This window comes from Calypte anna, chromosome 2 (assembly GCF_003957555.1).
Source record: "Calypte anna isolate BGI_N300 chromosome 2, bCalAnn1_v1.p, whole genome shotgun sequence".
Taxonomy (NCBI): domain Eukaryota; kingdom Metazoa; phylum Chordata; class Aves; order Apodiformes; family Trochilidae; genus Calypte; species Calypte anna.
The window spans coordinates 103298313-103370062 of NC_044245.1; the positions used below are offsets into that span (position 1 = coordinate 103298313).

At 39.1% G+C, this 71750-nt stretch overlaps 3 protein-coding genes across 4 annotated transcripts in view; 1 reads left to right on the top strand and 2 right to left on the bottom strand.

Moving 5' to 3' along the window:
- The first annotated feature begins 357 nt into the window (after positions 1 to 357).
- Positions 358 to 19571, top strand: THOC1 (THO complex 1). Of its 2 annotated transcripts, XM_030444078.1 has the most exons (22): positions 373 to 455; positions 1393 to 1466; positions 1575 to 1635; positions 2341 to 2407; positions 3426 to 3544; positions 4794 to 4842; positions 5347 to 5442; positions 5735 to 5817; positions 6343 to 6416; positions 7024 to 7132; positions 8324 to 8455; positions 8907 to 9007; positions 10745 to 10811; positions 10989 to 11039; positions 11651 to 11721; positions 12582 to 12605; positions 13019 to 13114; positions 13947 to 14012; positions 15328 to 15411; positions 15637 to 15784; positions 17235 to 17313; positions 19123 to 19571. In XM_030444078.1, exons 1-22 carry the CDS (start codon positions 408 to 410, stop codon positions 19416 to 19418), a joined length of 1995 nt encoding a protein of 664 aa, XP_030299938.1. In that variant the 5' UTR covers positions 373 to 407; the 3' UTR covers positions 19419 to 19571. The 2 variants fall into 2 exon arrangements, with proteins under 2 accessions (XP_008495818.1, XP_030299938.1); XM_008497596.2 differs by lacking the exon at positions 12582 to 12605 and having other exon boundaries at positions 358 to 455.
- A 2390-nt stretch (positions 19572 to 21961) lies between these two features.
- Positions 21962 to 42674, bottom strand: USP14 (ubiquitin specific peptidase 14). The gene is made up of 16 exons (XM_030444079.1): positions 42421 to 42674; positions 39890 to 40035; positions 39240 to 39272; positions 37339 to 37443; positions 35584 to 35687; positions 33241 to 33299; positions 31205 to 31335; positions 30818 to 30898; positions 30041 to 30120; positions 28689 to 28803; positions 27322 to 27387; positions 26911 to 27003; positions 25692 to 25820; positions 24590 to 24650; positions 22815 to 22922; positions 21962 to 22701 (listed from the first exon to the last, which is right to left on the bottom strand). The coding sequence occupies exons 1-16, from the start codon at positions 42434 to 42436 to the stop codon at positions 22550 to 22552; spliced, it is 1479 nt and encodes a 492-aa protein (XP_030299939.1). The 5' UTR covers positions 42437 to 42674; the 3' UTR covers positions 21962 to 22549.
- A 5499-nt stretch (positions 42675 to 48173) lies between these two features.
- ROCK1 (Rho associated coiled-coil containing protein kinase 1) overlaps positions 48174 to 71750 on the bottom strand; it is an 83522-nt gene continuing 59945 nt past the window's right edge. Inside the window, 11 exon segments of the mRNA XM_008497595.2 lie at positions 48174 to 49712; positions 53939 to 54146; positions 54910 to 55171; positions 55289 to 55367; positions 56768 to 56856; positions 61237 to 61307; positions 67906 to 68071; positions 68596 to 68604; positions 68606 to 68785; positions 69027 to 69115; positions 70576 to 70669. Coding sequence (XP_008495817.2) covers positions 49709 to 49712; positions 53939 to 54146; positions 54910 to 55171; positions 55289 to 55367; positions 56768 to 56856; positions 61237 to 61307; positions 67906 to 68071; positions 68596 to 68604; positions 68606 to 68785; positions 69027 to 69115; positions 70576 to 70669 — 1251 coding nt within the window. The 3' untranslated portion in view covers positions 48174 to 49708.

Consider the following 71750-nt stretch of genomic DNA (forward strand, 5'->3'; position numbering starts at 1 on the left):
GCTGCGCCAGCCAAAAAGTTCCATTTCCTAACACGCATTTGTTTATTTTTGCAGGGCTATTTCAGACATCTAGCATTGAAACAACGACAGAACTCCCACTACACGTGGCTCTGAAGGAAGCATCCACAAGGCTGCCGTTCAGCCTGCAAGCGGCTTCCCCTGAGAGTACCTTACTGGCGACACAAAAACACCTCCACAGTTCTCTCCCCTCACACCCTCCCTCCCCAACCTCCGTGACCGTTTGCAGATGGCGGCCGCCCAACGGCCCCCCAACGGCTGCCGGAGGAGCGAGTGAGGGCGGCAGCCCCGCCCCGGGGAGGTGGCATCCCCAGGATGTGCGCAGTCCCGCTCGGGGAGCATTGTGGCGTCATCGGCGCGCGCCGCGGAGCGTGTTGGAGTTGGGGATCATGTCGCCGCCGCTCTTCAGCCTGCCCGAGGCGAGGCTTCGCTTCACGGTGAGACCCGACAGGACCGGGCGGGGGTTGGAGTGGGGAGCGGGGGCTCCCCTCCCTCTGTACCCCTCAGAGTGGGAGGGGGGGACGCGTCGGGGTAGGGCTTGGGCCTCCCCGCCCGCCTCCCCCTCACCTGAGCGACTGCGCCCGCATTCCCGTCCGGGGCTCCCGCTGAGGAGCGGGCCTGGATCTCCTTCAACGACCGTTCAGCGCGGATGAGATAAAGCGGTATCGCTTTGGGGATGGGCTTCGGATCGGCCCAGGCTAACCCGCCAAGGGTGGATGTGCTGTTCGGTGAACTAAAATGAATGTAAAATAAAGCGAAATGTAATTGTGGTGTCAGCCCCGCAGCAAAACGTCCGCAGCTTAATGCATTTCTCTCTTTTGTGCCTCTGCTGAATGATGCTTTTCCCTTGTCAGAGCTGGTGGAGCTGGGTATGTACCCAGGCCTCTGTATCCCACTCTCAGCAGCCTAGTTTTTTGGGTAGGGAGGATGGGATTCAGGCAGAAGTAGTCGAGGCACAGACCCTGGCACCATTCAGTTGATTCTGTTACAGGATTTAGTACTTTTTAGACCATCACGTTAGCAGGAGTCATGTCCCAAGCCACCCTGACCTGCCTGTGAGGAAGGTGAAGTTACGTGTGTGGGACCCGAGGCTGTTGCAGATGCAGCCCCTGGTCACAGCAGCATATCCCTGTAGAAATGGTATTTTCACCACACTGCTAACCCAGGTTTGAGGTGTGATGCTTTTGAAGCTCACAGGCATCATTTGGTGGGCACTTGTTATTCGCCCTGCTTGTTACAAAGTTCTCATTGTAAGCTGAAACACGGCGTGTGGCAAATGGATTTCTCTGTATTTCTCCCCATTGTTGGCCAGAGCAAGGAGGAGACCCTTACGTTTTTGTAGTGGTTCTGTAACCTTTCTTTACATCTTGGTAGAATTCCACCAGAGAGGCTCTGAACCACAAAAGTATCAAGCCGTTGCTGAACGCATTTAACCAGATTCCTGGGAGGTAAGTGAATGCCACTTGATTTTTTTTAAAGGTGCCCATTCAGTTAATTTTTAGTGATCTTGTCCCTAATAGCTGTTATTAAATGATGTGGATTGTTTGCATTTGCAGTGAAAATGAGAAGAAGTGTACTCTGGATCAAGCTTTTAGAGTTATTGTAGAAGAAGAAATAGTAAGTACTTCAAACTGCTTCAGCTCGTCTCTTAATAAAGCTCAGATTTCTGCTCGTAAGTCAATGTACTAATTTAATAGCAACTTACTTTAGAATAAGGAAATATTGCTTATTAAAAATGTGTAAAAGTTATCTAATTTAAGATTGAATGTAGATGATTAAAAGAGACCAGTAGGTAGGACAGAATGGCAGCATTTTCATGATACCACACTGTAGCTTGGGATGTTGACGTAGCTTGTTCCAGCAATTCTTTGTAATGCTTATGTCTTAAAGTTCTACATTTTGAAATTCTAGTTCACAAATATGCACTTATTAATTTATTAACTCCCCTTTTGAGAGTGGGGTGGAGCAGGTTATCTGTTACTAGCACATAACAAAGCTTCCTGTCAGATGAAAGAATAATGAAGGGAATCAAATAAGGGGTTTGTTGGTAATTACTTGAATGAAGGCTGAATGTGGGATAATAATTTGCAGAGGTTAATTAACACTGTAAGTATTGTAGAATCTCTAATATCAGAATTAATCAAAAATGTTGCTCACTCAATAATAATATATAAACTGACAGATTTAATAGATTGTTCAAAGTTTGAGAAAGTTGAATGTCAATATTTGTTTTAAGGATGGCTGTTTGGAAATAGGAATTTTAGTTTTGGTAGATGGATTTAGGTCAGGATAGAGAAGTTTAACACTTTTCTGTTTGTTTAGATAAACAAAGCACCATGTGACAATCTCCTGGCAATTATTTCTCTTGCTATTAATGGAGTCACAGAAGGTGAGCATGTTTCAAATCTGATGGCAGTTTTAGGGACTGTTTAGGGTAATTTTAAGATTTTGATTTTTGTAACTCATCCACAGCAGTTAGCTTTGATAACATGTGGCCCTTACACTAGTGGCTGTTAAGTCTTTCATGGGAGGAATGAAGTATAATGGAATTAAATTCAGTTATATGTGTGCCATTAGTGTTGGAATCTTTTTTTCTTTTTTTAGTAGAGGAAGATGCATGGTTTTGGTTGCAATATAATTTTCTTTGTTTGCCATCATAAATGCTTAGAAGTTTCCCATCATAATTTCAAAGATGAAACCACTGAGGCAGAGAGGGTAAATGACTCGTAGGGTTCTCTGCCAGTTGCTGGCACAGCTGGAATTAACTTCTGAATATCTGTTCTTCTCTCTCAGTACTGACCTGTTGGCACAGGGTTTTTTCTTTGGATACTTGAATCTGTTTTGTGTCTTTTGTGTCAGAGACCAGACTCTTCTGAAGAGTCTTTCACACTCTTCCCTCTGTTCATTCACATTGTGCATCAAATAACTGCTTGTTACAGCAAGTATAGCTCAACCAGGGATGTATTTTACGAACTGCAGGATTATGAGTGTTGTGATGATAAGGAATGTAAGCATGACCAAACTACAGAGTGTGGATAGACACGCTTGGAGCATTGGGTGAAGAAAAGACTGTCAAACTTAATGGGTGGCTGTTTAGAAGTTTGAAAGAGTCCTCTTGCAGTCTGCAAGTAGTTGCAACATTGTTTCATACTTGAAGGTTTTAGAACAGTTATTCTTATAATTTGTTTTACTTTAGTGCAAAGCTGTTTTAAACCTCAGCTTCATGCCTGTACATATAGACATAATTTTCATGGAAGTTCACACTTTAACCCAGGCTTTTTGTAAGGATTTGTAGGACCCCAGGAGAACTTTTAGCTTATTTTTTTAACATTCTTTTCCTTAACTGCCATGCTTCTATTGCATTTCAGTTCAGATTTGGTGACCAAAGTATTTCCTCTTCCTCATAGGTATTTGCACTGCATCAACCCCTTTTGTCCTTTTGGGTGATGTTCTGGATTGCCTGCCATTGGATCAATGTGACAGAATTTTCACTTTTGTGGAGAAAAATGTTGCTACGTGGAAATCAGTAGGTATTTTTCCAGCATGTGATGTAGTTGTGCCAAAGCTTCTGTCTACCCGAACAATTTTTACTTATTAATTTTAATTGGCTTTTTATCTGTTGATTTTAAAATAGTGGCATTGAGCACATTTTGTTTAGAGGATAAAAAATGTCTGGACAGCAGAGGTCAGAAAATTTATAATAAATCATAATTTTGACTAATGTTTATTTCAAACTAATTTCTCTACAGTATACAGTTTGTCTCATGTAGAAACTGGAAATTCACTTCTGGTGAAGAGTTTGTATGAATAGCATGTCTTTTGACTTATTATTCGGGTTCTTCCTTGGAGCTGCAGGAGATTCCTGCATCTCTGGTTTGCAGGGAAAGCTTAAAAAGCTTTTTATTACAAAGCTATAGTAATATTGTTTATGTTGCCCTAAAATATTTCCACTTTTGAGAGACAGTCAGTGATTTGAGGTCTGTATGAGTGGTTTATGCTCTTGCTCTGCCATGGTGCTGTAGCAGATGAGCTGCTGTGAAAGGCCAATGAGCTTCTTGTGCTGCAGGTGCTGTTAATTAAAGAGGGAACTCGGAATCTGAGGCAGAAAGCCTAACCTGCCAGCATTTTATTCCAGCATCATAAGAAATCTTGGATCTTGGTATCCTTAATTTGCTTTTTGGCAGTAGTGCCAGGAACACAAGTGTCAGCAACTCTATAAGAAACACTGAAAAGGACTCCAGTTTCTCTGTGTTTTCCTAACCAGAACTGCCTCCCATAGGCATTCACTCAGGCTGTTCTGCTGTGGGTAACACTGTGTGTCCTGATATATTCACAAACTGTTTCTTATTGTTAATTCTAGTATCTTTCAGTTTCTTTCTCCTGCTGACAGATTACTAGTCCTGTGAATGCTCTGTATCTCTTTTATATTGCTCTTTGTTTATGTGTATAAATAATGTATGGAATAGTAAAGGCAAGTGTGAAAGATTAGTGTGTTACAGGAAAGAAGTGGATGCTGCTCTTGCAATTCACTGTAACTTGTGTGGTTTTCTGTAGAGAAATTGGATTTAAATGTTATGGTTTATGCTTTCTTGGTATTTGTGGGACTGTTTGTTATATGTTGCTTGTTGTATCTTTTTGTGTTTTGTGAATCCTGCCTCTTATTTAAGGGATAATTTAAGGAGACCTACTTACTCATGGCTTGTGATTGAATTAAAATATGCTTAAGAAGGTTTTATGATCTCTTAAGTGATCTAAATACCTTTATTACTTTTCAGAACACCTTTTATTCTGCAGGGAAAAATTACTTGCTACGAATGTGCAATGGTGAGTTGTAGTTTTTCAGGGGTGTGGGGGAGAAATTAACTCCCAATCTCAGCAAATGAGAGTTTAATAATTATATATATATTGATATGTGTTCAATAAGTAATAAAGTTAAAAGGCAAATCACTCAGCAGATACTCATGAGCCTTGCTAATTAATGTAAAGTCATTCTAACATTAGGGAAATCTCTTCATTCTTAGAAGTCATTATAGAAGAATATCTGAGAAATATTTATTCCTCAGCAATGACAGGACTCCTGTCAGAGGCTGTATTTGAGTAGGGCTCATTTGAACTTAAAAATAATTGCTGTTGAAGGTGTTAGGAGAATTGGTAGAATGCATTTGGAAAAAATATGGCTGATCTGATGAAGTTACTAGGATTTAAATTCAAATTCAAAATCTTAGCTTTCTTTCATAAACTGTAGATTATGTAATTAGCAAGTCATGAATGCTACTGTGTGAGAAATCAGTATAAATACTAATATTTTTTACTTTTTACAATATTTAGACCTCCTGAGAAGGCTATCAAAGTCACAAAACACAGTCTTCTGTGGAAGAATTCAGCTGTTCTTGGCTAGGCTATTTCCACTTTCAGAAAAGTCAGGTGAGATTTTTTGCATTTCATCACACTTAACATCTAACAAAGATTAAAGGTGCTGAATCTTTCAAGTTCATGATGGTTGCAGACCAAATTCAACTGAGAAAATCACTTTGCACTTGTATCTTAGTTCTTGTTTCTACTCTTAGTATTGTGACTGTCATTTTTTGTGATTTCAAGAATAAGTTTTGAATACTGTTACTGAGCATATATTATGTCAGCATCTCATAAAGGACAAACTGGATGAACAGACCTATGAACTTTACAGCTTCTAAGACTGACCCTTTTTTTTTCACAGGACTGAACTTGCAGAGTCAGTTTAACCTGGAAAATGTTACTGTTTTCAATACCAATGAGCATGAGAGCACTCTAGGACAGAAGGTGAGAACTCCTGTCATTTTTCTCTCATTCTGCTGTAGATATACAAGATTGTTTGCACAAAATAGGTACTACTGTGCTTAATATTCAAAATTGTATGTTCATAATTTGGTTGTCCCTGCTCCAGACCAAGGTGCTGATTTTGAGAATGGGCATGTTACATTAATCTGCAGACTTTGAGGGAAAAAAGGTTGATTTGATTGTGAGGCATTAGCCTCTATACATCACTTACTGAAAGAAGTTACTGATGGGTCACTTCCTGCATGAAGTTTCCCCCACAGTATAGAGAAGGTAGAGCTGTCCCCTCAGCTTTTTTCAAGAAAAGGCTACCATTGCAAAGTTTAGTAAGGTGTGAAGAGAAGAATTTGCTGTATATCTTACTGGAATAATACTTTAGAGATCTTTGGAATTACCAGCTTAGGCTTTCTGTCCTAAAATGTAATAGAATGTTTGAAATAAAGAACACTGTGGAAACTGTGCAAATTATAGTGGCATTTGTGTAAGCTTTAAAGTATTTTTTCCTGTTAGCACACTGAGGAAAGAGAAGAAGGCATGGATGTAGAAGAAGGTGAAATGGGAGATGATGAAGCACCAACAAGTTGGTGAGCTTACAGCAATTTTAAAAAGTTGAAAAAAAACGTTATAAGGTGAAAGTTTGGGAAATATCCTTAAATACTGTTTTCTCAATTCTGCTTATCTTCTGCCCTCTCAAGATTAGATACAACCTAGTAGTATCTTAATCTGTTTAAGTGGAGTTGCCTGTAAGAGCACAAAATCTTCAGATCATTTGAAAAAACTGCATACCTTGGCAGAGAACCACTCTGCTGTTTTCTCTGTTTGGCAATTTCCCCAATTATCTTTACAAAACTTTTTCTGTCAAGATGTATTCAGGGATTCTGAGCACATACTCTATATGCTTTTAGAAGAAAAAACTTACTTATCCCAAGACAGTGAAGGACTCCTAAGATCCCTTTTTCTTACTATTTTTGCTTGTAATAAGAAAATAACAGTGGATTGGATGGAAACTCTTTTAGGGACAACCTCTGAATTACGGATTTCTCCGTAAAGATGACCTATTGATTCATTATTTCACTTTAAAAAATTAATGACATTTTCTAGGATTGCAGATTCTAGGATTGCAGTTGTCTTGAATTGAACAGTCCACTTTCAGTATTGTTTATTTGTTTGTTTGTTTGTTTGTCTCCCCAGTTCCATTCCAATAGATTATAACCTGTATAGAAAATTCTGGTCACTTCAAGACTACTTTAGAAATCCTGTGCAGTGTTATGAGAAGGTCTCATGGAAGACTTTTCTTAAGGTAACCCGAGTTCATGCTATCAATCCTGCAACCTTAGTAAAATTCACTGTATATACGAGTAGGAGAGTGACAGCATAAGTGTAGAACAGTGCAAATGCTAATGCCATAGAAAAATAACAGTGCATGAGGAAATATATTTTGCTAAAGTCAGCCCTGGACAGTATACAGTATTAAGATTTACAGTAAATCCTCTAATAAAACTTGTGTAAGTCAATAGCAGAAAGATTTCATATGCTGCAACAATGCCAGATTGTGATTTATCAGCTGCAAAAAGTAGAACTCTGGGGACTGGTATTTTTGTTTGTTTATTTTTTCACAAGAAGGTAAGTAGTTCTACCTAGTTCTTACTTTAAAATAGTCATAATTATCCCAGTGGAATCCTAAAGATGACTGGTTTGTAATGAAGCAAATCTGTTTATAGAAGCGATAACTTAAATGTCTCCTTCAACCAGATGTCTCAGTTCTGTTTATAATGTTGAGGGTGGTTTTTTGCTAAGCTCCTGTTTCTTCACAATTTGCCACTCAGTATTTATTTAACAGCAAGAAGCCTGTTGGTTTTTTTTTTAATCATCATCTTCAGTGTTCTGGTAATAAGAGGTAACATCTGTTCAGACATTCTAATATAAATCTAATTAATGAGGTCTACATTCTCAGCTTTACCAAAAAAACCAAAATAACAAAAAAAATCTTGCAAAAACCCCTGTTGTGTGGTTCAGAGCAACTGAGCAAGGCCAGTTCTTTCAGATAAAATTTCTGGTTTTTAATTCATTGGAGCTTTAAGACTCCGAATTGGTTTTAAGAGCAGCACTACAAATTTAATTCTTGCTTACATGCCTTCGTGTATATTCTGGACAACTTAAATTGAGTTTGAATGTAGCACTATCATTATGTGGGCCTTTCTTGTTTAAAACATCAAACAACAAAACAATTTGCACTGTTCACAACCCATAATATTGCTTCTCTTAGCCTATTTTAAATACCCCTGATGATTAGGTAGTCTGAAATTATAAACTTTCACTGTCATATGTTTCACTGTTCAGAGAAGCTCTACATATTGGTGGCAAATTTGGTAATTTTGATGGGCAGATAGCAAGTTTAGACATGATTTTACTTGTTTGTCACTAGTCTAGTGTAGTTTTATAACTACGAAGTTTTTGCATTATTTTAATGTAATAAATTACTGTTTTATAGTACTCAGAAGAAGTTCTGGCTGTTTTCAAAAGTTACAAATTGGATGACACTCAAGCTTCCCGAAAAAAGTTGGAAGAACTAAAAACAGGAGGAGAACATGTATATTTTGCAAAGTTCCTAACTAGTGAGAAGGTATGTGCTTTCTCTTAGAATCACAGAGGCTGGAGGAACCTTTGTCCAGTTCAGCCTTCCTACTCAAAGCTCTTGGGTAAAGTAGGTTGATCAGTGCTAAGTCCAGTTAGGTTTTGAATGCCTCAAAAAGTTTCTCTAGGTATCCCATTACATTGTTTGTAATTTTATTTTAGATAGCTTTATTCTATTCCTTTTTATTTTATACTTTCTTTGTGAATTGCCTCTGATTGATGCTTCAAAGCACTTCTATTTCTGAAATAAGTCTACTGTAAAGCTGACATTTATTTACTGCATTTGATTTGTATTATTGCATATAGAAAGGGAAGCTAAAAGAATAAACAGTTAAAAATCTGCTGCCTTTTTAAAATTGCCTTTAGAAAATGTTTGTTGGACTTTTCACTTAAGCACTTTTAGTCTCTTTAATGTGTAATTACTTGTTGTTGTTGTTTAGCTGATGGATTTACAGCTGAGTGACAGTAACTTTCGCCGTCACATCTTGTTGCAGTACCTAATACTATTCCAGTATCTAAAGGGACAGGTCAAATTCAAAAGGTAATGTGGAAATATTTTGTGTTTTGGGGATGGGGGGCTGAAAAACTGGAGATAAACAAGAATATTGTAAAGGAGTTTGTCTTCTTGTTCTCAGGTTCTTATATAAATAAACACAGGATGCATCTGAACTTACTTTGCATCATGAAAGCAGAGGTCTCATCTGACACTCTGATTCTCTCTGCATGATTCCTTGCCCTTTCTTGCAGTCTTTCTAGTGTTCATTAGACTAACTCAAATTTGCGCAGTTCACTAAGCCAGCAATAAAACAATCTGCTCATCTTTGCAGAGTTAGGTTTCTGCCAAGTTGGTGAGCGGGGGGGGAGGTCTCAGAGCAGCAGAGGTCTCTCAAGCATGCTTACGGTGAGTGCCACCCATGAGAGCAAAGAAGTCTCTCACTGGCAGCTCCAAGTTGTTAAACCAATGAAAACTACTGGTATGTGGCATCATTTTGAATATATACCAACTATGCAATGTGGCATTGGTTGCTGACTTGTTTTTTCTTAGTCTGATAGAGAATTCTGTCAAAAAACCCCTATCTTTCCCTACTCTCTATTCTAATGTTATGCTGAAGAAAATCCTATTGCTCTGTTCATTTCCTGTGCCCTTATGTGCACATAATGATTAACATTTAAAGCAGCTGTCTTTCACCTGCAATATGCTTCTTTTTGTAAGCAGGTCTCAACTTTGCAAACTGTATCAGGATGATTATCCTCATTCTATAGATTATTTACCGAGGCAGTCCAGTTGCAGAGAAGGAATAGAATTCAAGTCTTCTGAATTTTAGTTCAGTCCTGTCGAGGTGATAGTTATTTCAATGACAATTGATTAAAGTGTTTGTTAAAAGCACTCATTTATCAGTGGTCAAGGATAGCATGACATTAAATAGTCAAATATAACTTTTGGTGCAGTTGTTGTAAAATAATATTGATTATTCCTTTCCTTAAAAATGAAATTTCCCTTTTTTATATCAAATTAACTAAGAAAAGCTAGTTCTAAGTCTTCCCTGTGTTACTGACTTAGCCATGATCATGTTTATGTTTGCTATTTAAGGTACATAGTACTTCCTAAAAAGCTGGTTGGTGTTATATTGCTTTTGAGCACTGTAAACAGAATGTTAATGGTTGTGATTTCTGTGCTTCAGATGGATTCTTCTTGAACTAGTGAAAAACAAAGATTAGGTTCTCATCTGGTTTTTAATGTGTTTAAAAATATTCTGACTTATTTAGTGATATCAGGCTATGTTGTACAGATTCATGTTTGGAGATATTCAAGATCTGTATTCTCTATACAGCTGGTAGATTAAGTGTTTCTTTTACTGTGGTTTGTCTACAGTGATTCTTTAGATAGGGTTAGGAGAGTTGGGTTGTTTTGGTTTTTTTTACAAGTAAGTCTTGTGATTATGCCCACTGGCTGTGCTTTGGGTCCAGTATCAAGATGTGATTTTGAAACACACAAATGGAATTCCTGTTGGGTTAAGCTAAACCTTGAAATTGTGCTCCACACTGCACAATCTAGGAAGTGGCCAGTCCATGAGACCAGACCACATTCAAAGTCCTTTCTTCAGATCCCCTCCAATACCCCAGGAAGTGTCTGCTGTAATTGATGTGTCCTCAGCCCTCTTTTGATGTGTAGTAAACTCTTTAAATTAAAAAGAAAAAAAAAACAAAACAAAACACAGTGATCTGATTTAAATGTGCCTTTTTGTTGGTTTTTTTGTTGTTGTTTTTTCAATTCCAGTTCAAACTATGTTCTAACAGATGAACAGTCTCTTTGGATTGAGGACACTACAAAAGCAGTGTACCAGGTCAGTACAGTCAATACTTCTATAAAAATTACCTGGAAGGGTATTTAGCCTGTAATACTGTGTCAGCCACCTTTGAAGCAGTAACCACCATTTTCTTTGGTTTGTGTTTTTTTCATATGTATTCCACGACAAACATAATGCAAAAAGTTGACCTCTTTTACTCTCTTGCAATCATAGCTTCTTTCGGAAAATCCTCCAGATGGGGAAAGATTCTCAAAAATGGTAGAGGTATGTACTTTGCTGCCTGTCTGAACAAAGTCTATATAGCATGTAAAAAATCAGTATTGGTTTAAACTAGCTTTTGGAACATAGATGTAATATCTGAGAAAACTTTTTTCTCATTTTGGTAAAATAGGCATAATAATGTCTTCTTATTTTGTATTCATATTTTCCTGTGTTTTCATTAATGTGCCTTTCTTCTCCTAGGGAGAGATGGAAATGTGTGTATGTGTGCATGTGTACTAACAGAGACTTTGGTTATTGATTAAAAAAACCTACATACTTTTTAAAGTCTTTACAAAAAGGAGTGCTGTGCCCAAAAACATGGTAATAACATACAAGTGAAGTTAAAAAAAATGTAATCTTGTTTTACTTTTTTTTTTTTTTTTTTTTAACTCTGGCTACATCTATTTACTTTCCCAAACCTATTGAAGAGAGGAGATACACTGGTTTTAATACAATAAACTAGCCGCCTAAGTCTATACTGGTGACCTCCAAAATAGCATCTGAAATACATACACAGTAACAAAGTTTTTCCGTTAATAGCTCAGTTAAAAACTTCGGGGTAATTTTCAAAGGTGGTTATGCCCCTAAATATGTGCAATATTATGTTTCCCCAGCATATATTAAATACTGAAGAAAACTGGAACTCGTGGAAAAATGAGGGCTGCCCAAGCTTTGTAAAAGAAAGGTAACTATTATGAAGCAGAAGCTTGCTACTGCTTATTCCAAAGGGTGATTCACCTTCACAATATGTACCAAATATGAACATTAGTGATTTACACAACTGTGAGATTTGTACAGTTGGATGTCCCTTCTGTGTGTGCAGAAGGCTCTTAAGCTACTGCCTTAATAGTCTCAGTCTTACAGCTTCATTATGTCAGTGAAGAGATGGTTATGAATGGGTGGGGTCTCAGGAGAGCATTCCTCATTATTTCAGAGGACCTTTTTTTTTTCCCCTTAATACTGAAGATGCAGTGATTGAGGAGACTGGAACATGTTGTCTCACCTTCAGCAGACCCTAGGCTGAAGAAGGTAGTGCCTGACTTTCCCATAGACAATCTGGATTGCCTCAATTGAAGCCTTTGGCATTATGCCACTGGTGGGGCAATATACCTGGAATTTTGTGTAACTGTTCTCCTCTTAAGCACTACATTTGATTTGCCACTTGATGGTGATCACTTACCCAAAAGAAATAGTTATTAGGTGGCTTTTGCCACTGACAATTTTTTCTGTGTAAGTAATTACTAACTTGTGGCAAAACTTGAATTTTGACTCCAAATGTCTACTCGACTTGAGGTGGTGACCAGACATCCCTCTTCCACCCTTTTTTGTTCTACACACAGACTGTAGCCCCCTTGTGGTAAGGAGCATCTGAGTCATTATCTCCTTGATATGGAGAGAGCAGGTGGAGCCACCTCTTCAAGACTTCAGCTGTTGGCAAAAAAAGGGAGGGAGGCTGTGAGAAGACATAAATTACTAATATGGGGCTGGGGGGCAAAGTAAAATTATGAAATTTGACTTTTATAAATGTTCTGTCTCCTTCTTTAGATCTCAGCCAGAGTTTCAGCTTGGGTAGGTCTTACCCTAACCTCAGTGGTCTGGGATCTCCATTCTCTGATCCCATGAAATCAGGTGCACCTGGGGAAAGAACTTACAATCATAGAACAGATGATCTCAGCAGCAGAGTAGATCATACTCAGTATGTGCTGCTGGCATAGATGTGATTTGCTTTTTTTTCTATATTGGAATTCTGACAGACCTTTAAATTTGTAAGTGAACTAATTTTGGTGTATGGCAAATCCCTTTTCTTATCCTTTCTTTGTCTTCTTTCTCCTCTTCTACTTTGCCTCCTTCCACTTCTTGAATTTCAGTCTGTCTGAATGCTTTCATTGTGATTTAACTTGGCACCATATGAAGTGAAATGGTTTGATTTTGTTCTCTCTATATTACTTATTTGATACTAAAGAGCATCTTTTTTTCTTTAGACCTCCTGATTCTAAGCCGATGAGGCCTGCTAGAAAGAGGCCAGCTCCAGAGGACTTCTTAGGAAAAGGGCCAAACAAAAAAATCCTTATGGGGAAGTATGTTGGATTATTTTTTTATTTTTCCATTGCAGTGTTTCTGGGTTTTGGTTGCTTAGTTGGTTTGGGGGCTCTTACAGGGGGAGGCAGGTTGCCACTTACTGTTTTTTCTAGTCAGTAATTTTCAAGCTTCCTTACTTTGGATCTGCCAAGGGCTCTGACATTCTTTTAAAACTTGCAGTAGCCTTAATTTCCTTATAGTCATCTCTTGTTGATCCCTTCTACATACCCTCAGTGACAGGCTGAAAATCAGTGGTTTGCACATGTGGGATCAGTTTTTATACTTTTGTCCTCTTTATGGTTTTGCTTAAAAAGTATCTGTACCATAGGCTTTAAAATGGCACCCACTGGTATTTTATCCCTGGGGCAAAGAATTCTTCTTGAATTCTTCCTCTCCAGCAAAAGTGCCATATTTTGTGTGATACTAAGTGCTGCATTTTTCCACTTCATTTTTTGGAGAAAAGGTAGTCTTTTCATTGTTTTTCAGTTTAACCAGCCTAGATGGGGAAATTTTGACCTTGTCTTGAGCTTCAAGACCTAGTAGTGAGTGTTTAGTAAAATGTCCCTCTGAAAAAGCAAGTGATAAATTACTTCATTTATTTATTCATTATTTCATTTATCAAAAGAAAATGGCCTGTCTGTTTTGGAAACAGGAAGTTTCTTCCTGTTTCTGACAACAGATCAGCAAGAGATAATAATACAAATTTAATAAGTTCTTTTCCAGATTTGCAGTGTCAGATTAAGATTTCCGTTGCTTTTGGTGATTCCTAACATGCATGTATCCCAGAGTTTGGATCTGGAGATGAATATCTGTTTATGCTTCTCTTTTCAGTGAGGAACTGACCCGCCTGTGGAACTTATGTCCTGATAACATGGAAGCTTGTAAATCTGAGAGTAGGTAAGTAAAATATGGTACATCATAGTCTGAAGCTAACTTTCATCGCTCTAATTACACACAAAAATTACAATTACTACAAAATTGGTGTAAGGAAAGTATGTAAGGTGATTTTTTTATGGTATGGCATTGCACTGTGTGTGCTGGCTGCATGGATCTTTCTCCTGGAATCTTCTTACAGTTTTCTTCGGTAGTGTTTACACTGTCAGTAATTTTCATTGCTTGGTAAAGTAAAATCGAAGCTAAAATCCAGATGGAAACTCCCATTTTGTAGGGTGTGAGTGTATAATTCATTACCCTCTATAATAAAGGAAGACTGCCAAGTCTGGCTCTAATGAAGTCAGCTATTTGGCTTTGGTTTTCATGGGGACCTGTGCTTTGAACAATGCTGGATAAGAGGATGTGGGCTAACAGGTATTGTTTCAGTGCATAACAGATCTACCAGTGCTGCAGATGTAGAAAAACACAATTGCTGCCTATCCCTTCTGCTTGCACAATTGTAGGAAATACTGAAAATGTACTTTGCTAGAATACTTTGTTCAAGGTAGTGTAATCCCTTGTGGTGCAGACATGATACCTAGCATGGAAATTTGGAAAAGGAATGGGAGAATTCCCAAACTTTGCTAGTAGTGGCTGTAAAGGCTGGGTGCCTGGGGAGAAGGCACTAAGTAAGCTGTGCAGATATCCTGAGTGAAGGAATTGCTCTTCCAGTGGATGAGACCTCCTTTCTTGTGAGACTGGGATGTGCAGGAAGGCCTCTGACAGGATACTTGCATTTATTAATGGGTATAAGCTAGAACATAGGAAGTTCCACCTCAAAATTAGGAGAAACTTCTTTACTGTGAGGGTGACAGAGCACTGGAACAGGCTGCCCACAGCTGTGAAGTTGTCTGCTCTGTAGACTTTCCAAACCCACCCTGGATGTGTTCCTGTGTGGCCTGCCCCAGCTTATCCTGCTTTGGCAGGGAGCTTGGACTAAATGATCTCTGTTGAGGTCCCTTCCAGCCCCTAACATTCTATGATTCTGTGATTAAGCTGAGGGCTAAAGGTGGAACTGTGTTTGGAACCAAAGCTTTAGATTCCCCGTGTATGATTTTATTGTGCTGCAACTTCTTCAAATAGATTAAAAAAACACCCAAAAAACACAAAACAACAGAAAACTCTAAACAAGTGGCAATAAACCATGAAAAAAATTTGAGTAGGTTACGTTTTGACTTGTTCATTTTTTTTCCTGTGGATAAGCTTTAGATGGGTATGAAGGAACTGAAAATCAGCTATTTTAGAGTGTGAGGTATTAAGCTCCTTTTTTATTTTTTAGGGAATATATGCCAACGTTGGAGGAATTTTTTGAAGAAGCTATTGAGCAAGCAGATCCTGAAAACATGGTTGAAAATAAGTATAAGTAGGTCAATCTTTGTGTTTTGCTTTGTTTTCATCACTTTCATGGTCACGTTGTTAAAGAAAACAGACTGTTCTCTGCATTGCTGATAACTGTGCAGGACTCCAGTAATGTACAAAAATTTTATAAGCTTGGACAGAATTATATTAATTAGTAAAAGCCTCAGATATTCTTCTGTGCTTTTATAGATACCAGACTGTTACCAACCAAACTTGTATTTTATTCTAGGGCTGTGAACAATTCTAACTATGGCTGGAGAGCACTGAGACTTCTAGCACGCAGAAGTCCCCACTTCTTCCAGCCAACAAACCAGCAATTCAAGAGTTTACCTGAATATCTAGAAAATATGGTAATCAAATTAGCCAAGGAGCTGCCTGTAAGTAATATTATCCTATAATAATAAATGCTGAATTACATTGACTTACTGTTTGTCTCTCTGCAGTCCATCTGGTACGTGGGGAGGGAAGGGGGGAAAAAAAACACAGGAAAAAAAACCTTGTAAAGTGAAGGTTTGGAGTAAAATTGGCCCAGTCAGTGAACTCCTAAGTAACACTAAACTGACTAACCCAAGGCAGGTGCAGAGCTTGTATTCTGTGAACAAACAGTAGGGGCAATGCCAACTTTTTCTGCTGGGTTGGTTGGCAGGAATATGTTTAAACCCAGCTACTCAGGTTCTGTGTTGCAGTGCAAACCACTTGTATTGAAGGTGTAAGGCAGTGTAAAGGCTCCTGAGTGTAAGTAACTGTGGCTACTGGGGGAGCAGTAAAAGGGCAGAGTGCAGCAGCTGAAGATTCTGTGCTAAGTGTTACCAGAGCTTTACATCAAGATTTATCAGAGCTCTTCTGTCAGCTCCCTGACTGTTAAGTAAGGAAAGATGGACCTTGCGGAGCTGTAAATTTAAGGCTTTAATGCTTTGTATGCTCAGCAGAACAAATTTGAGGCCAGGGAGGGGTCTTTCAGATTTCTTGGTACACAACAGCAAGAAACACAGCTGGGGAAGAAGGTGGTTTTTAAAACAGATGAGTTAGCACACAACCCAGCAATTTCTTGCAGATAGGAAGCCAGGCTTCTGTATTTAAGACCTTTCCTGTCTATAATGTGAAACTACCAAGGTGTAAAGGTTGGATTGCAATCTACAGCTTTCCTGTTTGTTCAGCCATCAGTTAACTAAATGCTTGTAGCAATTTTTAAAAAAAATGCTGGGAGAGAAAAGCTGCTTAATATATTAATGTATCACTTTATACAATATTCCTGATGGTACTGCTGTCACATGACAAGTGGTATGGTAAGAAACAAATATGTATATAAGGCCTGTGATTGAAACATAGAAAAAGAGGAAGCATTTTGTTCATCTTGGCTGATCAATAGCTAAATCTGGGAGTGAAAACTTTGTTTTTTGCCTGTTTCTTTGCCAGTCTTAAGAAGTTTGAAAGTACAGGAAACTCTGAGGAATTCCTGAATGAGAAACAAAATTAACAAAGAAGAATAATAACTTTTTAAACTATTATCAGTAGTGGTCTCATAGACGGTTGGTTTAAAGTAATTCATCTCGGTATGTAATGCTTGGTTGTAGTTACTGTGAAAAGGAGATAATCTAGTGAAATCAGGGGATGCTTTCATTAGTTTTTTTTTAATTAATACTGTGTTTTATTAGCACATTTGTTACTGTTGTTTTGGATATGGGAGACTGGGGGGGATTTTTAATTCTCATACAGTATCATGTCAGGATTTTCATTCTAACACACATTCCAGAGGCAATCACAGAGCTGTGAAATTTCTCTTTAAACACAAAATTCATCCAGTGATTTTTAGTTCTTTCATTGTAGCCTCCTTCTGAAGAAATAAAAACAGGTGAAGATGAAGATGAAGAAGATAATGATGCTTTACTAAAGGAAAACAATGAAAGTAAGGTTTGCATGTTACCAATCTTTTCAGTTTCTCTCTTGATGTGTATTGCAGAAGCTGTGTTTTATTGTAGCTTCTATGAGGGTCACCAGTCCTGCTTATCCCAGTGGTCCTGACTTGGACCTGCATTCATCCCAAAAGGTGCAGCCTTTTTGGAACACAGGGCTTTGGTAGCAACCTCTCAGTCTTGTGGCAATATCAGTGTTGGCAGTGTCCAGCTGGTTCAAGTTGGATTAGCACTTCCATTAGGAGCCTTTTCCACACCATTTCTGCTGTGTGGTGTATGTTTACAGTGTTGGTTGGTGTTTCTAGCTGAAATTCCCAGCATTGCTGTGTAAAATCTACCTGAGTGTTCAGCAGCTCTACTTTCCTGTTCTTCCCACCCTTAAATTGCCAGGGGAAAGTGCTTCCCTCCAGCCCCTGCTGAGGAGGGTAGTTATGGGACACTCAGACATAGCTGTATACCCACTTTGAGATCTTTCATCTTCATTTAAAATACCATAAAGGTAATGACTTCTCTGTGAGCAGAGCAACCTTCCTGACCAAGTGTCGTTTCTTATTCATTCCTCTCCATGAACCAGTCTTTCTATTTTTGTCTCTTGCCTGTGACCCTGCTATGCCCTGCTTCCAGGTGTCCTTCCCTGTCTCCTGTGCATCTGCCTTTCTCCATCCTCATTCGTGCCTTCATCTCACAGCACCTTCTCCTTTGTGTGTTGTATCTCAGTGTGCTGGCTCTGGGCTCCTGGTCATGGAGTTTGCACACCCGGGTACTGATGGCAGTTTTGTTGTAAAACATTTCTGTTGGTGGGAAGCCTTCTTGGGCCTCCATGGGTCTCTCTTCTGTTGCCCTTTCCCACCCAGCACCTGACCTGTTCCTCAGTCTCCTTGCCAGTACTGAAGTTCTGTTCATCTTAACGCTGTCTGACACAAACTTTGGGCCTCACTCTGTTGAATTGATATCTTTAAATCTTGTCTGAAAGCAAAGGTGGCAGAGCTGTGGTCTGCTGTACACCCTTGTGATTAGAAATAAGGGAAGTGAGCTGAGTGCCTCTGTAAGAATATGGTTAATTTCTGTGCATAAGTAATTCAGTCTTTAGGGTTTTGGTTTGTTTTTTTTTCTTTGAATGTGTGAAATAAGCATAAGTGGTAAGCCGTAGTTTGTAGACCATAGTAAGCTATAAATGTGCTAACCCACCTGTGTAATCACTGCAGTGCTTGGCTTCTCAGCAAAGTGCAGTATTCTCTGGTTTTTATTTTGATGCCAGAATGACAGAAAGTTCTGTTAAGTACTGACTACATTAATTAAAGTTACTACCCCATTCACATTCCTGCTAAACCTGAAGCTTTAGTAACTCAGTTAAAAGGGAAGCAAACTCTTTTTGACCTGAGGTAATTCTGCATAAGTGATTAAAATCACACTGAAAGACAAATGTTAAGGGTTACTCTGTGTTTTAATACTGCAGTAGACCCGTATTGAAAATGTCAGGCTGCCTGTGAAAATCTTTATTATTTGGAGGAGGCAGTTCTGATCTACTCCAGGCTTTAGCAATTCTCTCAAACAGGAGATAACAAAAAACAGTATTTTCTTTTCCATGGGCAGTAAGGGACATTCCTCTTGAAATCTACATAATAGATCTGTAAAAATTCCTCTGTTCCTGGAGCTCTTAAATTGTCACAACCAAAGAAAAGATGTCAGTCAGTCTGTTTGTAAGTAAACAGGAGGGTTAAAATGGGGCAGATCAGGCATGATTCATGTGCAGCATCAGGAGACATTTCCAGTGTTTCCCTCATCCTTTCTTTTTCCCCCAGGCCCAGAGGTACAACGGGACAAAGCCATGACAGGGGAACAAATCGAGTCATTTGCTAACAGGCTGGGGGAGCAGTGGAAGGTCTTGGCCCCCTACTTGGAAATGAAGGATTCGGATATACGGCAGATCGAGTCAGACAGCGAGGACATGAAGATGAGAGCCAAGCAGCTGCTGGTGGCCTGGCAGGACCAGGAGGGGGCACATGCGAGCCCTGAGAATCTGATCACTGCGCTGAACAAAGCCGGGTTAAGTGACCTTGCGGAGAGCCTGACCAACGACACGGAAAGCAGCAGCTAACTCACCTCACCCGCTAGCTCCTGGTTTGGTTTTGGGGGTGGTTGTCATTGATTGTGACTATTTTGTTGTTTTTAATTGTTACTATTGTTGCCAGGTAACAGATTTTGGATTGACAGGTATTTTATGTTCAGTAAACGGTAAAACTTTTTAATACTATTGTTTGGTTGTCTTAGATTTTCTGAGAAAAGGATTAGTCTTCCAGATCCAGAATAAGGAAGCTTCATCATGATGGCAGCATGAGGAAGAGGATGGAGGAAAGGCAGACTGCAGCAGAGGTTTGGGCACCAGCAGAGCTCAGATCTCTCCTGTTGGGCAGAGGTTGGTGGTTGCTCTTAACTGCCCAGCATCTTCTGTGGTTTCTCATAGTGTGGGTAGATTTGAAGGACTTCTCTAAGCTATCACTTGAGGTGAAAGGGACCTGTTTGTGCACCTGTTTGTGAGTGGTTTAACTTGCTTGAAGAAAATAAGAGGGTTGTGACAGAGATCCAAGTCATAGTATTCACATATTCAGTGAAGAACTGGTGTCTTTGGAGGGGCGCTGTGATCCGTCAGTCTGCTCTGCTGCTGAAGAATGGGTTCTCTGAGCCTTGACAGTCAGCAGATGGGGGGTTTCCACACTTGTTTCACCAGTAATTAACTTTAATCTGCATATATTTTGCTTATATAGAACTCCCCTGAGGCATGATAAAATAATTGTGTGGTCCCAGTTTGCTCTTGTTACAGTTTGTATCCTTTTAAGGAGATGAGGGGCTCCCCAGTGGTAGCTGGAGCAGCGTGAAGTTGTAGCTGGCTACAGCTTGTTTCCTGGCTCTTTCTTGCCTCATTCAGTGTAGTATCTCCTCTTGGCTAAATGTTTAGAAAACCGTGTTGTCACAGACCCTCTCTGCAGACTGTTTCAGTTATTAACTCTACATATGAATTACCAGGGTGCTTTGCTGCCAAAGGGGAGATGAATTCCTGCCTGCAGAGCCATTGATGCTGCTTTGTGCCTGCTCTTTGTGCCTGGATTTCACCGTTTTAGGAATCTGAATACTGGGCACTATAGTGCAAGGCACTATGGGCTGGGGTGGGGGGGCAGTTGTTGGAAGTAACACAGCCCCAAGTCTTCCCTCTTGCTGCTGGTACAATCTGGTAGAGGGTGGGAATGTAACTGTTTCAGTTGGTTAAGGGACTTGAGCGGAACGAGAACTGAGGGCTGGGGGAAGGGCTTAACTCTCCTGAATGTGGTTTGCCTGCCCCCTCGAGGCTGGGAAGGCAAGATCAGGGCAGCCTTAAGGGATGTGACAAGCAAGTCACCTCTACTGAGTTACAGTCTTGATGCTGCAACAGGCACTGTGCTGGTCCCCTGGTTTAGTTTTGCTCCTTTTATCTAACCCAGTAGCTGTGCTGTCTCATGTCCTTTAGTGCATTTGGAGTTGTTGTTGGTTTGTTGGTTTTTTTTTTTTCCCCACATCATCGGACAAGTATGACCTCATCAAAATGTGGGAGCACTGCTCTGGACCACAAACCTTGAAATGAGATCTTCCTAGGAGAGTTCCTGGCTGTGAGGATCCCCACCCCAGCCCTAAGGTGTAACTAAAGGGTTTGACAGCCCTGGAAAGACACCCCCAAATGTAGGTGTCAGGCTTGTACACCCACACAGCAACTGCTGCTCCCCCTATAGCCTTTTCAGCGTCCCAGCGAGACAACTTGTCAAAGGTAATAATTGCCCACATCCTAAAATACAGAAAAAAGCGAGCAGAAAAATGGGGCAGAACCCTTTCTGGGAAGGAGAAATAGTTATGCTTTTCCAAAAAAACCTATTGGACTGTGACTAGCAGTAAGAGATCAACAGGCACAGCAGTCTCTCCTGCCTCCTGTACCCTAGACAGAACAAACCTGTAAAACCCAGAGGGAGAAGGTCCTGTTTCTGGGGGTACACAGGACCAAAGCCAGTGCTGCACTGGGGCTTCCTTCACGGGTAGCACATGCCTTTAAGCATCACGCAGCCTTTTAAAACACACCCTTAGGCCTCTGGTGTGCTCAGAGGGGAAGCCGTGTGGTGAAGGCAGCTGCTGGAGTTGTGAGGCAGAAAACCACCTGGGATAAGCAAAGGCAGTGACCCTGCAGGAGGATGAAAGGGGAGAGTCCTGTCTGAGGCACGGGGGAACTCACCACACGGTTAATGAAGACACAACTGCAAGTATCTCATGTGAAAAAGGACCAGCTCTCCCAGAAGGGACTGGGACACATTAAAAACCAGATCCTCTACACAGAGGTCGAGTCCTGTGGATGTCCCAGGGCTTTTCTGGCTGTAGCCAACACCGATACTTTTTTAATGCAGCCTCCTACTAGTGCACACACACCTGTTGCACTCCTGTGAGGAAGGAACAGAAGTTACTGTAAGCAAGCACAGCCCTCTTCCTTTTAGAGCCATCATACTAGAGTGACTGATTAAAGAGTAACAGTACAGAACATAAATCCCTGCAACTTTAAAAAAAAAAAAAAAAGTGGCTTTTTATTATGCAGCAGTGGCCCAAGAATTGAAAACAACACATACTAACTACACTACCAAGACATGAACTGTTTTTAATGAAGAGACATTGTTGATCACAATTTATTTTGAAGTCATGAGACGCCAGCAACAGAACAGACTGAATCAGCAGGTCAGGCTGGACAAAGATTTGATTGTAGCCACGGTTGTTGGTTACCGGCAGCAGCACTGAGTTACACAACAAGGCAACAGCTTCTCTTCTACCTTCCTGACAAAACTGCCAGGTAAGGCAAAGGATGGACAGCTACTGAACCGTGGTATAAACCATGCAAGAGTAACAAATGTGAGAGCAGGTGTGTAATAAATACTTGATGAGATTAGAGAGGAAGCGGGGTGCGGGCAGAGGCTCATTTAAAAAAAAAAACAACCTTATCTTCTGCAAGACATTAAAGCTATTTTAGATGTTGTAACCACCGCAAGTGGGCAGTCCAGTCCAGTAGTGACTAATTGGTACATGGATCAGTTTCAAAACAGTATCCCTCTTCACATGAAAAGGTTTGAACAAATTATTTATCCACTTGCTAAAGCTCTGGGGTTAAAGATGTGATCAGTAATCAACATTTATTCCATGCCTAGGCAGAATGACTAAAACTGAAGACTACTGTTCAGCTTCATCTTCAATTACTTCAATTCTGCGAGGCCCGTAGAGTAGAACATAAGCTATATGCCAGTCTCCACCCCCCGATAATCTCAAAATATCTTCAGGTGTAACAATGCTGACTTTGTCATCATCAAATTTAATCCATTCATCTGCAAGAAAAACAAGAGGATTATTTGTAATTTAAGTACATAAGATGTAAGTGTGCTTAACAGCCCCCCTTAAATGAAAGAAGCTGTCAAGGGTGATTTATTTTTTTTTTTACCTTGTTTCCTTTTAACCCAAGAGACGTAATGCCCAGAGGAACTTGATCTGCCTTGATGTGTTAGCACTGCCTGCAGGTCGTAATAGCCGCAATTATTAGAACCAATATCTGAAGAAAGAGGAGAAAAAACATAACCTGAGCCTCACAGGAACAGTTTGAGTGTTTTTTAACATCAAGCAAGCCAAAGATGCATTAGCCACAGCCCAGCACTGGAGCTGTGCAAAACCCTGTTTATAGCACCCATTCTAAATTGTTGGGAACTAAAAGCAGCAGCGTACAACCAGGGCAGCCCCTCGGGAAACCAACCACGTTGTCCCCTTTTGTGCCATAAATGTCTGTCCTGGGTGTAATGCAAATGCAGCAAGCTTAAAGCATTAAAACGATCAGTAATGTATGGGCAGGAAACCACCCAGAGAGGCTCAGCCCATCCTTCCTTAGAATCATTGAATTGGCTGGGTTGGAAGGGACCTCAGAGTCATCAAGTCCAACCCTTGATCCACTACCGCTGCAGTTACCAGACCATGGCACTGAGTGCCACATCCAGTCTCTTTTTAAATATCTCCAGGGATGGAGAATCCACTACTTCCCTGGGCAGCCCATTCCAATGTCTGATCACCCTCTCTGTAAAGAAATTCTTTCTAATGTCCAACCTAAACCTCCCCTGGCACAACTTAAGACCATGCCCTCTTGTCTTGCTGAGAGTTGCCTGGGAAGAGAGACCAACCCCCCCCTGGCTACACCCTCCTTTCAGGGAGTTGTAGAGAGTGATGAGGTCTCCCCTGAGCCTCCTCTTCTCCAGGCTGAACAGCCCCAGCTCCCTCAGCCTCTCCTCATAGGATCTGTGCTCAAGTCCCTTCACCAGCCTGGTTGCCCTCCTTTGGACCTGCTCCAGGACCTCGATATTCTTCCTGAACTGAGGGGCCCAGAACTGGACACAGGACTCGAGGTGTGGCCTCACCAGGGCTGAGTACAGGGGCAAACAGCAGCTGCTGTCTGCACCCAAGGAGAAGCTGTGGCACTGCAGGGACTGACACTGCGTGTGGGCTGCACAGCACTGCTGCTGAGAGCACCCGGGTACAGCACATCAACCACTCCACAGTCAGCTCAGTTACACTGTTGGAGTTTTCCACAGAAAACACTAATTCCAAATGTACTGAGAAAGGTGTTGCAGTCCCCAACGTGTCTTAACTGCGTTTCTCAGCTCTCCAGAACAGAATATATTTTCACTGTGCTCTTAAGCCACTCAACAGGCCCCTCACAGCACCATGCATCACACACAAACCTCAGGAAGCACTGAGAGTTAACAATTTGGGTAAAAAAGACCTCCAAAAAGATTTCTGCACTGTGGCAACATGCGAGCGAACACTTAGGGCACTCAAGCTCCAAGCCACCCAAATTCAGGCAACACAAGCACCACCGCAGAATTTTGGGAAGTCCAATATTTTTGTTCTGATTTCAGCTCACTACCACCCACTGAGAAGGAGGCACACAGGAGGCACACAAAACAAAAGTGCAGGTGACATGCAGATGTCTTGGAGGTGCATGTCTGCTATGTACTATCAACTTGTCAGAGGGATAATTATGTCTTTGACTCTCTCAACAGCATTTTGACTTGCCTAATCTTCCCATTCCTTGCATTTCTGTCAGTTTCTGAAGAATAATTCTCAAAGGCATTAAAAATAACCAGGATTCTCTAACTACTCCTATCATCAGGTCCACTTAAACATGAGTAAATAGAAAGTTACTTTAAAATAGATTTACTCCCCTCTACTTACCATCAGGAAAAGAAAATGGTTCATATTTAACTTCTTTCTGTGCACCATCACTTTTACTAGACTAAAAAACAGAATATGTTGAATTAATGTGGAATGGTTTTGAGAAAGCTTTAGCATAATCATACCATATTAAATATAAATGTTTAGGCTTATAAACCTCTGTTTGTTCAACCTGAAAGAAGTTCCATTGCTGGATTTCTAGCTCTACATCCAAAAGTCTGAACATGACCACTTTTTTAAGGCAAATACATAACCATTTTAGCACATATTGCCTAGACTGCTCACCCAGCAGATCTGCAGGTTTGGAACACAAAAACAATTGTGCAATTGAAGATCTGATTCCTTGTTAGGGACCTGTTAGAAGCAGAAGTGGCAACAAAAAGATACCACAGACAGACTCCAAGTGCCAATACATTCTGTTTCAGATCAGCACCCTCCTTGCTCCTCATTCTGTAAAGAGATGCAACTCAAAGGCTTGAAGAAAGCTGCCAAGCCTAAACCTAGGAGGACAGTTGCAAATTTGGAAAAAAAAAATTAAAAATTGGCTAAAACACTTCAGTTTTAGTTGTACTGGTTTTTTTTTCTTTACTTAAAACAAAGTCAGTTTCAAACTATGTAGACAGAGTAGGAGATAAAACCCAAGATTTTAGAGTGCAGGCTTTTAGCTCTCAGCCAGAGCAGCAGCACTCCTCTGTACAACCCTTTACAGCTGGCAAGCAGGAAATAGCTGCCTATGCTCCACTGAGCAGTGACCTGCCAGCAAGCAACAATGTTTGGAGCAAATAATTCTCTGTAATTCACAGAAAAACTTTGGGTGTAACACTGGTAGGAAGCACTACATGTTAATACATTTTGAAATAAAAATGTAAATAACATGTTTGTCTACAGCCTTTAACACTTCTCACCAAGCACTCACACCAAAGCAGGCATTGTATTTTCATGAAAATACACAAAAAAGATCAAAAGCTCAATACACCAAGGAGTTAGAATGCTAAATTAGAAAACAATATATGAGGAAGCTTTCTGCAGCTCTTATTGGTACCCCAGTTTCAGATGTATGATTTATTTAATCAAACGTCCATGAGACTGCCAAGAGACTTACATTCTTTGGCTGTTGATTTACTTTTTTATCTTCTAGATCTTTGAATTTTGATCGGTAAGAAACCATTTTTTCCTGCAGGTCTGGCGTACACAGCTCATACACATCCAACATAAGGGGAAATTTAACATCCTAGGAAGTAAAGAGCATTAAAATTATTAGCAGAACTTGGTACTCCACTTTAAAGCTTTCTCCCACAGCAAGACAACACTAAAGTCCAATTAAATGCAACTTTCATCACACTGTTGAGAACCTGAACTCCTGAAGTGTTGCTGACAGTAACAGAATCTGCAGAATTCCTGGATGCTTGCAAAAAATTGTGATATCCAACCAATCTTCTAAAATAATCATAGAATTGGCTGGGTTGGAAGGGACCTCAGAGATCATCAAGTCCAACCCTTGATCCACTACTGCTGCAGTTACCAGCCCATGGCACTGAGTGCCACATCCAGGCTCTTCTTAAGTATCTCCAGACACGGAGAATCCACTACTTCCCTGGGCAGCCCATTCCAATGCCTGATCACCCTCTCCGTAAAGAAATTCTTTCTAATATCTAACCTAAACCTCCCCTGGCACAACTTAAGACTGTGCCCTCTTGTCTTGTTGAAAGTCTTCTGGCAAAAGAGACCAACCAGCAAGTGTCTTCAAGATTTACTTCCCTGCTTGTCTTGTAAGGAACAGGCACCACCTAGCATGATGCTCCCTGGGCAGTCCCAAAGGTCTACTGGCCAAGGCCAACAGAAAGCAAAAGGGGAACGTTCAGCTGTTTTCTGCTGGTTCCTGCATTTGTCAGTCAGAAAGCCAGACAACTGCACTAACTAATGCAGGGAGTGTTTGTGAGCACAAACATTTCTCACCAACTTTAGAACACTGTCCAGTGACTGAAAGCACAGCCTTCTCCTTAACTAAACATCCTCCTCTGAACCACTGGTGGGGAAAAAAAAACCCAAAACAAAACCCAAAACCCATCCTAACAGTAGGGAAGCAAACTCACTTCTGTGCCTCACCACCTGCCCCAGTCCATTTTGGCAGAATAGTTTGCCACAAATCATCACAACTGGGAAAGCAGCTACTTAGCACTTAAGCAAAGAAACTCCAGTGTTAATAGTTTTAAATGCAACTTAAAGGCAAATTATTTTGTAAATAGCCTTCAAATATTAGTTGTCTATAACAAAAACTTGCTGAAAAACATGAAGAGGAATTAAATATGCAGAGAACTTACCTTAAGAACTTTGGCATTCACAGATTCTTTCTCTTTGTAAAAAAATCTAACCATCTGAATAGTCAGGTATGCTGGCAAACGACTAATTTTAGACTATTAAAAAAAAAAAAAGGAAAAAACCTTATTTTAGATATTCACAGATCTTTTACACATGAAACACTGCTCATTCTCAATTACAGGCTGTTCTGGGAATGTATTTGTACATAAACACATAGCAGTATAACAAGGCTCCCTATTTTGCAGCTCTGTGTAGTAGCAGACTCAACTTTCAGCTGGTCTCAGATTTCTTGGTAGTGGACATTGAGATGCTTTAGAATATAAATCACATCCTGTAGCAGAAATACTTTGTGTTTTGGGACAGAAAACTGACAACAATTAGAAGAATCAGAGAGCAACAGAAGCACCACTTACAGATTTGATATAGAGTGCATTTCTCTGAAGTGTTGGAGAGAGTTTGGTGATTTCCTCTTGAAGACGCTGTGAAAAACAAAAGGCAGTAACACACATGTTCATCATAAAAGATAAGGGAAAGCACAGCACAGATAAACAAGCCATAAACTCAGATAAAGAAACCATAAGCTAAATCTTAATCTGCCAATCTCTTCTGTTGCTATCAGCCATTACAGTGCACAGCATTACAGAATTCCTTGGCAGAAAGACCTTGGCCCATTCATTTGTTCAGCTCCAGACTCATTCCTGAGCCCTGACAACACTAAGTTTCTCCCTGCAAAAATATTTATTCTATAGGAGTAGAACTGGCAACTGGATTTGGTTCTGAATTTTCAATGGATTTGGTTACATGTGTGTCATGTCATGCCTGGCACACAGCCGAAGAATTCCTAAATTTTCCTGTGACAGGAATATTTGGGCACTTCTGAGCTCTCAGTGATCATCTGCTTCCAGACACCTTCTCAAACTCAGGGAAAGAATTCTTCTTCTAGAAGACCTTTTTTGGCCTGCAAGTAAAATTTCTTTTGAAGAATATTTTGAAGTTTTGAGAATCAACTATTCTATAACTTTTCCTTCTAAATTCCATCAAAAAACAAAGACCAAGCTGATACAAATCATGAAGAGAATCATGAAGCTTGGTCCAGTTCTGTACAAACCAGATCACTGCCTCCATCCCTGCTCCTATATACAAAACCCTACAAAAGCAGTTACTACAAAGGTTTTGTAGCCTTGCTCCTTCAGACTCCAAAAAACTCTGAAAACTCAGAAAAAAAACATATATATATATATAAAGCAAAGACTACTTTAAGATGTCCTACATAAATAAGCTGTTTAAAGCTTATGATGCATCATGGAAAATAATACCACTTTCAGAATCTGCAAAATTAAATTAAAGTTTAATATTTTTCATCAACTGGTTGTTTGGTTTTTGTTTTTTTATCTTAGCAACCAAAATACCTCTCTATTTTAAAATTGTCTTCTGGACCTTTTGGGATCCTGGTCAGGCTATTGGTCAGCTGAAGTGAAAGCCAGCTAAAGAAACAAGTAGCAAACTGGCTTGCACTTGGCTACTTGCATAAGGAAGACCATGTCAGAGTCAAGAAAATGCTGCTGAAGACTGCTTTATGTTAACATGCAATTAATTAATTTTGACTGCCACCCTCCCACTAAACACAAGAGGAAAAAACAAACAAACCCCACAACAAATTGACATCTGCTGACATCATCTGCTGTCCAAAGCCTACAAAGTTCCAAGATTCTAAGACACAGACTCAAAACACAGGTCACTCAGGATTTCAATTAAAAAAAAAGGTGTAATAATGGCTTACCAATTTTAGTCCTGTAAACAGGTATTTAACTTCTTGATTGATAAAGCAGCTAAGCTGAAGCAGATTCTCCTTTCCCTTAGTTACTTCCTCTTCTTCAGCTTCTGTACATTTCATGCTTCACAAAATTAAGGAAAACCATCATGCACCAAGAGCTGAGCTCTAGTGAAAACAACATGCTGAACAGCCAGGTAATTTAAAGTACTCCTGTGCTTGGGCATCAATACTACTTTTACTCCTCATAGCAGAAAAAGGAAGATTTAAAACAACCCTTCTTTCTAACCAATCTGTTCCTTCATATCTAACAACTATGAGCTGAGGCACACAGCATAAAAAAAAATAAAGTAAGTTTTTAATCACCATTTAACTTTGTGATGCCTGCTTCTTCTTTCTTTTCCTCCTCACCAGGCAGCCCCCAGGGACAGATCATACTAACTCTCTGCCAATCCCACGTTGTGGAGCCCTCCTGCAACATTATACTCTGTTGTTATTTACAATTCATGAAGTTCTATCTCTGCTGCTTGCCAGACTTTCTTTTAACATGCACAGCCTCCTTTCCATGCCTTGTATCTGTCCTCTTCACTGAAATGAAGTCCATTTCTTCATTATTTTCTACACATTCTTCTCATTGTTCTGTCCAATCCCTTCAGGGATAACCAACATTCCAGAGAGAGAAAGAGAGAGAGATGCAAGACTTTTTCCTTTAAAAAGGCCTTTTCATTACTAGCAAGCTATGAGATCCAGTACCTTAACTAAGGGGATGTTTTATTTCAGTAGAGCCAGGATTTTGGGGTGGAGAAGTGGGAAGAGTAGTACTTGGCATGAGATGTGTGCCCCATGCAGTAATATTCTTTTTGTAGTTCTTGCTATAAAAAAGCTACGAGGTTGTCAGCTGCACTCATTACTTACTCATCTAACAGCACCTTCAGAAATCAAGCTATCTTGATTTTAGTTTGCCAAGTGCATCAACAACCCTCCCTTACTAGGGAGTAAAAGAAAAAGGCTATTTAGGACAACAATTAATTTTATTTGGATACAATTTGTAAGGATCCTTGAAGTACGTAACTGGCAACCTTCTCTGGGGAGGAAATCTGGTATTTAAATTCTGTGGGGGTCTGTTCTGTAAATTCCCATTAGTATTTTCCCTCCCTACACGCTCCTCTCTCTCAAACTACATCGCATCTTAGCTCACACTTCTGTGTACTTCTGCAACACATCATTCCCTCTCTTCCCCAACACACACACACACCTTTATTTTCTATACTGTTCTGAACAGTGCTTTTCATCCTCCCTGCACTCAACTGCTGAAGTGTGAAATTATCATTCTTCATGCCTTGCCTCAGTCTTTAGGATACGCTGTTTCAAATTCAATGCTGAAGAACTGATCAATTAAACTCTTCTTTTTAGAAGATGCTGCTGTAGCTCCAGAGTCTGTCTGTAAAAGAAATTTTCTTATGATGCAACTTTAAATACCATGTAAAGACAGGCTTCCTTACAGACAAAATAACCCCTTTTCTTTAAATTTTTACAGCTTTTTCCTTCACCTACCCATAGGTACATTTTGTCCTAGTCAAATCTCCCTACACAGTACAAAACTTAAAAACCAAAAACATTTACAGCACTGTTAAAGCCACCTCAAAGCATGTTAGCAACCAAGACTTCAATCAAGAAGTCACGCCTCCCTGTCCCCAAACTCAAATCTGTCAATGTTAGAGTAGTCTGTCAGATTTCTGTCACTCCAGAAACACTGTCCAGAAAACAGATAATGAAACGAGTAGGTGTAAAAAAGTAGGTATAGAGAACTTTAAGTAATTACTTTTCAGGTTTGAAACAGCACACCTTTCTCTGGGGAAAAATAAAAAATGTTCTTATGTGCTGAATTCACAGGTTATCAGGGTCAGTTGCTGCATACTCACAGTCACCACCACCCCCCTGGTCCAACACATGATTTTACAAAGCACTCCTATAGCACACTTTCTGAGTTGATCAGACACATGAGAAAGAATTTCACATACCGGACTACAGACCCATGCTAAAGAACTCACAAAATAGATAATTATTAGCTAAAAATATGTAAATTATAAGTACAATACTATAAAACCTAACTCTGGTTAGAGTAAGACTACAATTACCTCCATGACTGTATCGCCTTCTATGCCTTCCAGCTTCTGCTGTAGCACTCTCATCATCTGCACCCAGCACTCATTAGCATCCTAAGAAGGGAACAGAATATTAAATCTGACCAGTAGCATTATGACTTAGTAACATTAGACCCATCAGTCTTTGAACTAAAAAAGCAAATGTAAGGATTTCTTAACTAAGAATTTCTCCCTGTCCCACCATATATTTTCAGAAATAGCACTTGGTACTACGTATAACTTTTCCACACGATACAAAAGCAAACACTTTAGTGGGATAAACTATTTTCACAGGAAAACAAAAGTTTTAAAATATTCATGTTCTCAACTGCCAACATACTATAGAATTTTGAAACAAAAAGCTACCAATCAGGTCTTTACCTGTTGAAGGTACTGTCCTTGATCACCTTTCTCTGCAAACTGTGGGAAGGCCATGTGTAAAAACTGCAGGAGAATGATAGGTGGGATACTGGAGGAAGTTTTATCCATGGAATCAAATAAGTCTCTAAGAGCTTGGAGAAAAAGTAAGTGAATGCTTTGAGAAGTGGAAACACAATTCAAGCATGGCAGGAAGTTTAAAAAAAAAACAAACAGTAACACAGCAGCAACATTTCGAGACTGATGGTTTAACAGTGTCCAATTTGATCTTTCCAAAGCAGGACCAAATTTTCCAGGTGGCATAACAGGTGCACCTAGAAACTGTGAGCATAAAGATGACAATTCTGACAGTCTGGCACACTGTGCCTTGTCCTTACTGGCTGTGTGCAGAAGAGAAGTTAAGATTTCATTTGAAACACACTTGAGAAAAAATGTTTTCATAAGACGACCACACCTAGAGAAAACCAGAAGGTATTTACAATCTATCCTCTAGAGCAGCTCAGGTTTCACCAACTACTGGGAAAAAGCTTTTGTTTTCTTCCAACTAGAATATCTGTAAAAGACTCATGCTTAATTTAAGACCCAGGAAACGAAGTATGTGTATGCATACATGTAGACAGCTCAGAACTATGTGCAGTTCAATAAATGCTACCAACTGCATGACAATACACATGGCTTTTTTTTTTTTTCTCTTCAAACACATTACTATATAGGTCTCATTTACCCAGGTTACAGCATATTAAAACTCAAAAAATCACTTCACATACACCTGTTAATCCTCACAACAACCCTGTGAGGTAGGCAATAGTCCGCATGGTCACTAATTTACAAGTGAACAGATTAGTGAATGATACTCTTGAATAAGTGAATATAGGCAAAACTAAAAGGAAAAAAGGTCAGTTGCTTCCTCTCTTTAGGAAATATCTTCACTGACCTTGGTAAGAGGGGCAACTGATATGACACAGCAACTAAAAATAATGCCATAAGTGTCATGCAGGAGTTCTTGACCAGCTCAGCACAGTAGAATTAACTAGGAATCTATAAATTACTTAAACTATGAAGAGTCCTAAAAAGCAGAGCTGTCACCTTAAAAAAAAACAACCAAAAAACAAAAAAAAACAAGGGACACAAAGTAAAGGCAGTGAAAAGGGTAGGGGCAAGCATGGTTGTATAGAGTAACCATTGAACTTACCACCCCACAATTCGATCAGCAGGCATACCCACAAACTGGACCTTTCCTTCCTTATATTGTTTTGTTTTTCCTTAAATGGACTGGTAGAAATCCCAGTGTCCTGGCCCAGCATCTTAGTGGGGCAATGAAATAGAGTAAAAAAAGAAAAAGTGGACAAGTAGTACCCTTATTCAAGTGTAAGGGGTCTAACTAGAATTCTAGTTAGAACTTGGCGATTCGGGGCCATCGTGAGCTCCCACACTGTGAGCACTCAGATCACCACAACAAAGAGTAACTTTCCTTTTGAAGCCACTACTTTCTACTCCAGTTATGAAATCTGGATCTTGAGGGTAAAGGCTGAGACCACTCATAAAGCACCAACTACCACCCTGACAATAATGCTCAGCCACTAAATCATATTTAAAGAGCATAAATGAAACATATTCTGGGAGAATGGTGTTACAGCCTAGCACTGAGTGAAGCAAAGAACAGTACACTAAAATATTTCTCCACAAAATGATCAAATCAGCAGATGGATGGAGTCTGCTTTAGAAAGTTGCATTCATGCCTACATGTAAAACTGTTAAGAGATACAAATGATTTCTATCTAAGCCTAGATCACATGAATATATTTTTCCTAGTGTGCAGCTAAAGCAATATGCAGACATGTATGCTTTGCAGCTATGGTCAGAATAACCTTTAAAGATATAAACAAGAGAGCAAAATTAATCCTCCAGTGATAGTAGATGTGAAATTCCTAAGAAATATGCACTAAAAAATATACACAAAGCTCTAACTGCAATTTCCATCAGCAGTTGGCAGGAAATGACACACTAGCCTAAACCCATGTTCTACTCTAAACACCAACCTGCAGTAATGTATTGAGCAGAGGCCATTTCTCCTGAAGCTCTTAAGGCACCACCATACCTAAAAGAGAAAAAAAATATTTTGTATGCAATTAGACACAATTAAGTCAGTTTTTTAAACCATAAAGCAGGCAGCAGCTGGATTTATTTCAATGTATCAAAAGAAATCAATCCTCAAAACATATGTAATTGCAGGTAAGATTTACTCTCACTGACTTCCAGGTCTTAGCTATTTTGCAAGCATTACATGGAATCAAACTGTCATCCTTGAGACAATAAATGCAGGCTAAGAAGCCAGGATATGTCATTGCTGCTTCCCTAATTCATTTGCTTCAAAGACTCTATATTTAATTTTTAAAGAAACTGAGAAAAAGCCTGAATAGAATCTACCCCATTCCTGAAATGGTTGTCACAGCTTCTTCAAATCCATGGGAAAAAAAGTACCTTCAGGGATAGATGGCAGATAAAATGCAGAGATGGAGGACAGGCTTGCTTCCTCTCCCCAAAGCAGAAGCAAAACTGTGAGAGGCTTGATGGTTTTCTTGGGTAGATACGTCCTACAGTGAAAAAGTATGGCTGTCCACCCATATCACTAGAACTTAACACACATCCTTGATTGAGTGATTTCTTAATTTACCAGCTGCACCAGGTACACATGGCCTCCTCAAAGCAGATGAGGCCTTCAAGCAAAAGGAGGGTCTCCTGCATCCTTTAACCTCAGACTGAATTTAAAAACCCTGAATTTTAAAAACTCTGTCCATTGCTAGATGATGAGCAGGAAACTCTGCCCGAGATGCTACACAACAGGGAGCACACTTGTAGTGAAATGAGGCAACCAGGTGCCACTAATTGCCAGGGAGTGAGCATGAGCTTGTGTCAAGCCCACCTGTGCCTGATTAGGGTGGGCTTGACACAAGCTCATGCTCACTCCCTGGCAATTAGTGGCACCTGGTTGCCTCATTTCACTACACACACTTGCAGAGATCTGGTGAGAAACAGAGCTGCAATAAAAGCTTTCTCCTGTCAGCCCTTTCACCTCTCTCCCACTGCCATCCATCCTTCCACGCTGTCGTCAAGCAAGGGAAGGCCAAGTAAAGGCCTCCAGGGAAAAGCAAAAGCTGCCTGTGAATGAACCTCACTCCCCACAGACAGTAAGGCCATATCTTGTATTGCCTGCCAGTTTTATAGGGTACATTTTGACATTTGTTATGTTAGATGGTCAAATATTCTGATTCTCTGCAGTAACTCAGGCTCCTTCACACGGAGGCAAACAGACTTCCCGGAAATGACAACAATGAAATAAGAAAAAGCTTTAAAACAGAGTTTCTGTACCTCACAAATAGTTCTCAGTGCTAAATAATTAATGTTGCATGCTAAAAGTATGAAGAAAAAAATTCCAAGTACTGCAATAGCCACTGTTTACAGTAATCTAGAATATCCTGTTCATAACCAAGGTATCAAGAAAGCAATACATGTTAGAGGAATTAATGGTAACGTTCCACCTAAGCTTCGCATTTTTCAAATACTGATTATTATTCACCTGGAGGACAAATTCAGGTTCACATTGCTATGTATGTTTTCCTGCTATCATCATAATTTTCAAGTTTGTTGTAAAGACCTCAAAAAAAAAAAAAAAAAAAAAAAAAAAAAAAAAAAAAAAGCCTATTTTCACATTTCACTACATAATAACAAAGATAAAAATGAGAAAATTTATTTTACAGTTTAAATGAATAAAATAACTTCCATAAAAGCAAATTTTCTGTCCCCTGCACATCCACATGACCTTAACTCCAGCTTATTCCAGTTCTGTCACCACAGTAATACCCACACTACTACCTCAGAGCTTCCTGATGAACCTCCAAGTACCAAATGTAAGTAACCAAAAGTCAGAATTTCATTGCTGAGAACACACTGTGCAATAAAGCCATTAAAAAAACCCAAAAAAACCCCACCATTTCTCAAAGGAAGAGGACTCCCTTATGATACTTTTATACAGAACAGGAGTGTACAAACCAACACCAGTAAATGGGGCTAGGAGTTCAGTAGCTTGTGTAGGCATTTTAAATGAGTCTTGACAGGAACTCATTTTTAGCCAGGCAGAACATATTCTCTCCAATAAAAGAGAGTTCCAACAAACACAAACTCCTAAGTTATTTAAAAAAGTACAGACTAACACAGCCATAGGATAAACTTTAATCAATCGCTACCTTGATTTTTAATAGATTTAAAGGTTAACAAATGGTTACAATAACCCCTACCAGCATTAAGATGGTCATTCCACAAAGTATCTATTTCATAAGCTAAAGAAAACATTTTTGATGTGGTATTTTTGTGCTGGATCCTACCTTTTAAGGGCCTCTTTCACTTCTGGCACTGAGCGGATACACTGAACTGTAGCATTCATGTAGCAAGTGTTGCCAAGGTTTGTCAATCCGCAGGGTAATTCCATCTACCAAAAAATTTACAAGAGTGCTTGAGGGTCTGAGAGAGATGTGCAACCACCTTTGTATAAACTGTAATTTGACATAAAGTTCTAAGCAAAGGAATCAAAGATGCACAAAACCTGGAATGTTCCATCAAACTTTATAAAGTCTTCCAGATCAATTTTCTGACTCTATTAATCATTTCACCATTCGGTGCTTTTAGAGGACATTTAAGAATGGCTTGGGGTTTCTTCTGTGCATGTAATTAGCATATTCTTCAAGCAGGCAGACTCAAAAAGCTCAATTATAATCTCATTTAGGTTTTGACCTTAAAATTCTATTTCCAGAAAATTTCCACATGAATGCATTTGTACAAAACACTGATGTTTTCATTAAAATCAGCTTTTCAGTAAAACTGAATGTGATGAAGTTGATAGTTAAAAACAAAAGCTTTTTTTAAACACCCCTCCTGAAGCCTGCAGTGATGAATTTGATCCTTTCAGTCAGGTTCTTTTAAGTTCTGACAAATATGAAGGCCAAATAATAATTTAACCAGTTTCAGAAACAACTATAAATCAAAAGATAATGGCATTTTTCTTTGTAATCCTGCACATTTGAGTAGCTGTCAGGGAAAAACACATAGTTTAATGAACATGAAGAAGCAGTACTGCATACTAATAGCACTTAATTATTTTACAAAGAGAGAATTCAATTAGCTGTGTGCTCCAGATTAAACGAGTGAATGCAGCACAATTGAATTTTGATGTATAGCAAAATTTGAATCAGAAAAATGCCATATACCCTACTTCATCAAAATGTTATCTGATACTGAATCCTCTCCTTGTTTGTCTCAGTTATCTCAAAGTCTTTGCACAGGGTTAGACTCAAAAATACATAAATATCCTTTTCCTGCTGGTGCTGTAGAAAGCATTAAATACTGAAGCACAAAACCACTTCTAAGCTACAGATACATTTTCACGTGCATAAAAATATTCCCTTTCTGCATGTGCAGCTGACAACAGTCACACAACTGTTCTCAGTCTGACAAAGAGATCCTAGTTCAGGATAAGACAAGAAAAATAAGCCTTTCAACTTGTAAAAAAGGAAACAACTCAAACAGAAGTTACTTCCTTTAAAAAATAGATTAATTATGCTCCTCCAGACCTGATTCCCACAAAAGAAAACATGTAATCTATTCCACTAATAACAAGTTTATTTTTCAGAAAGAAAAGTTTATCTAATATTACTAACAAGGAAAAACAAAACCCCAAACACACCCCACCCCAAACAAATTCTAATTTCCCTTCACAGATACAAAGGAGGCAGGAAACAATTTTACACATCTAAGAGCCCTAACTCAAGCAAAGTTTAGGACATTAATACAGCAAGGGCAAAACAACTTTAAAAACATCAGCAATGCTATTTTTAGAAAAATTCCTAAGCTGCCTGCTTACAGAAAAAAAAAACCAACAAAAACCAGCATTAGCTATAGAGCTTCAAAATAATTTCCAGACTTCTTACCACTGCTACCAGTTGGGTCACCAATGCATTTTTTTTAAAAGTTAATATGCTAAACAGACATCAAAGTTTCAACATCCACTTTTAAGCAATTTCAAGCACTTAAAGCCTTGACATTATTCAAAGTTTAGGAGACACCAAAGTCTGAAATATGCTTACAGCTGAAGCCAGCTGCTCCTCTGTCATGTCTTCTACAAAGACTGGTCGAGCAATTGGCTCTTCTGGAAGTGCATCTGCAGAACCCATCATTAGTAAGGTCATCCCCTTGAAACAAAGTAAAAAATTGTAATAAATGTTTAAGGGCAGTTATTCCCAGTTTAAAATGAAATTTAAAAAAAAAAATCATTAAGCTCTTGACTTATTTCAGCTATTTCCCCCATAATAAACACAGTCTTTTTCTTAATGTGCACAACTGATACTGCAATGTTGTTTCTGAGAGGTACACCTTAATTCCTTATTTTCACCTAATTTCTTAATTTCTCCTTACCTAGAAAATACAGCTAGCCTAGCTGACCACCATGCAAGACTGATCATTCCAAACAAGACTAAATTTAAACATTCATAGAACACCCCAATGTCAAGTGTTCAGAAAAGCTCCCTTACTGATGGACCACTGGGGATCAAGAATCTTCAACACTTGGCAGCAAATATTCTTCCTTGCCTTAAGACCTAGAAAATACCTTGGAAGCAGGGATAACTAGACAGCTGAATTCCAATTTGAAAGAAGCAGCACTGTTTGAGCTTCTCAGTGCACCAAGTCTCAAATTATCAGAATTATCTAAACAATAAAAACACCCATCCCTCATCTTTAGCCCAGAATTTGGAAAAAAACTTCAGATAAATGGGGGTAATAATGAGGACCACATCTCTGGGTTCAGGTTCTTTTCACCTGAAAAGCAAGTGTGGAAGGAAGGAAGTGCTACCCTTTGGTCTGGCAAGTTCTGAGGACAGTTAACTAATTGAAAAGAGAACAATAACCAAAAACATTGTTTAGGTATGAGGACTAATATTAAAGGGGAAAAAAGAAACAAAACAAACAAACAAAACCTAAACACCCAACTGAGTTACCATCTATCAAAAGGGAAGAAAAGCTGTCTGGGGCCTTGAAAAATACACTGTTAAAGAAAAGGATGGACAACAAAATCAAGAAAAACTGTTCTAACTGCAAATAAAACCCTACAACTTGTGTATAACGATTTAAATTAGTAAGGACACCCATTAGCCTAGCCTTATGCAAAAAAGGACAACAGCATTACCTACTGGGGTTTTGCTGAAAGACTTTGCTACAATTGCTGCTACAATTTGCAACTACAGGCTGCTAATAACAAATTGCTGCCTGCAAACAAATTACAAGGGTGAGAGTAAAGCTACCTAATTCAATCAGCTCAGTGAAGGAGTAGAATAAAAACTATACCAAAAAGATAGGTAACTACAGAAAGTAAAATGACCAAAATAGCCTCATACAAAAACCTCTGGGACTCCCTGCTACTATATTATATAGGTAAGAAACACAAACATCAACTTTTGGGGTTTTTTTTAACTAGTTGGCTGTACAAATACACATTGCTAACAGCTATGTTTTTATACAGTAGCTATTTAGTATGGGAGAATAAATGTCAGCAGGTTGCTAAAAAAGGAAATAGGCAGAGCTTCAGGATTGGCAATGCAAGGATTTTCCATGTACAGGGATGTACAAACACAAGGGATGGCAGACAATGCTCAAGTTTTCTCTAAATAACACCACCAATTATTATGGTCACAGATAGACAACAAGAATAGACCCAGAATACTTCTTGCAAGAAAGAAAGAAAATGCTCCCAAGTATTCAGGAGAATGCTATAACTTCCCTAATGATGACAAAATAGGGTTTTTATAAATCAACATCAAGAACTTCGTAAGAATGCTTAGGTATGACAACTATAACATTGATTTTCATTTCATTCATTGATTTTTAAGAAAGAGCTACTCATCTGCATAGAAACAGCAGGAACTTTAAATCTTTCTTTAAATGCAAAAATAAAAATCAAACTAGTAAAATCTACTTATTCTTCAGAACTTACATTCTTTATTTTTAGGTTCCCCCAGTCATCATCCTGTATTTGAAATGAACCAAAAGACAAGTTAATCATCCTGCAGCAAAAGACAAGCAAGTATTTTCATTAATATTAATAACTTATTTCTTAATATACAACCATGTTGCATCAAAGATTCAACAATATTAACTATTTACACATCAAGTCTCCTCTGACTAAAATAAGCATCCAAGTCATCTTCTCAGTGAGGTTTTCATTTGTTGTTCAACATTGCTTAGATGCAAACAACTTTGTCAGAAAGTTGCCTCTGTCACATCACATTACACCAGTAAGTCTCCAGCAAAGTAGTGCCAGAAAAGCTTCTCTTAAACAAGCCAAAAAAAGCAAAAAGTTGCATTCAGATTCTGAAAACTGAAAAAGAACAGAAAAATAATCAGGGTAGTGCTTGGTGCAGAAGAGTGAAGCAGTGTTCTGAAGCAGCAGTTTGCCTCTCAACCATTTAGCAACAAACTTTTGCCATTATTTTCTAGTAGTAGGCAATGAAGTGTAGTTCTGAGAAGTGTAGTCAGTTTTAATACATACACAGAAAGATCTGGAAAAACACTCAGAAATGTGGTCAGTGCTATTATCTTACAATGTAATAAAGTCAGAAATAATATAAAAACAGAGATGTCTACCTTCAGAGTTCCTCCTTTAACCATAACCTTCTGTCTAGCTGGCTGAACTCCAGTCAGTGCAAACAACTGGGCTTTGAAGACCATTGGAGGCTCATCAGTGTTCAGCTCCACACCATCGAATTTCTCTTTTCCCCATTTCACGTTAACTGCAAACAAAATGTTTTGAAACTAGATTATTTCCTAACATGCAAGAATGTAGTTACCAAGAGTAACCCAGTATTTCAAATTCCAGACTTTATACCATCTCAAAACATTCAGGTTTTAACTCTAAATCTCGTCAATAATCAATCTAAAGGAGACCTAAAGGTGCCTCAGCCACCAGAACGTACTACTTCCAACAAATCTAAACTTACCCTACAAAACAACTGTAAGCAATACACATGCTAAGAAACTTTGCAAACAACAAAAGTGGGTAAGAGCAACAGAAATTCTCAGGATGAGTCTTCACAGAAGCAGCTCGAAAGCAACTCTCCCCATCTCTTGGCACTGTTCACTGCAAACAAACTTCTGGAGGAAGTTCAGACATGGGATTCCAGGTCAGTTTTCCCTGTCATTTCCGCTCTCCTTCAACAGCAAACAACAACATATTCTTTAAAAGCAAAGCAACTGTTCTGGCACCTCTAGCTCTGGCTATCAGTATCACCCATGTGGAGCTACACAAGGAGGCTCAGTGTGCACCACAACAAGGCCAATAAAACCAGGATACCTCCTGCCTCATTCCAATGGGAGTTCAATCCATTTACAGCACCATCACCACAACCCTCCTCAGTTTTGTCAGTGTTCATACAAACACACCTGGCATGCAAACACAGACACCAGCCTGGTACAGGCTGCAGCTCCAGAAGCCCCAACCCCACTAAAGGGTGTAGGGATGGAATTAAGAAGCAAAGTGAAAGTTCATCAGGCAAAGTGTAACTCCTGACACTGGAAATGGGATTTCCAGCACCAGCACCAGCTACAGCGACACAAATGGATGCTAACTTCACTTTGGTAAAGCCAGTACTAACCAAGGGTGGACAAGAATGCCTGGAATAAAGAGTGTGTTTCTGCTGAAGAATGTTTACACATCTTTGATCACTTCCTAACACCATCACAGGTATGCAAGACTTGTGCAAGCTGCGATTTGTTGAAAACCTTCAAAATATAGCACACAGTAATAACTTATGTGCACAGCAAGTGGCTGAAATACCATATTTTTTGGTATTTCAAAAAAAAAAAAAGCCTTCCAAGGTTTAGATTTCAGAGGTATGCTATGCTTGTGATGGGTAGCAAGGAGGAATCATCAAAACTTATTCTAAATTAGCCTACAAAGCAACTCATATGATTGTTTTTTCAGTATTTCAAGCACAAAGTACCTTCTAATTCACTAACCTTCTCATTTAAAAAGAAAAAATAAATATTATTTTGTGTATTTATAACCTACCAAGCACAAGCACAAGCCTGCTCCCATTTTCTCTGATAAAGTCACAGCTGCACAGTCTTCAAGTTTTGCATTTTTGAACAGTCATGGATTCACCACTGCATATGCAGAAGAGTTAGCAATTATTATTCTGCAGTGTCACTGTCTTTGACAATTCAGCACTCCAGAGGAGGTAACTGAAGAGCATGAGAGTCTTTTGTTCAGAGATAACAAGTGAAATGTCACCAAAAGAATTTCCAAAACAGAAGAGAAAGTTGTTAATTTTAAAACAGTGGAAACTAAGAAAAAGGAAGGAGGTATTCGTCCCACTGAACAGAAAACACAGCTTACACAGATACGCTAGAGTTCAGGAAAAATCACTGTCATACTGACACCAGGATCCCAGTTTGTGTAGGCAAAATTAAAATTAAGGCACAATTAACACAGCAGAGTAACAGGGACACAGCCAGGTACTGAGGCTGCCCCTATAAAACATAAACACCCCAGAAACTGGTCCTAGAAGTGTCACCGGAGCTTTTTCTCTCCCAGCCTACACTGGGAACTTCCCTTCACTGCAAGAAGAGTGACACGGATGTGATGCCCCTTCCCAAAACCTGGATTCTTCTGCTTTTAACTAGGAAATAGCGGGCTTTAAAGCACGGTGTCAGATGCATTCGGGAGTGTAGGTGCATGAGGACCGCGGCTCACCTGACAGACAGACAGCAGCACTCACCTTAGCACAAAACCCAACCAAACCCCAGCATGGCCAACACCGAGGCGCGACCGCACACGCCACACACGCGTGACACCCGCCGGCAGGGCCCGGCCCATTCCCGCCGAAGGGGCCCTCCCGCCCACACAGCACCGCTCTCTCCCCTCCCCAGACCGACGCTTCCACCTCAAGGTGGCCCTGGCAGCCTCCCGAGCCGCTCCGGGCCGGGCCGCATGACCCTGGGTGCTCCCGGTGCCGCCCTCAGGAGACACCGCCCACCTCCCCTCACCGCGGCGGCGGCGGCGGGAAGGGCCTGGGTAGGGGAGCACAGGGGCCACCGGGGAGCGTTCGTCCCTCAGGCGATGACACCCGCCGGCGCTGCGGAGGGACACGGGGGAGCGGGCGGCGGGGCCGTCTCACCTGAGAAGAGCGGCATGGCGGAAGGGGGGGAGCTAGGGGGGAAGAAGGGGTGTGTGCGATGTGTCCTGGGAGAGGGCGAGGCGGCGTCGGGCTAAAGGAGAGGGCGTCGGGGGGAGCGGCGTTAGCGGGCGGGGAGCGGGCGGGCGATGGCGGCGTTGAAAGCTCCGGCGCTTCCTCCCCTCTTCCCTCGGGGTCTCATTCAAAGCGGCCCCGCAGGATGACGCTGCAAGCGGGGCCGCTCGCCGGAAGCGGGGCGGGATGCGTGCGCAGCACCGGAATGGGCGGGGAAAGGGCGCGGAGGCGGCGGGAGCGGGGGGAGAGGGAGGAGGAAGAAGAGGAAGAAGGGGAGGAGGAAAAGGAAGAGGGAAAAGAGGAAGAAGGGGTGGAGGAAGAGGAAGAATGGGAGGAGGAATGGGCGCTGTGGCCGAGGGAATGGTGGGGTTGAAGGCGGAGGGATTGGGGGGGTGAGGTGTTTGCGGGCCTCCTGGCGGCTTTCCGGGGAAGCTGAGGTTGCAGAGAGAGAGCCCGGGAGGAGGGAAAAGAGGCGTCGGTTGTGGGTGAATGAACTACGCTTGGGTTGTAGGAAAAGGAGAGGGGAAATTGTGAAGGGAAGGGTTGTATGGGGGGGGGGGAGGGGATGAGTAGGCGAGCGGCAGACGGTGATAAGAGATAAAGGGTGGTGAAGTGGTGTGATGGGAATGGGCGGGAGGCTGTGGGAGATGCTAAGGGCGGTACGGGTGGAGACGTGAGTCCCAGCGGCTTCTGCAAAAGTTCTTGGTGTTAGGCTGTGGTTAAATAAACTGAAGCAGTACCTAAACATTAAAAAAAATAAATAAAAATAAAAATAATAGAACGCCAGAAAGAAACATCCCCTTCCTCAGACCCCTTCTGGCTCCCCTTCTAGCTGCCACTGCTGAAAATCCAGAGCTTACTGGCAGCTGCAGGCATGAGAGGTTCTGCCATCGTTTTCCTGTCTGCATTGTTACTTCTGGCCCTTCTTTTGCTATAGAAGTGATACCCAAAACATGAAAGATACTTCCTTGATAAACCTGCTGCTGGCCAAATGGGATTTTCAGTTCCAGACATCTACAAAGGATATACAAAGTGGACATCAAAAATAATCCAGGTTTTAAAAGTAAGCCTTAAAATGGAAATCTCAGGAATTTCAGTCCTTTCAATTCATCATGAAGAAAAGGGAAAGTTTATTTTATTGTCCAGTGTAAGCTCCTAGGCGTGAAAACAAAATTTTGGAGAACAAGTATTACCTTTCACAAAGAAGCTGCATGGGGTGTTTTGCTGAAATTAAGCTGCATCTCGAATTACATTGGAGTTTCCAATTACTAAGGTGATTTAAGCATTGTTTACAAGCAAGGGTAATTAGCATTCTATTAGAATCATGATGTTGGTTTGGTTGGAAGAGACCTTTAAGACCATGAAGTCCAACCATTAGCCCAGCACTGCCACATCCGCGAATAAACCATGTCCTAACCATCACTTTACACTTTAAATACCTCCAGGAGTGGTGACTCCACCACTGCCCTGGGCAGGCTATTCCACTGCCTGACAACCTTTTCAGTAAATAATTTTTTCTTAATATATATATAATCAAAACCTCCTTGTCACATCTTGAGGCCATTTCCTCTTGTCCTCGCACCTGTTACTTGGGAGAAGAGACCAACATCCACCTTGCTACAACCTCCTTTCAGGTAGCTGTTTAAAGCAATAAGGTCTTCCTTCCCTCAGCCTCTTTTTTTCCAGGCTAAACAACCTCAGTTCCCTCAGCCACTCCTCATAAGACTTGTGCTCCAGAACCTTCACCAGCTTCGTCACCCCTCTTTGGACAAGCTCCAGCACCTCAATATCCATCTTGTATTGTTTTGACTTGCTTAAAGGAGCTTTAATCCCGTTCTAGGGTGAGGTCCTGGCACACTACCTATTCAAGTGAGAGCAGATCCTAGCTGTCTGCCCACGAGTCTACGTGCAGGATGTCCCCAGTCTAGCCATGTGTCCTTCCTACCAGCAGTGACCTGTATAGAGGTCATTTATTCATGACCCCGAAATGAAAATCGAACCCTGCACTCCGAAGCAGAAGGGAATACATCCACACCCTGAGAGGATCAGGTCTCGGGAGGTCACAGGGCGGGTGTTTCCAGGGAGGTAGCAAAGGCACTAGAGGGTGCTGTGCTGAAAGAGAAGAATCGAGGTTTGTAGCTGCAGGAGAACACTTACCAGCCTTCCCGAAGTGAAGAACCACTGCCTCCCTCTTTCCTCCCAGCTCGTGCTGGCCTCTTCCTGGTGTAACACCTTTGTGTCTTTCCTTAAAGAGGGGATCCGTAGACAGACGCTGGTTTCCTTGAATCTTGCACAAATTGACATACGGAGTATAGAGGTTGCAACCTGACGTGTAAATACAAAATACAGCTTGCCTTGACAACATTAAAAATTTGAAAGATTAAATATATTTCAAATGCCTTTTTTTTTTTCTTTTTGTAAAGACAAAGCCCAAAAGGAACTCCAGGCTAGGTTCCAGGGGCACAGGGACAGCAGAGCTGCCTGCTTCAGCTGTGTCTCTGTGGCTTTTTGCCAACACGGCTGCTTCCCATCTGGAGCTGGCCAGATGTGAGCCAGCCTGGATCCCAAAGCTGGGGCTGTCTCACTAGCACAATACTGCATGCAGGCCAACAGGCCTGGCAAGATTTAATAATGCTGGAAGATGGGTCAGAACAAGTCCAAATCTGCTTCCAGGAGGCTTGTACTCAGTTCTGAGGAGCAGAAGCAGTAGGTGTACCCTCAGACAGTACAGGCAGGTGCTGTGGTGCAGCTGAAGGCGTGGGGAGGCAAGGCAAGCCCCTTCACAGGGCATGCTTTAGGCACCTTTGTGACACCTGCAATAGAACAGAGAAAGTAGTCTTCCATTTAAATAATGACTCTTAGCAATTAAAATACTGCACCTACATATCTTGTTCCTCTCAAGGGGAAGATGTGTTATTCTTAACCTATATAATGGCAGGTGCATTTATTAACGTACATTTTACAGAAAGCATTTTAATGAGTGTATGTTCACAGCACAGGTAGGATCATATCATACTATTAACTTCTGTCTTACAGATAACTGCCATGCATATTAAAATAATCCTAGCTTTAGGTTCTTTAGGTCTGATTTTTCAATGTAATTCCACATCATAGTGCTTTAACTATTTAAAGGAAATGTTGTTTTTCATGACACACGTAAGCATTCCACCTTCCCACACTGCAAGCCTTGACTGCCTTCCAAATGAGCACCCAGAAGACAAGAAACAGAAAAAAAGAAACTTGAGCAAAAGTCTAGCATGCCTTATCTCCCCAATGCTGTGTGGGGCTGAGCAAGGCCAAACGGAGGTGTCTGTGGCTGCCTGGTGCAGAAATAGCTCCTTAGGGCTGACACAGGAGCCCAATGTAGAATCATAGAATTGGCTGGGTTGGAAGGGACCTCTGAGATCATTGAGTCCAACCCTTGAACCACCGTTGCGGTTGCTAGACTATGGCACTGAGTGCCACATCCAGTCTCTTTTTAAATATCTCCAGGCAAGGAGAATCCACCACTTCCCTGGGCAGCCCATTCCAATGCTTGATCACTCTCTCCGTAAAGAAATTCTAATATCTAACCTAAACTTCCCCTGGCACAACTTAAGACCATGCCCTCTTGTCTTGTTGAAAGTCGTCTGGCAAAAGAGACCAACCCCCACCTGGCTACACCCTCCTTTCAGGTAGTTGTAGAGAGCGATGAGGTCTCCCCTGAATGTACAGCACAGCCCAGGTGCTCCCAACCCAAAAGCCCTGATCCCTCTTTGATCCCTGGGCCACAGCAGCTGCAAAGTGAAAAATACAACAGGGTGTGATTTCTAGTAACGGATAATATAGGAAATGTAATGGCAGAATAATGAAGTAATTCAGGAGATGTTTAAAGTAACATACAGATTCTCCCCCCTTTCAGTGTTAGCTGTTCCCCCTTTCAGTAGTTTTCAAACTTTTTACATCCTGGGTCAACCACGAATGTGCATTTGGAGAAGAAGAATGAACAAAACTCTTTTGCATTTTTTTATGTTGGTAACCAGTACCTAAAAATTTCCCCATAGAGTTTACCAGCTGAGAGGGAAGCTGAGCACCTGCAGCCCCTCCTCTTACTGCATGACTGCTGACTTGCTTCTGGCTGCAGCCTCGGTGGCTCCTGCAGGAGTGGCAGATCCTTTTTGTATTACCCAGGTTGTTTTGCTAGTTAGCTATTCTTGGCATTTTCTTTTCCTCTTTCCTTCAGCAGGAATAAGGAGGCTTTAAATGGGAATGAAAACGACCAGATTTTGGCATTCTACCAACATTAATGAGCTTTTAACGTAACACAGTAGTAGAATATGGTAAAGAGGTGGAGGCAAACCAACAAAACTTGATAACAAGAATCTAGACTTCTTAATTTCCCAAATTGTGTAAAATTACAGCTTCAACAATATGAACAAAGCCAAGGTGATTTAGGCTACCTCTTCTTAGCTTATCCATACACATCTCTTGATTAATCTCTGGCGCTGTATTGGATGAGAGTAACAAACTGTTTCTGTAAGAGGAATCCTTAGTGACAAAGGTAAAAGCTAAATAAAATAAAAAGACGACAGCCAGAAAACGTCAAGCTGTAGTGAACATAGCAGCAAACTGATTTTTTTTTTTAAATTTTTTGCACAGTTGAGATCATAAGGCATTACTTTTCCTAACAATAGAAAGCTTTGGCTGAATTTGTTATTCAAAGTGTAGCTATTCCTGTAGATAGGCACCTTGCTTACAGTAAACAAGTGCCAACATCAGTATACAAGAACACACAAACTGTAATTTGCATGTCTAGACTTTATTATTACAGCATTTCAGTTGCAACTTATCCCAGACATACAAGTCAATGTAATTTTACACTTCATTATGTCTGCTGCTACTTTCCCAAGCAAAATCAGCATTTAAAAAGAACTGCAGAATTTGAGCACTGGAAATGCTGAAAGCTATGTAAAATTACAGTATGTACCAATTTGTAGAGCAAATCCATTTTTTCCACAATCCTTCCCTCTTCCCACTAGTCATTGACTATTCAGAACTGTTTTTACACTATTTTTCAGATTCCTAAAATACAGAGCTACAAGATATTCTTTCATTTTTGGTTTAAGTCAATAAATTATTCAAGCAACACTTCTTGAGCTTTTAGAGGTAGCCAGTTATACATAAAAGAAAGCAGAAAAGCAATCCAAAGCCCAGTCAGGCTCTGAAGGATAACCTGACCATAGCCCTTTTCTATTGCTCTAAATTTCCTATAGTAATACATGTATTTAAGCAAGATACATTTAATCATCTTACTATATTATTTCCCCTCTGGGGAACCACCAAAACCCTTATCAGCAAAAACCACCTCTCAGGTTTTTCTTTTTTGGTCTTTTAATCAGGGTTCCCTCCCCCAAATAAGTAAGACTGCTGAAACTCCAAACCTGCATCACAAAGGATCAACCAACCAGAAGGCGAACTCAGGGCACTGGTTGAATAATAAATATAAATAAGGTTACTATAGCAGGCCATGAATATAAGGGAGTGGAAAAAATAATAATGTATTTACATAGTAATGTAGACTAGGTATAAAATGTTTCAGAGCATTTTGAGGCAAATGCACCTTGTAGTAAGAAGCTGTTAAAATCTCTGAATGCTTAGGAAGACATACAAGCTGCAATCTGGAGAAAACACCATGCCAGTCGTTTTCAAAAGGGTCTTTCCATAAATTACTTTATTTCTCATTAAATGAGCACAGAGTCATTACCATATTAATAACAGATATGTTTATTATTACATATCCATCAGTGCGGCTTTCAATACCACTTGAAACATGCAAATCGTCCTAAGGACGAATCAGTTTTCCAGTGCTTCTTATTTAATACACAACTGCAAAGCCATTATAAATTACTGAGGAGGTATTTGGTTAAGAAATAAAATAAAATAAAACCATACTGCCCATACCATGAATGTATTCCTGCTACAAAGCAAGAGTCTGACAGCGTTTACTTAAATTCCTGAATTACCCGGAGCTTTTGTGTTACATGTTTTGGGTTTTTGTTTGGTTTTTGTTTTTTTGCATTGCCTACATATCAAGACTTATGAACCAGAAAAATCAGTCTTTCTTTGTAAGAGGAATTCTCATTCAAAGATTTTGAACTTAATTTAGAAAGTGAATCTAGTATCTACAATACTTAAACCAAATAAAGTAAAAACCACTGATATGCAATAGTTTTTTAGAGGTTTCCTTTGTTTAGGTTTAGATTTCTACATTTATTGGCATGGCAATAATACAATTATCTCAAATTAAGGCACTAAAAGGACAATGTAAAACCCAGTAAAAGTGTTCTAAGAATAATTTACAGTTCAAACAGTGCATATATTTCTTATATGTTTGTTAACTTAATGTACGTTATCATTTAAAATTGCAAGGCAATACATTATACAGTTACAGAAATGATGTACCCCCAAATATGCTTCCAAACTCTGTGGCCCTTTGTACTGTTAGTTTCTAATGCCTCTAATAGTAAAATAATTCAGTATGGCTTGGCAAAAATGCATAGATTAAAGGCAATTACTTGTTTTCCCCCTTTTACAAACCTGCTGAATCAGTATTTTGTAAAGCATAATGTAAAATATTTAACACTTTGATCCATTCCATAGTGGGTGGTTAGCATTAAGGCTGTTAAGAACTCTGCAGTGAAGGCACTGAAGTTCAAGTGATAAGGCTTCATTTTTAAGCTCGTTCTGCAGTCTTCAAGAGCACAACTTTGAGCCTTGAAAGCAATTGCAGTCCTTCTCACTGAGAAACCTTCCTCCTCTCCGTTTCATATGCTCATCTTGACATAAATATCCCCTTCACAGGGTAAACAGTCCTTTTCTTTCACTGATACGAAGAAAGTTGGCTGCATTTCATCATGATTGACAGGCTTTTTTTTTTTTTTTAATCCAAAAAGGCAGCACCTTTTTTTATACACCTAGCTAAGCTTTATTTGCTTTAACTTGCATTACATAGTAATAATTAATCTAATCTACCTTTAGGCAAACCCGCAATTAAACACCCTCAGTGTGCTTTTGTGCCAAAGCAAGGAGGAGACAGTAATAGCAATCTTAACCCTGAAGCCTGTGATAGTTATGTTGAAAGGAACAACAGCCTGACTGCACTGCTCTGTGTGGTTAAAAAAAAGCCCTCTTTCTCAGACCGCATCCCATGAGATTCCATTAAGCACTGTACATGTGGTTAGCTGGAACAAAGAAGAAAATAGGCAATTAATAACAAATACAAAAACTAGATTCATAAGACTAATGCATGCTTGCCAAAAGCTTCAGTGAAGAAAATTATGTTAACAGAATATTTTTCCAATTGACAAGGTACAATACTAAGATCATACCTACACAATTCTCCACAAACTTTTCTTATTTTCAAACAACATGGGATGAACACAGAGATGAGACAGATTATAACATTACTGCAGCTTTATGAGTAAACAGTTAAGAGTAAACAATCATTGGTGTATTCATGGCAAATGCAAGGTGACCCTCTTTCATTTGCAGGACAAGAAAAGGCCTTTTACAGGGCTAAGAGCACGCACATGCAGTTGCCAGAGCTCATCTGATGCGCAGGAGTTTTGGTTGGTTTTAAACATGCATTAACTCGATCAGTTGCCCAAGTCCAAATATATTAAAACAAAACACCTGAACTGTGTGGATACAATGCCTATAAAGAATTATACAATAAAGTAGGAAGCATAGATTTCAATCTAGAAGCAGTACTGCAAATGCCAGCAAGTTCATCATGAAGTTCTGATTCATATTTTCTAACAGCAAGTTAATAACATGAGGAATAGAACTTAAGATGAACTTATATGCCAAGCTCCTTTTAATGGGTCTGATACACGTCTCTCCATGAGGTTAGTGAAGTGCTGTCTACCAACTGCACAGAAAGGTGGATCAGACCCTAAATGAAATGTACTAAAATGTCTTTATGCATGCATTAAAGTCTGCATCCATTTGACATAACAGTGAATGCCTCTTACATGATAGGACTCCATCATCAAGATCAAGTTCTGCTACGCTGTCTGACAAGAGAACAATTTTCAGACACTTAGTATAAGCTAAATATGTGTATCCCATAAAAATCATCACTGCTCCATACTCCCAAGTCTAAGAAGTCAGGATGAGAACTGCAGAGTGCAGTGTCTACAGTTCAGAGAAGCTGATCTAACAACGTGCTGCCTCATGAAAGGAAAGAGTCTGCTGTGCTTCAACTTAATCACCTTCCTGACCCCAGGTGAGCACCCTCCTCCTTACTTGCTCTCAGATTTGTCAGTCACTGCATTTCTCAGTGGGCCGATTCCACTACCAGCTCAACAAAAGAAGTTTACATTTTTTTGATTGTATAGGAACTGAATTATGGACCTTCGTGGAAGGGTCCAAAATGGGTCATTTCAAGCACTTACCCAGGATCCAAGGCCAGAAGAGCAGGGAAGGAAAGAAAAACCCTCCTCAAGTAGCAACAGATTAGCTCACCTACTGTGCAATCACCAGTTAAGTGTTCAGTACGTAAGAGCTATTGTAAATTTGTTTAATAATCTCTATTTAAACACCTGGTCCATCAGAAGAGAACTTTCTTAAAATAAATCCAATGCCTCTCCTTTCTAAACATACAGGGTGGAATACGCAGTGATATCAGGGCAGAAGTTGGCCATACTGCATCACATCAATGACTGTCTAGTTTATAGACACAACCAACATTGTATTTGTCTGAGAGTCACCAAAACATCCACAGGAGAAAAGCTTGAAAAGAAAGCTCCTCTCTAACTTTTTCTAATGCTTATTTGCTTAATGTAACTCTCAATCTTTTCACTATTCACTCAAATTGCTCTGCAGGTGCCATACAAGCCCCCCTCTATTCCAATCCACCCAGTAACAGCTGCCTGATGGGGACAGAGAGTGCCACAAAGGCAACAAAGCCAACCAAGCAGCTTCCCAAGCATCAGGGAGGTGTGAGGGCTCCCTGCTTTCCTCCTGTACACATCTCCATGCAGCACAACAGGCTGGCAGCACACAGGTACCTTGCTCCTCAAATACTCCTTGCCTCTCTACATTGTTTATGCTCAATATGCTTCTTCCTCCATACTGAGTGCCTATGATATGCAGTGTTAAAACAGAGTTTGCTGTAGATTAATTATATGTTCTAAGAAGCTATGTCAGTATTAAACAACATTAAGAATCAAGACTTTGAAGGTCAAATACCAATTGTGTCATCAAATTCACAGACAGGTTTAGGCTCTAGAAGAGTAATACAAATCTTAACTGTATGATTTACATCACAGTCTGTTAGAAAAATTCCAGAAGTTAGAGATAAGATATGAGTCAGGAATTTATTTCTCAGATGTCATATAACTTAAAAAAATAGCTTTATTTCTTTATGCTAAACTGGAAGATCACACTGGGTGATGGAAAGGTGTGAACAGAGGCCATAAACTAGGGCAGATGGAGAAAATGCAATGCATGTTCTGAACAGCTGATCTGACCTGACAGTCATTAGTGCAAGACCACCATCTTCACCCTTCCTCCTTCCACAAGACAGATCTGATGCTTTCTGGACCACAAACCAGTGCAATTTCCTAACCCAACAAAAAACCAAATGCTTTTGTTTTGTGGGGTTAGGAGTGGGGATTTTTTGTTGTTACGCTTCCAGGTTTTTTGGCTTTTCTTTAGTGAAAACATTCCTGGATTAATTCTCTGCTGGAAAACAGATACATTTACTGTGGTAATCTGTGATGCATGAGCTGACACAAGAGAAAGCACAGCATTGTGCAGCTCTTCCTCTGGTGCTAGGCTCATTGTTATCTTTAGAATCTTAAATTTAAAAATGGAGCTTTAAAGGTGGTGTTTCATTTTTTATTGAAAGTTCCCATTCACTACTTGTGTATTTCTGTGATTCTCTAACACTCTCACATGACAAATATGAATAAGATTACTAACAGAAATTGACTAATTAACTGATCTCTCCAAACAGACTCATTTGTTTAGGAGCTACTGCAAATTTTAAACTAAATTTTGAAACATCTGTTCATTCTGTAAGAGATTGGCTGCAAACTTGTTCTTGCTAAAGGCAGTCCCAAACCAACACTCCTATTAAAACAGAGTGAAAAAGAATCAATCGATTTAAGAAAACAGATTTCTTCTGATAAAAAAGTATGGATGAAAGCTTCTGTACTTTTCCAATTAGCCCTGAAACATCTGGAAAAAAGTTAATGAGAAACCAGAGAAATCACATGGTTAGGATGAAAAAACCCAATCCATTGGAAAGTTAACAGCTATCAGACATCTGAATACCAGAGCTGTTTTGCCTATAGTAACCTCACCCCTTTTTTTTTAATTCTGTGTGTGCAAACACATGCAAATTTCCCCTCCTCACTATAAGCAAGAGGTTTATTACATTAACTGCAGCATAGCTCATCTGAGAACCTCTGCAAAAATTGGAAAAAAAATTGCAACAGACTTTAAAAAATGGTTTGTACAGCATGTTGGTATTCTTGAGGGCCTTCACTAAATGTATAAGTATGTCAAAACTACGATCACTTATGTTTCAGTGTTAATTACGGAGACACAAAAATCAGCACCCTATCTTGCAGATTTTTTTGCCTACTCTCCTCTGCAGGAGGATGTTTCACAATGCACCCAGTGTTGTTTTGCAGGCAAAAATTTGCTTTTATTGCACTTCATGCAAGGAATGTTTGCAGCACATTTATTTTGGTAGCAACCTAGGACGGCTCTTAGTGAACCCTAGTGAAAAAATAGCTTCCATTTCATACTGTTGACCAAATTAGTTATTTTGGGGGAAAGGAACATGGAGACTATAAACGAAGCTAACATAGGTTAAAATGCAGCTTAGTATAATAGTAACTTAGCATTAAAAAGGTGTATTTTAATTCTTTCAAAATAGAAGTCGCAAACAGATTACAGAAACAACTGCTGAGACAGGAGAAGACAGGGAATGAACGAGCAGGAACAAAGAATGGAATAGTTAAGCTGCCTCACACCAGAAGAAATGGCTGAACAACAATGAAAATCTCTAAGTTTCTCATTTCACCTCATTTACAGAAGACTTCTAGCTCATGCAAGCTCTATGAGTCAATCCATGAATGACTGTGTGGATCATCCCTGCAGTTAAATGTCATTGCTGATGTATCTACTGAGCCATGCCTTTAAAGAGGAAAAAATGCAAACAGCTCCCTCCCCTGCATGGGCAGGGCATGTGTCATCTCTACAGTACCTTTCCAAATCTTAAAAACTGATGAATTTAGCAGAATTTTGTCCCTTCTTTCAGCATTGGAGCAAATATTTAGACCAGCAGTTAAACAGTCTTACCTACAGAATTATTTTGCAATTTCACACTAAGTTATATTTATAAATGGAGATGTTTATTTTTTGGAGACCTATAGTTTTTGTAGTAGCTCACCTAGTTTTTCCAGAAGTATTTTTAACAACTTTTCGAAATGACTGATTTGCTGAGGATCTTGTAGACAAAGTTCTAGGGGAAGCACGAACAAAAGTAGACGGTGGTGTCTTAGGGATCTTCTTCACTAAATGAGTCACCCACTTCTTCTGTTCATCTTGACAGGAGGCCAATAACAACATATCTCTTGCTGATGTTACATCGTAACTCACTGTAAGTAAAAAGGACAATGATTCAGTGAAAAGTAGGACTCATTATGAAAACAGGAATTATGATATAGCAGGTGCACCACTGGAAAGAACAATGGCACCTAAATAAATACTCATATTGGAATTGTTTGCATATTTTTGGAAGACAACAAACAGCAGGGCAAATTATGAATAAATTTTCTTTCTGTATTTGCCGCTCTACATTGAGATTTTTTTTACTCTAATAATAATATTCAAGAAATCAGAAAAATTGCACTAATTGCAGTTTTAATAAACTGGAAAATTGTGTAGGTGCCTTATGGCTGAATCCCAGAGTACATACCCCAAATACCCCAGAGGAGCACAGAGAGGAAACCTTCACTCCAGTCTGTGAAGTGGCTGAAGAACCACTTTTCAAGGTCTTTAGCACAGCTTGGTGATGCAGTCACTGCATTATCCCCGATGTGAGCCACATACAAGGGAGAGAATGGTCTGGGAACCAAGGAGTTTTCCAGTACTTGTGCACAAACCTCTAGGATCCATTGCACTCCTGGTGACCTCAGCAGAGCCACATCAGTTATACTGCCAAAGGCCTCCCTACAGAGCCTTGCAAAGGCTCCATAAGCACTGTTTTCAGCCTGCTATTTTAATAGAACTGTTCACATCTAAAATCATAAGACTGAAGAGCACAAATTTTAAACTAAAGTGCTTTTATTTGCTTTCAATAGTTTAGCCGGTGTGACTAAACATGCAGAGAACACAGAATGCAAAAAGCCATGAATATACCTTTGCATGGTGCAATTAATTCCTCTTTTTTATCCAAGTGGTCTCTATGGCACTTCACGTGGCATCTTCGACATTCTAAGGCAGCAGGGGGTTTAAAGACATGCCAAAGAGGTTTGGCACAGGCCTCACAGTTGGCTGGGAAGTGGTATAACGTTGGAATAAATTCATGGCCTTTGTGATTTAGAAAATTTGTCTTCTCTGCTGGCTGTACGGGTTCTACCTCCAAATCCTTCCTGCATTCCCCCTCATTAGCATAGAGAATCTGAAAAAGAACACTGCTGGGTTATTGTTGAACCACTACCGGTTTTTACAGACTTCACAAAGGAGATGCCAGGCTTTTTCAAGAGATAAATAGAAATTTGAATACTCTTCTTTTTACCTGGAATATCTTAGGAATCTCTTCAGTTTCAGCTCTATATACATCTCCTTGAGTTACAGGCCGGACGTGGAACAGTTTACTAGATTAGAAGAAATGTGAATCAGCAAATGCAAAAAGGCTATGTTATATTTTTAAGAGTTTTATCAAAGTCTCTGAAGTCCTTACAAATCTTGTTTATGCAAGCAATACCATATACTTCAATGCTGCAATATGATTTAGGAATTAATCATGAGCCATGTAGACCTTGTATACCCAAGACCAAAACATTTCATAGCATGGAAAGAAGGTTATCTTGCAATGGGTTCAAGATACAACATGGCAAATTTACCCATGGAAAAGGCTTTCAAGTTCTTCCTCAGAACACTGGCAAGTCTAACTGATTATTGCTAGTGAATCTTGTTGATAAACCCAGACAGAAGTAACCATGTGAAGTCTAGTACTACTCACAAATGTTGTAACAGAAACATATTGTCAGCTGATAAATAAGCAATGCCAGAGAATCATACAAGACAATCTGGGGCACCAGCTGTTGAAAATGCTATTAAAATTGGAACAAACATCATCTTACACCAGGTCAAGACTGTAAATCTATCTATCCCAATATCCTGTTTTCAACAGTTGCCATAACAGATGTTTATGAAAAGAGAATAAGAAACAGCTCAAAGACAAAATAACCCTCTTCCTGGTTATGAGCAGTCGGCAGTTTAAGCACTTCCTGAGTCCGAGATTCCTTCCAGACCACTGTATTTGTGAGTCACTGATAGACCTATTCATGACTTCTAAAACCTTTTTTCAATTACTACTTTATGAGTTCCCATAATGTTGATCAGCTGTTCAAACATCATACTCAGTCATGTATCAGCCATGGGCTTCAGTTATATTTGTCATGATTTTCCTCATGTATAACCAATGTAAAGGGATCACAATTCATTTATTTTGTCACTCTAAACAGAAACCATCTGGAAAAGCTTGATCAACACTAATCCTTTCTCAGACAGGAACAGAAAGGTATGGAGCAAGGGGGTGAGACCTAAAATCATACAGACAGTTCCCTATCTGTCCCACAACTATCATGGCTTCTTTAGAAAGCAACTGATGAAGCAACTGGAAAAACCAGTCATTACACTGAATCATAAAAAGTGACAGCATAATATGTAGGTTCCACGGTCTCTGACCCTTTTCTGTCATGAAGCAAGGCTCCTTGTTTCTATTAATTCAGACCAGTGACTACAGACTGTGTCACACTATTACGTATTTAACTTTTTCTCTAACTTTTAGCAATAGTTAGAAAAAGAAAAAATAGTATCTTCTATTAATGGCACCCTGAAATACAGATAAACAGACATTTTCTAACTAGTACAAGAAATTAAAAATTATTTAAGGAATTCATATTCCAAGTTTAGATTTTTTTAATGATTTTTTTCACACATAATACTTTTTTGCCAGTTTGCATCCAAAACTAGCAGTAACTTTACTTACTCTATATCTAGTACCATGGATGGATTAGACTGGTCCTTGTCCTTTTCATCATTGTAGAACAGTATCTTTTTACTGCTCACCACAACATACTAGGGAAAGAAAGGGTAAAACCAAGTTAAAATTTCATTTTAAAAAGCAACATTTATCCTCTTGTACTCCCATATTTACCTAAAAAGCCTAAGTACAATAAGGTTTTTAAACTAATATCAGGACATACTTAAATTTTAATGTAGACAGCTACACTGACAACTGAGCAATGCTACAGTAACTGTATATTGTCACTAGAGCACCATAAAATGCTTGTGTTGACTCTGGAAGTCTGTATGTAAGTAAATTGTCAAATTTCAGATGCTACTGGTGTGTTACTCTGAACAATTCTGTATCACTGAGAAAAGCCTGGAGTGCCGAATCTATCAGTTCTTGATAAAGTTGTAAACAACTTCTCTAGCTATAGCAACCTGCAGTATTCACTGGTACTCAGTACCATACTACTGGTAGACTACAAAAGATTCTCAGAGCTCCAGCAAACTATTTCCTACACTTTTGATTTAATTGGCTGGTAAGTATAATACCAGAATGAATCAGCAGTATTAATTCCAAATCTATGAATATACTAGGATAGTACAGGAAAGACTTGCTTAAGGAAAAAATAAATGGACATTCTTTTGCTGTTTCACTTTACAGGTCAAACCACACAGTTTTTTTCCAGAGTGGTAAAGATGCTGAAGAATTGAAAGATTTGAAAATGCATTGATTGTTTTCTTTTTGTTTTAAAAGTTCTTGCTCTAAATCTACAGATTTAATATATTATACCTATCATGCCACTGAAAAAGTGGAGTACTCCAGGATGCATGGGATTCAGGAGAATAAGCAAAAACTACTGGGGATGCACTGTGAGTTTTAGCACAAGAATAGACTACAAGCTCCAGATCCAAGACAATTCCCAAATCCCAAGTATGCCAGCAGTGTGCACCCTACCACCCTAAAAAGACCAAGGATCCTTCTTTCTCTAGTGATCCACAAGCTAAAGTACACAGAAACCCCTTCAGTGCTGCTCACAATCACACAACAGAATTATAAACATTTGTTTGTATGAGAGGAAAACCAAAGACAGCTGCTCAGAAAAAAAAAAAAGTTTTGTAGCTCAGAGGCCAGTCAAAATCAAACACCTCTAACTGGAACTCATTTCCCAGTGAGTTCAGGGAGTAGAATTCACTGCTTGTTCTTCACTCGAAGCCGCCAGTCCAACATCTTTGCTAAAACTGTCCATAAGCATAAGCTCCCCTGCAGTTTCAAATGTTTCAGAAACAATGTATTAGAAGGTATGGTGTATTAAAGAGGATTAAGAAGAGCTAAACTGACTGCTCTGCCTGTACTGAGCTCCAGATTCAGGCATAATATGACACAGGAGCAAAGAACAGAAAAGCAAGGAAGTGAGTACACAAATAGTTCATCTTGAATTGGGTTGAATGCACTTCTGCAAGATGCAGATACTGACATTTAAGTAAATTATGTCTCCTCCTCCTACAAGAAGTTGCACTTCCTCATTACACAGGACTTTAAGTCTGACCTCAAAACCTGAATGTGAAAGTTAATCTGAATATGTTAAGTTCATAGAGTTCTAAAATGTGCTGCACAAACTGCACGCTACATTTGTGCATCTCCATTACTGAAACGCATCTAAAAAAGCCACAAAGGATGTTTTCCCCCATGACCAAAAGACTTTCAGCCTCTCAGTAAGGTTTCTTCAATAGAAAGCCTGATCAACTTGAATCAGTGCAAAGTTGTAATGGTGTGAGCCTTTTGTGATTTCTCTGCACTGAAGAAAAGGAGCCTGTGCTTCAATTCCTTTGATCTACTTCAACAGAAAGCTAATGCCTGTCTTTGAAGTGTGTGCCTCTGCCTTTCACAGACAAGAGCAAGGCCTTAAGATGACTACTGTAACAAATGCAAATTCTGACTGCAATGGAATTCAGTTATCACATTGTATACAAGTCTTGGTGTAAGAACAATTTAACCTCACAAAAGTTACATACAACAGCCTCAATATCCTGTTGTGCGCACAGACACAGACACAGACACACACACACACACACAAACTCTTCTGACAGCATTCTGTGTTACAGTGGTTTTTAAAGGATATTTTTATCTCCAGTTGGTATGAAATGAAATTCCAGATAAAAATATGGCCAACTTGTTTTAGTGTTAACTCTAGGTATAACTCAATTGTTTCCTCTCAAATGAATTTTCCACACTCCCTCCTTCTAACTTAAGCTGAATGACTTGGAGGACATGGGGCAAAAACATCACTGCTACTGATATTTGAGTCAGAAATGCAGCAACTCAAGTTGTAACAACTCAGGCACCAACCCAGCTGCAGTAGTAATACAGTTTTCCTTTCTCTTTAATTTAAATTAATCTGGGCATGCCCGTATTTTGAAGTTGCGTAACTCTCAAAACTAACCCAAAAACTGAAAATACAGAATCTGCAACCGAAATACCTGAGGAGGCTGACTAAGAGCCAGCTTGCTTCAGATGCAGTGCACTTCAGCCAGCAGAAGTCATCATGGCTCCTCACTACTGTATCTCACCTGTTTGCACCTCAGCTAGTTTAAGAAATCTTGTCAGTGTGACTCATCTTATGACAGGAGCATCCAAATTCCTTCAAAGTGCAAGGACTATTATTCAAACTAGAAAAGTATGAACAGAACAACTGCCTATCTCCAGGGAGCTATGTTATGTCTATACGCCTCTAGGCTTGCCTGAAGAAGCTTAGAAAGTCCTCCACTGGAAAAACCACATTTATCAGAAGTTTAAAGTTTAAATCATCAGAGGATGCAAGAATATTCTCCATTTATAGAAGACAACCAGGAAAGGCTGCTGGAGATATCTGGCGAGAAAATGATGCAGTATTTTAGATAATCCAGAGCAGAATAAAGCTACATGGCTTGTGCCTTGTGTACTCAACATTGCTTCATCTGAGAGTCTGGGAGATTAAGTAGACATTTGTTGAAATAGGGCAGAGCTTAACACTTACTCTCTGCAACCTAGAATAGGTGGTGGCTTTAACACAAACACATCACCAGCAAGGTCTGGTACTGATGTGAAAAATAGGCAGGTCAAGAACTCATAATTTTTCACTTATATGAAGAAGGTAATCCTAGCCAAAACAGAAAAAAAAAAACTTCAAAGAAGGAGGTTAGCAACTAAAAGTCCAATACAAACACTTCGGTGCGTCTTTAACAGAAATTAAATCCTCCTCCTTTAAATTTTGTATAAAACACTGCTCACACCTGTAGCATATTAATGTAAAACAGGAGCATTTGAGAAGGGTTTTTCAGCAGGAGTAAGATTATGTTGAAAGCATCATGAAAAAAATTAGAATGTCCAGGGTTGGAGTTGACCTTAAGGATTACCTGGTTGCAGCCCCCCAGCAAGGGCAGGGACACCTTCCACTAGACCAGGTTGCTCAAAGCTCCCATCCAGCCTGGCTTTGAACACTTCCAGGGAGGGGACAGCCACAACTTCCTTGGGCAACCTGTACCAGTGTCTCACCCCCCTCAAAGTAAAGAATTTCTTTCTAATGTTTAGCCTAAATCTCCCCTCTTGAAGTTTGAAATAATTTCCCCATTTCCCCTTGTGCTCTCACTACACACCTGTGTAAAAAAGGAAAGAAAGAAAGAAAGACAGACCAATACTGGTCTTTAAATGTAAGTAAAGGAACATGAAAAGAAACTATTTTATACAATTTACTTGCAAAATTTACAAAATTGTAGCTCCATTATTCACCTTTCCAATATGTTATGCTAAAGGATGTTCAAAGACATAAATGGCAAAGCCAGCAAATATAATCAGAAACTGGTTCTAAGCTTCTAGGCATCTAAATTTGAACAGATGAAGTTTCAAAGAACCAGACCACAACCCCTGCAAAGGCAAAACAACACTTCTTTGTTTAGAGTGGGAATACAAGGACAGAGGTCCAGTTTCTGAAAGCAAACCAGTTCTTTTCAAGACAGTGACCATTATAAAAGTAAGGGAGACAGAATGACCTCGGAAATCCTCTGTGGCATGTTAGTGTGATGCACCCTTCCATGATCTTAAGTATATTTGAGGTATTTCATACTCTGCTGTCACGTTGAACAAAAAGAGCTTATTTTTCAGTAACAGGATTATAAAGAAGCTTACTCAAAGGAGAAATAGGTTTTTTTAATGGTTGGAAGATGCCCATTGTAAACTATTTCCTCACCCACCTGTAATAAATTTGAACAATGTTATTATAATAGATTTCATACTGAACTTGAATTTTCTCACTTTTTTTTCTCTTCAATAAACTACTGTATACACATTAAAACACTATATTTATTTTGTAAATTTCTTAAATGTGAGCTGTAAAAACAATTCATCACATGTCTAACAAACTTTCCAAGGGATCTGAGCAATAAAAAAAAAATAAATAAATCCATTTGTACCTGTTTCTTCCAGCCATGCCGTTTTATATTTCCTTTGTTTGGTACTGAAAGCCAGCCTTCAAGTCTTGATTCTGGTTTTTAGAAAGACCCAAAACATATTAAATTATTTTATGTATTTATAATAAAACAGAAAAGCACAAAAGCAAAAGGAAGATGTACAACATAAGATGTACTACATGCAGTAATAGGCAATTACCTACTCAGCAAAGCAGAATAAGAAGCACAGCTAAACAAAATGAAGATAAAAGCATTTACTTCATGCTTCATCACAAACTAACACTTGAGGATACAGTTACTGCAAAATAAAGTGAGGCTGTTTTCCTTTATGCCAACATCTAACACTGTATGCAAATAGTCTGCAAAGAGGCAGGCAGGAAAAACTTTGCTTTGAAAATGTGTTATAGCTTAAAAGAAGGATGATTAAGAGATTTTCAGTATAAACATAATATAACATTCAGAGGGGCTATACAAAAATACTCAGCAGGAAGATGCAGCAGGTAAAACAAACCAGATCCACATTTTCCAAGGGAAACAAATAACAGGAGAGTGCACAAGAGCAAGCAAAGCTAAATAGGTGTCCCATTACTCACAGAAGATAAGCATAGGAGATAAATAAATAAGGAATGCAGGAAGAATCAACTAGATATAAAGAATAAGAGACAAGGGTTTTATTCAAAAATTCAGTGGACAGTTTTCCAAAGAGTAGTGTCATAACATATTTTCCTATCACAAAACTACTAAAATAATTTCAAATTTATACAAAGAAGCCTCACAAGAAAATTAGCACTCAGCTAATCTAATCACAGATTTTACAAAAACCCTCCAGCTAACCAAGACCAGCTTTTGGTAGATAAATTAAAATTATGGAGCAAAGTAACAGCAGTGAGAATCTATCAGGATTCCATTAATCTGAAATGACACTGCAGAAAGTCTCAGTTTTGTAAATTTAAGAATGAAGTAATCAGTATTTCACTCCAGAAGTTTATTTTACAATTGAGAAAAAACTTGTTATTTTAAGAAATTATTGTAAAAATGTGACTTGTAAAAAAACTACCAGCCTACAGAAGCATAGCAAATAGCTAGTGTATGCATTCTTCACAATGAACGTAACTGGCAGCACTGAAAAATACAGAAAAACTTTAAGCTGCAATTTACTGAAACATTATCCACAAATGTAAGATAGGATAATATATGTAAGAAGGATCTGCTGGTCCCTTTTATCCTTCAGATATAAGTCTCTGTGATATGTAACCTAGCAAACTCTGAAAATACATAAAAAATAGAAGACATTGTCCCCCTAGACTCCTCCCCAGTTCTTGGTATTCAGTACCTTTGAAAAAGGAAAATTATTTCCTTCATGTCTGCAGGTATTACAGATGAAGCTTACCCTATTTTGAAAACTTTGATTAAATTTCTTTCAGAACATACTGAAAGACAAGGAAATGTTTCTCATAAGCACAGTGCAAGCTGGAGTTTTTCTAAGGTTCACTTCTATTTCAGTACATTCTGGAAACACTTTCAGAGGAAGCATGAAGTGGATGAGCCATTACAAATAAATTGGTTGACATTCTTTTCTGTCTAAAACATCTATTTTAGTGAGGAAATTCTATTTGCATGAGAGATTATTTCTAAGATGGGAATAACATCTTGCAGTTGAAAATAAGTTTCTGAATGTATTCCTTTTCAACAAACCTAAAATTCATCTGGAACTAAATGTACTCTTGAAAGGGCAGATGAGCCCTTTCATTCCAGTCTTGCCACAAAGGTTTGTCTCAAGTAATATTTATAGTGCCTTTTAATTTCCCTTGACAAGAGTTAGCTAGCACAACTGCAAATGCTCATCTGGCCATTTCACAAATATTTGATACAGATGAATAATATTTATGAGTGGTCTGATTAAGTAATTAAGAAAATATTTGCTATCTAGACCATAAAGAACAATCTTTTACTCCTTTCATTACAAATCAGCTCAAAATATTGCCTGACAACTTCCTGTATTTTGGAAAGAATCCCAGATATGATACTTCATTTTTCCAATCCAGAAAATCCAAGATAAGCCTAAAAAATATCTCATGGCTATCTGTACCTAAATAGCATATGAAGAACGAATTCCATGAAGGCTTCGGTTCTTACCATTATCTCTAAATATATATTAAAATGTGGAGCTGCATTCTAAATATCTTCATGGTTAATATTCATATAGCCAGGATTCACTGTGATAAATTTGAGTTCTAACAGTAAGCCCTCAATAAAGTCACACATGACAACCATGACTGTACAGATTTATGAGACTTTTTGTTATTTTGAAGAGAAGTAATACAGGGGCCTTCACGAGCTCTAGAGCATCTCTTTCCAGTGTTCAAGATCTCCTGCTCCACAGACTTTTCCACAGTAGCCAAAAACCTGGAGATACTACCCTGCTAATTCTTTCCAGTCCACCCTTCCCACTTGATTCTTTCCTTCCTCAGACTGTCCACACATTATAATTTCATTCAGATCTCAACAAAGATTGCCAGATGCTTTGAGGTTTATTCAGGTGACAACTACTTGCAGGTATTTCAGAAAGTTCTATCTGTGTCACATTTTAAAAAACCTGTTGGCTTAAATGGTCCATGTTTATTGTTCCATCCTATCTTTATGTAAGACCTGGTTTGTAACATATACTGTAAGATATTATGTGCTGCAGTTAAACTATAGGAAGCTCAATTTCTTAAATTATCCTAACAATCATATTAAAAGAATTCACAAAAAATGTCCTATAACAATTAGGAAAAAAACTCTTCACATTCCTGATATGTTTTATCTTGACAAAGAAGAATTATGTTTGCAGCCATGTAAGTAGTAAGACTCCTCAAGTCCAGCCTGAAGAAGGAGGCACTCCAAAGGCACCACTAAAAGCAAATATTTTAGTTGCTTCAACAAGGACTCTATAAAGATGGGAGACATCAACTGAAGGCATGAGCTGCTCTCTGAATCAATTCAGCAGAGAGGGATCAAAAAATTAACTAGAATTGAACACAAGAAAAATCCTCCTACAAGTCATGTTCTCTCCAATATGATGAAGCAAAAGCCTGAGGAAAGCCTGGATTGCTAAACCAGTCAATCCCGCCTTGGAGTTCCTGGAAGTTACCAGAGACATTTTGAGTTGTATTTAGCTCACAACAGCCAGATCCCCTCCAAGTAAGATGCAGCTGTAAGGTGTGTTACCATGTTGATTTCTCTGTGTCTACCCCTCAAACATATCCATGGTTTTTTCTAAGTATAAGGAATTAATCTCAGTATTTCCTTGAGTTTATTCGAAGAGTGCAAAGCCTTCTGACCCCAAAATTTACAAGATGCTCTTCCTGATGAATTCTACTCTTGAAAGTCTCTCTGGTGGCTGGTAACCTAAGCTCAGGATTAGTCAAGACACTACTCCATAGCTTGAACTTCTCTGTCATGCAGAAAGACAATGGCAAAGGCCTCTGAATCAGGGGTGTCTGTGGAATTCCACGAACATTACTGTCATGCTGTTTCATACCAGTTTTTTTTCAAATTAAACCACAGATTGTTCATCATCAGAACTGAGACCATGGTACCATTATTTTATGTATGTTTTACATGATTTTTTGTTTTCATTTTTTTCCCAGTGATATTTTTACTGTGACAGGAAACTGCATAAATCATACTATAATTACTTATTTAATAATTTTACCATTTGTTTGCCTTAAGAACAGATGCATGTTCATAGAAAGTCCTACTGGCTCTTCATCAGATCCACCTCTTAAACAAGATATTATTCAAGGTACTCTGCAGGAATGCTTGTTGGGGCTATAAAAGTGATGGGAACCTAAGTCATAGTTGAAGACAAAGAAATTCACACAGCTAAACTGTAGCAAATGAACTGCTGTGGTCTGCCACCTTCTGTTTTGAAAACTAATTACTTGGTTTCCTGAAGAAGTATATGCTTGATAATTTCCTCTCTCTGTGGCATGGCATATTTCCACTTGGAAGACTCCCTTTTTATCCTCCTTACAATGTTAGTGCACTCCTTCTCTGCCCTCTACTTGGCTCTTCATGAAATCTGACTATACCAATGTCACTTGACCTCTTTTAATTACCTAAATTGCTTCTTATTAAAATCCTGATCAACTAAGAGCCTCACTGAAAAAGAAAAAAACAACTAAGTAGCATGTATGGACATGTTCTAAGTGTAAAGAACTCATAGTAATATGTATTAGAGATCTTACCTGTATAGAACAGTTAACACCAGCAGCACAACTGCAGTAAAAATTGGAGGCATGTGTAGAGAAAAGGGCAAAAAAGTACACAAGAAAAATGAAAGGCTAGTAAAGAAGAAGTAGTTAGAGGGGTCATGAAAATAGATGAGGAAGACCACAAGAACTTCTAGTAATTGTGATGTTCTAATTAGCAAAAATGAAAGGCTAGTAAAGAAGAAATAGTTAGAGGGGTCATGAAAATAGATGAGGAAGACCAGAAGAACTTCTAGTAGTTGTGATGTTATAATTAGCAATGGAAAAGTTACAGCTAACTTGAAAAGATCTTGTGCATACCAAAATTTCTGTCTCAAAATTGAAGTGGCAGGTCATACAGCCAGAAGCCTGACTACACGTATCTCCACAGGTAAAACTGAAAATCACATACCTTCATGAGGGAAAGAGAGTTTACTCCTACAGTCTTTCCAGGAACTAAGAGACAACGGGGTCAAACTGGTATACTATTGCATTTAAGAAGGAAACAGTGAAGGTACTTGTGCCCAGGTGGAGACATCAAATGTTTTCAGTGCAACACACAATAGCCATTTTGTTGAAAATAATGGGGTCCCCCAGAGCTTGCCCAACGCTGTTTAGTATATTCATAAGTGTCTGAATTACAAGATCCATTGCACCCTGATGAATTTTGCTGATGATGCTAAACTGAATGGGTAAAAAGACAGTTCAGAAGGAAGAGCCACCCCACAGGAAGACCTGGATAGGCTGGAAGAGTGGGCTAATAGGAATTTTATGAAGATCAACAAGAACAGGTGTAACGTCTTGCACCTGGGAAAATATAATCCAGGAATGCAGCACCGTGGTTGAAAAGCAGGTCTGTGGAAAGGGACCTGGCAGTCCTGGTGGAACACAAGCTGCTGTGGCCAAGAAAGTCAACAGGATGCTGGGTTGCATCAACAAGGGAATCACCAGAAGAGATAAAGAAGTCATTCTCCCACTCAGGTCGGCACTTGTCAGGCCACACCTGGAATAGTGTGCTCAGTTTTGGTCCCCACTATACAAAAAAATATGTGGACAGGGTAGACAGTGTCTGATGAAGCGCCATGAAGATGCTGAAAGGGCTGGGACCTTGAGGTCTCTATTACTCTCTGATTCTATTATTCTATAAAAAGATATGAAAAACGAGCAAGCTCAAAAATATGACTTAATGTAGAATAAATCTTGTCTGTTTTCTTATAGAAGAATTTAAGCTCCCAAATTGCAAGTGTTCAGAAAATGTAAATAAAAAATTTCATTCTTGGACTTAATGGAAGTTGTGAAGAAAAAGCTGTTTCTATCTGAATGAAAATCTTTACTATAAAATAAGTCACTGAAATATTAACCAAAATTAAAATCTAAAAATACATTAAGGGAAGACAGGACACAAAAGTAAGACAGAAAGGAATAGCTACATACAACATATACTAAGTCTCATAACCTACATGAAATTTTGATCATCTTAAGACCCCTGGGAAAAATCTAGACTCTGGCAATCGGAGCAGCACAAAATGCATTAACAGGAAGAGAGACCTTAAAGTGATTCTATTTACTTTTATCTAACTACTCATTCACTGAGGTCTTAAAATATGCAAGTGGTATTATATTTTTGTATGTTTGAATATATTTTTCTACAAGAAAAATCACACTGTAGATCTGTAAGCATTTATTAAGAAATTCACAATGAATTATAAAAATTACTTAACTATTAAAAAAAAGCCTAGCCCCAAAATATGGAAATATTTAAGCTGAGCATATTACCACTGAACACTTTTTCCTGTATCTAATGATACAGAAGCAGATTGAATGATTACACTTTTCAAATACTGGGGAGGAAGAGGGCGGGATCAGTAGGTCTCAAAATACAGTGCCTGGAACTGACACTACAAGGAAATGGCTCGGTACAATATATGTTCTTATTTTAATCTGCTAAACTGGAGTGCTATACAACAAGAAATGCATTATGGAAATCCCTGGAATTATTTTTCATATTGGCAAACACTGCCATTTGTCACAAAGATGCTGCATGACTGAGTAAGAACAGACAACATCAAGGCAATTATGCATCCAAGACAGAAAATACAATCATGATGTTGTGGAAGTGCTGGCCCTGTACTCTATTAAGTGGGCACTGCATGTCGTATTCACTATATTCAAACAGCAGCAGATGTAAAGATATTCCTTGCACAAAAGTGAATGCTCATGCCAAGCCATTCAGTGGAAAGACTGATGTGAGAAGAAAAGTAAGAGTTAAATATAAACAGATAAGCTACAACATAATTCTAACAACAAAAAAAGTAAGTGTGGATGTGATACAGAAAGAGACAGCTCTGATTTTAAAAGGCAATAGTTTGTTTGAAACAACCTTCTGAAACTATGTATATGTACAAAATCAAGTAGTTCAGATATGCTTTTCTCTTACCTGAAAGATTTCCATCTGTTTCATCTGTCTGGAGACTCGCGACACTGGAAGAATCCATTCCTTGCTGCAGGTCCAAAATTTTCCTTCTCAGTTGTTCTATGTCACTCTCTTTACTATCCAGCTGCATCTGGAGCTCATTTCTGTATGTAGATTCTTCTGCTAGTTGCTGTATTTACATACACATGCATAGTTACTGTGATACCAAAATATGGCAGCAAAGTATTCTGAAAACAAAACTCATTACTTTTTTTAATCTCTCTAGGTACTTTTGATAGCCTAAATTATTATAGAACAAGTCCTTCATTCAGATTTTGGAAAACAATTAAAAAATCAAAGACCCAGCAACACATTCAAGCACAAAAACAGTCTGGTTAATCTGTTAAATTACCATTTGTTTTGAGAAGGAAATGACCTACAAATTAAATAAATGGCATAAATAGTATGCTAAACAGCACTTGGTTTTTCAGTCTTTCAGAATCTAACCAATAAGCTTCCAGTTAAGAATTTAAGAAAGGGGAAACTAATGAGAAATAGCACAGTTGCACAGTTGTCAAGTTCTCTGCATCACTAACATTCTGTAGCCTCAAAACATCTGAAAGAGAACTTGTTATATTTCCAAGCAGACTAGGAGGTACACGTTTTTCCAGCTGAGAGGAATTCCACAGTGTGACAAAAAATGTAGTATTTTACCGCTTGCATTTTCATTGAGCTCCTTTTGGTATTTCACTACCATCTGATTGAATTTTTCTTTTTCTTGATTAAGCTCTAACTGGAGCTTTCGGTTTTCCTTCTCTTTCTTCCTCAAATCTTGCATGTTAGCTTTCTTTCTGTCTATTTTAAAATCTTTCCGGTTCATTATCTCAGCCAGTTTGTTGACAGCCTGTTAAGAAAGAGAAAAAGGAAAAACCAGTAAGAAAAATTATACATAACACATATGTTTAATACAGAACTTTTAAATTTGAAACTTAATCTTTCAACTGTAAATAATAACAGTGCATATTATACATGACAGTTATTATAAACTTATTCTCAAAGGATCAAAGAGTTAGTTTCACAAAAAATAAACAAAATATATCTGATATGCAAATAAATTTTTTATTAAATTGCTTTAAAAGTTATACCTGTGTCTTCAGAGTTCTTTCAGTGCTAATGCTCTTCTCATAGTGCATTTTAATGTTATTGATTTCCTCCTCTTTTTTGATTTTGTATTCTGTTAAAATAATATTCAACTTTGAGTTATTTTCAGACAAGGTAAATATTTCTAACTCTAATCTCTTCTACAATTGCATCTGTTTTTTTTCTTCGTTTTCCAGCTATGTCATTTAATGTGCAAAATACAGTTTGCAACAATAAAAGTTACTAGTTTAACGCTACTGTAACGATAGAAAATTGATACAAGGATGTATCAGAAAGACAACAAGATAAAATAACAAAGCCAACATATGCTTTTATGTTTCCTGATGATGACTAAGCTTGCTGTACCATTTCCTTCCTGTTCGCACTACCAAAACTGTTTCTGAGGTATCAAAAACAATTGTCAGTACTCACACAGAATAAGACTGATATAACAGATTCTCAAATCAGGAATAAAGAGAACATGGGGAGTAGCATTTTCTTTAAAAAAAAGGAATAGCTTTGCTACACTCCCCTTCACCCGTCACACATCAGTTACACAATTCTACCAAGTTTTCTGTCACACCTCCAGTCTGCTCACTTGTTCCAAAAGTTTCTAGAAGTATGCATTTCACTGATAAGAACTTCCTCACCAGAACTAAAGAACAATTTTCAAGTACTTAAAATTAACAAACTCCATAAAATAAAAAATACAGAAAACTGCCTGCTCATCCAATCCCTGCTATTACAGGGAAGTTCTGCAGAAATGCAGAACTAAAGGAAAACATTTTCGTATGCCTTCCTGCCCACAAAGCGTTTGCAGCAGCACTGGCAACTCAACTGATAAGGACTTCACTCTCTTAATTAACAGCTATTAAAGCATGCATTGCTGTTTTATAATGCTTGTTTAAATGCAAAATCATGGGAGTAAACTGAATAATAAACCTCCCATGTAGTCAGAATGCATGTAAACAGAACATCAACCCACTGATACGCACGAGATCACAACTTAAGATTCTGAATCTAAGTGAGATCTTCAGGAAGTTGTAATACTGACACTGTTTTATTGTAAATTCTGGAGACAGGAACCAAAACTATAATAAACACATTGTGTGCAATATGAAATGAGTAAAATACTTTTCATTAATAACTTTTATGCACACAACAGCATGACTGGCAGAAGAGGGTTAAGCAGACAATATGTGGATAAGCTACACTGGACAGGCATTCCTGTCTATGCCCACAGGAACTTGGACCTAACTTGTTTTTAAAAGTGAGGAATGACTGGGAGCAGGAACTCACATTTTCCTACCTGCTACAGCTGGTTTGTTTTCAACAATAAAGGCAGTCCACAGAAATAGACGCAATACAGTAAAAAACCTAGCAATTTACATTTTAGATGTATTTTCAAGATTGAAACAATGACTTATTTTTCAACAAGGCCAAAGTAATAGGAACATAAACAGCAATGTCCTCTCTCATTTCCATTTTACCATTCACTCTTCACATTCAATTGTGCTTTATAACAGATTAATTAAAACTCCAAACATGACATACCTTCCTCCTGTTTCTTAATTTTTTCACTGATCTCTGAATTTTCCTTTGTTATTAAATCAACGTCTCTGGTTAACGTGTTGTTAGTTTCTTCCAGCTACATGGAAAAAAAAACATTTTAAAATAAAGAAATTGCCATAATTCTAAAAAATATTTTAATACTATTATTTCAATTACCCTTACATCTAAACCAGACATTTACTTGGAACTTCTTCAGATTATTAAAAAAAAACAACTGCTTAGCTTTCAAACTGGATTTTAAAAAACGGTACTTTTCTAGTAAACTGCAATGATTTACCAGAACACTCAAAATACATTTATTCCAAGAAGAATTTTTATTTTTAAATTGTACTTGTAGAAGTGACTACACTGTAGCATATAATTAAAAACTCAGCTTAAGTAATTGTCAGTTAGTGACTGTGGCAATTTTCAACTACCTATGGTACTTCTGAAGAAGTAGTATCTAAAAACCTGATCCAGAGAGAAAAGCAGTTGATAGACAATTCAAGTCCAGTATTCAGGGCTGGAGTAGATTCTTGGGATCTGCTGCTTAATAATTGTCATATGTAATGAAAAGCAGATATAGTCAGCATAAAAAGAAAACTAAATTTGGTCTGAGTCAAATCACACAAAGGTAAATATGTACATAGGTTCGGAAAAAAAAAAAAAAAGGAAATCATAATCATTACACTTCATAGCTATAAGAATACACAGTCAAGGTAACTTTGCTAACCACTTAATAAATATGTATTAAAAAACAGACATAACTGCATTCTCTGAAAAAAGGTTTTGTTTGAAGCATATAGAAATTATTGTATATCAGGCTGCCTGGCAAAATCAGTAGAATATTTGTAATCAAACATATTGACAAGAAGGTTTTCCTTCAATGCCACAGACAATCTTGTAAATGCTTCTTAAGAAACGGTGGCGTTCAGGAAATCTCAAGCTTATAAAAGAAAACACGTGTAACAAACACCACTTCCACCATCTTTACACAGAGAAGGAAAATCCACAGTAGCACAAACAGAAAGCCTTAAGTAACTGATCTGAGTTCATAGAATCACAGAATGGTTTGAGCTGGAAGGAACATTAAAGATCATCTAGTTGAAACCCTCCTTTAAGGGCAGGAACACCAGACCAGGTTGCTCAAAGCCCCATCCAACCTGGCCTTGAACACT

Excerpts from the sequence above, each read along its gene's own strand:
- THOC1 (XM_030444078.1), top strand. The coding sequence starts at position 408 with ATGTCGCCGCCGCTCTTCAGCCTGCCCGAGGCGAGGCTTCGCTTCACG. Across the intron at positions 2,408-3,425 it reads TATTAATGGAGTCACAGAAG|GTATTTGCACTGCATCAACC; the intron begins GTGAGCATGTTT and ends TCTTCCTCATAG. Across the intron at positions 3,545-4,793 it reads ATGTTGCTACGTGGAAATCA|AACACCTTTTATTCTGCAGG; the intron begins GTAGGTATTTTT and ends ATTACTTTTCAG.
- USP14 (XM_030444079.1), bottom strand. Across the intron at positions 27,388-28,688 it reads TGTTTACAGGACTAAAATTG|CGTCTTCAAGAGGAAATCAC; the intron begins GTAAGCCATTAT and ends TGTTTTTCACAG. Across the intron at positions 27,004-27,321 it reads ATGCACTCTATATCAAATCT|TCTAAAATTAGTCGTTTGCC; the intron begins GTAAGTGGTGCT and ends TTTTTTTAATAG.